The sequence below is a fragment of the Phycomyces blakesleeanus genome (assembly GCF_001638985.1).
Source record: "Phycomyces blakesleeanus NRRL 1555(-) unplaced genomic scaffold PHYBLscaffold_5, whole genome shotgun sequence".
Lineage (NCBI taxonomy): Eukaryota > Fungi > Mucoromycota > Mucoromycetes > Mucorales > Phycomycetaceae > Phycomyces > Phycomyces blakesleeanus.
The window spans coordinates 300329-369799 of NW_017265138.1; the positions used below are offsets into that span (position 1 = coordinate 300329).

The 69471-nt window shown below is 35.3% G+C and overlaps 20 protein-coding genes across 20 annotated transcripts; 8 read left to right on the forward strand and 12 right to left on the reverse strand.

Annotated features, from left to right (window-relative positions):
* Nucleotide 1: 1 nt before the first annotated feature.
* On the reverse strand, nt 2-1491 carry PHYBLDRAFT_63208 (hypothetical protein; the record flags this gene model as incomplete). Its single annotated transcript, XM_018441086.1, has 6 exons — nt 2-182; nt 210-312; nt 378-659; nt 716-976; nt 1045-1215; nt 1275-1491. 6 exons carry the CDS (start codon nt 1489-1491, stop codon nt 2-4), a joined length of 1215 nt encoding a protein of 404 aa, XP_018294621.1.
* An 820-nt stretch (nt 1492-2311) lies between these two features.
* Nucleotides 2312-3366, forward strand: PHYBLDRAFT_63207 (hypothetical protein; the record flags this gene model as incomplete). The annotated part of the gene is made up of 2 exons (XM_018441085.1): nt 2312-2992; nt 3256-3366. 2 exons carry the CDS (start codon nt 2312-2314, stop codon nt 3364-3366), a joined length of 792 nt encoding a protein of 263 aa, XP_018294622.1.
* A 494-nt stretch (nt 3367-3860) lies between these two features.
* PHYBLDRAFT_165111 (hypothetical protein) lies at nt 3861-5699 on the reverse strand (the record flags this gene model as incomplete). The annotated part of the gene is made up of 5 exons (XM_018435163.1): nt 3861-3890; nt 4582-4668; nt 4817-4954; nt 5013-5060; nt 5391-5699. 5 exons carry the CDS (start codon nt 5697-5699, stop codon nt 3861-3863), a joined length of 612 nt encoding a protein of 203 aa, XP_018294623.1.
* A 981-nt stretch (nt 5700-6680) lies between these two features.
* PHYBLDRAFT_157949 (hypothetical protein) lies at nt 6681-7846 on the reverse strand. Its single transcript, XM_018433702.1, has 3 exons — nt 7635-7846; nt 7340-7425; nt 6681-7066 (listed from the first exon to the last, which is right to left on the reverse strand). Exons 1-3 carry the CDS (start codon nt 7808-7810, stop codon nt 6963-6965), a joined length of 366 nt encoding a protein of 121 aa, XP_018294624.1. The 5' UTR covers nt 7811-7846; the 3' UTR covers nt 6681-6962.
* Nucleotides 7847-7976: 130 nt separating this feature from the next.
* On the reverse strand, nt 7977-8840 carry PHYBLDRAFT_77310 (hypothetical protein; the record flags this gene model as incomplete). Its single annotated transcript, XM_018443245.1, has 2 exons — nt 7977-8532; nt 8618-8840. Coding segments are annotated over 2 exons (410 nt in total), but the record flags the coding sequence as incomplete, so codon positions are not given.
* Nucleotides 8841-9596: 756 nt separating this feature from the next.
* Nucleotides 9597-10419, reverse strand: PHYBLDRAFT_165113 (hypothetical protein; the record flags this gene model as incomplete). The annotated part of the gene is made up of 3 exons (XM_018435164.1): nt 9597-9621; nt 9788-9863; nt 10161-10419. 3 exons carry the CDS (start codon nt 10417-10419, stop codon nt 9597-9599), a joined length of 360 nt encoding a protein of 119 aa, XP_018294626.1.
* A 1031-nt stretch (nt 10420-11450) lies between these two features.
* Nucleotides 11451-14477, reverse strand: PHYBLDRAFT_63204 (hypothetical protein; the record flags this gene model as incomplete). Its single annotated transcript, XM_018441084.1, has 8 exons — nt 11451-12239; nt 12423-12472; nt 12539-12699; nt 12766-13033; nt 13092-13301; nt 13467-13669; nt 13815-14048; nt 14086-14477. The coding sequence occupies 8 exons, from the start codon at nt 14475-14477 to the stop codon at nt 11451-11453; spliced, it is 2307 nt and encodes a 768-aa protein (XP_018294627.1).
* A 3744-nt stretch (nt 14478-18221) lies between these two features.
* On the forward strand, nt 18222-20504 carry PHYBLDRAFT_142104 (hypothetical protein; the record flags this gene model as incomplete). The annotated part of the gene is made up of 2 exons (XM_018430739.1): nt 18222-18392; nt 18933-20504. The coding sequence occupies 2 exons, from the start codon at nt 18222-18224 to the stop codon at nt 20502-20504; spliced, it is 1743 nt and encodes a 580-aa protein (XP_018294628.1).
* Nucleotides 20505-23256: 2752 nt separating this feature from the next.
* On the forward strand, nt 23257-25150 carry PHYBLDRAFT_131569 (hypothetical protein). The gene is made up of 2 exons (XM_018429426.1): nt 23257-23591; nt 23650-25150. Exons 1-2 carry the CDS (start codon nt 23297-23299, stop codon nt 24852-24854), a joined length of 1500 nt encoding a protein of 499 aa, XP_018294629.1. The 5' UTR covers nt 23257-23296; the 3' UTR covers nt 24855-25150.
* A 4572-nt stretch (nt 25151-29722) lies between these two features.
* PHYBLDRAFT_142106 (hypothetical protein) lies at nt 29723-31711 on the forward strand (the record flags this gene model as incomplete). The annotated part of the gene is made up of 8 exons (XM_018430740.1): nt 29723-29989; nt 30121-30213; nt 30395-30556; nt 30664-30804; nt 30903-31076; nt 31136-31232; nt 31358-31448; nt 31567-31711. 8 exons carry the CDS (start codon nt 29723-29725, stop codon nt 31709-31711), a joined length of 1170 nt encoding a protein of 389 aa, XP_018294630.1.
* A 1734-nt stretch (nt 31712-33445) lies between these two features.
* Nucleotides 33446-35240, reverse strand: PHYBLDRAFT_122810 (hypothetical protein). The gene is made up of 4 exons (XM_018428890.1): nt 35107-35240; nt 34272-34892; nt 33968-34046; nt 33446-33866 (listed from the first exon to the last, which is right to left on the reverse strand). The coding sequence occupies exons 1-4, from the start codon at nt 35215-35217 to the stop codon at nt 33736-33738; spliced, it is 942 nt and encodes a 313-aa protein (XP_018294631.1). The 5' UTR covers nt 35218-35240; the 3' UTR covers nt 33446-33735.
* A 1629-nt stretch (nt 35241-36869) lies between these two features.
* On the reverse strand, nt 36870-38405 carry PHYBLDRAFT_63199 (hypothetical protein; the record flags this gene model as incomplete). The annotated part of the gene is made up of 6 exons (XM_018441083.1): nt 36870-37133; nt 37216-37302; nt 37376-37680; nt 37746-37842; nt 37955-38210; nt 38308-38405. 6 exons carry the CDS (start codon nt 38403-38405, stop codon nt 36870-36872), a joined length of 1107 nt encoding a protein of 368 aa, XP_018294632.1.
* Nucleotides 38406-40363: 1958 nt separating this feature from the next.
* On the reverse strand, nt 40364-42155 carry PHYBLDRAFT_122815 (CCHC-type zinc finger transcription factor; the record flags this gene model as incomplete). The annotated part of the gene is made up of 5 exons (XM_018428891.1): nt 41997-42155; nt 41618-41761; nt 41468-41537; nt 40855-41296; nt 40364-40579 (listed from the first exon to the last, which is right to left on the reverse strand). Coding segments are annotated over exons 1-5 (963 nt in total), but the record flags the coding sequence as incomplete, so codon positions are not given.
* Nucleotides 42156-44006: 1851 nt separating this feature from the next.
* PHYBLDRAFT_63197 (hypothetical protein) lies at nt 44007-44763 on the reverse strand (the record flags this gene model as incomplete). The annotated part of the gene is made up of 3 exons (XM_018441082.1): nt 44007-44023; nt 44117-44474; nt 44527-44763. The coding sequence occupies 3 exons, from the start codon at nt 44761-44763 to the stop codon at nt 44007-44009; spliced, it is 612 nt and encodes a 203-aa protein (XP_018294634.1).
* Nucleotides 44764-45099: 336 nt separating this feature from the next.
* PHYBLDRAFT_63196 (hypothetical protein) lies at nt 45100-48056 on the forward strand (the record flags this gene model as incomplete). The annotated part of the gene is made up of 5 exons (XM_018441081.1): nt 45100-45302; nt 45372-45483; nt 45550-46398; nt 46645-47039; nt 47099-48056. The coding sequence occupies 5 exons, from the start codon at nt 45100-45102 to the stop codon at nt 48054-48056; spliced, it is 2517 nt and encodes an 838-aa protein (XP_018294635.1).
* A 267-nt stretch (nt 48057-48323) lies between these two features.
* Nucleotides 48324-49344, reverse strand: PHYBLDRAFT_63195 (hypothetical protein; the record flags this gene model as incomplete). Its single annotated transcript, XM_018441080.1, has 5 exons — nt 48324-48419; nt 48602-48694; nt 48853-48931; nt 49030-49172; nt 49342-49344. The coding sequence occupies 5 exons, from the start codon at nt 49342-49344 to the stop codon at nt 48324-48326; spliced, it is 414 nt and encodes a 137-aa protein (XP_018294636.1).
* Nucleotides 49345-50927: 1583 nt separating this feature from the next.
* On the forward strand, nt 50928-54045 carry PHYBLDRAFT_185773 (hypothetical protein). Its single transcript, XM_018439139.1, has 9 exons — nt 50928-51315; nt 51492-51720; nt 51807-51999; nt 52152-52223; nt 52264-52506; nt 52657-52723; nt 52802-53365; nt 53497-53565; nt 53797-54045. Exons 1-9 carry the CDS (start codon nt 50985-50987, stop codon nt 54003-54005), a joined length of 1977 nt encoding a protein of 658 aa, XP_018294637.1. The 5' UTR covers nt 50928-50984; the 3' UTR covers nt 54006-54045.
* A 1588-nt stretch (nt 54046-55633) lies between these two features.
* Nucleotides 55634-56386, forward strand: PHYBLDRAFT_157953 (hypothetical protein). The gene has a single exon (XM_018433703.1). It carries the CDS (start codon nt 55656-55658, stop codon nt 56100-56102), a length of 447 nt encoding a protein of 148 aa, XP_018294638.1. The 5' UTR covers nt 55634-55655; the 3' UTR covers nt 56103-56386.
* Nucleotides 56387-62781: 6395 nt separating this feature from the next.
* PHYBLDRAFT_77303 (Zn(2)-C6 fungal-specific transcription factor) lies at nt 62782-65910 on the forward strand (the record flags this gene model as incomplete). The annotated part of the gene is made up of 3 exons (XM_018443244.1): nt 62782-62913; nt 63032-63946; nt 64024-65910. The coding sequence occupies 3 exons, from the start codon at nt 62782-62784 to the stop codon at nt 65908-65910; spliced, it is 2934 nt and encodes a 977-aa protein (XP_018294639.1).
* Nucleotides 65911-66591: 681 nt separating this feature from the next.
* On the reverse strand, nt 66592-67763 carry PHYBLDRAFT_30042 (hypothetical protein; the record flags this gene model as incomplete). The annotated part of the gene is made up of 3 exons (XM_018439957.1): nt 66592-66876; nt 66947-67483; nt 67599-67763. The coding sequence occupies 3 exons, from the start codon at nt 67761-67763 to the stop codon at nt 66664-66666; spliced, it is 915 nt and encodes a 304-aa protein (XP_018294640.1). The 3' UTR covers nt 66592-66663.
* Nucleotides 67764-69471: the final 1708 nt, after the last annotated feature.

The following is a 69471-nucleotide window of genomic DNA, read 5'->3' on the forward strand; positions in this document are numbered from 1 at the left end:
ATCATGTCGATCGATGCTTATAGTTAGATCTGCAATCAAAGCGTGAAAGGATGTCTTCATTTTCCAGTAAATCCTCTCTTTTTAGTATCTCGAAAGTTAGACCATGGTCTATAACAAGTTCTTTGACTTGTGTGTACCGACTGCAATCATAACTATGAGTATCAAATAATCGTTCCTCCTTTCTTTTGTTGTTGTAAAAAAACTCTTACCTAAAAAAGTCTCTCACGTTATTTGGCTCAGTGCTTAAACCTGCGTAATCAATGATTACCAACCTGACAGGCTTGAATTTTCTGTCAAGTATGGTACATAAATCTGTAACATATTATTGTAATGAGTAAGTAGAATATCAGCCCACAGGTAAGGAGCCATTGTATTACCATTCATGTTGCCGGCACAGTCAATTAACACATTCAGATATTTTGAACAGTCTTTCTTGCTGTCTCTAACCATCAAAGGCTCGTCTGCTTTTGAGCTTGGAGATACAAATATTTTTGTGCAGAGGCACCGATTTTTCAGCCTATCTGCCATTTTCTGTAGAAGAGAGCATCTTGTCTCAAGACTTTCCTTTCCAGGTGATTTACGAGCATATCCAATGGTTGTCATTGGATGGACTCTAAGGTAGCTGTGGTATTTTGTCAAGTCGTTCATGGCATCCACCTCTACAAACCAGGCCTGAGTAAGAGATTCACTTTTATCTCCTTTTTTTTGCTCTTACCCAAGAACTTGTCTTTTAACACCCACAGTGTACGTCCTTCAACCATCTTTCCAGAATGGCGTACGGCTTTCCGCTGTCCCCATTTGTTTGTTTTATTGACCCATGCTTCTATCTGTCTTGGGGACTGTGAGCATGGACCAAACCTTTTTTCTAATATTTCTTTTAGACTTGTTGAGTCTACAAAAATCTTATCGTGCATCTCTTCGTCGGAAATTGGTTTTTTTAATGACATTATATTGTCAAAATGCTTTAAGGCATCTTCTTTCTTTATCGTACTATCATAAAGCATATTTAAGTACAAAAAAACGGTAGAGGAAGATTGAATTTACCTGTGTGTTTACGAATAATTTTTGGTAACATTTCAAGTAAATTTTTCTCAATTGAGACGTAACTATCTTCACTTGAAACGCTAGAAATTGAATCTTTTCGTCGTTTGCTTGAAAGTGGAGCTGATTCAGAGACAGCTGGCCGGGAAGAACCTTCTTTGTGTTCCGTGTTATCTAAAACAGCTTACAGCAATCCTAAGCACTTGGTATAAGATGCACGTATATATATATACCTTCCATTGGATATGTTAAGTATATATACGAATTTACAGTCTGGACCTTGATTGAGATGGCTGTAGGGTGGACAGGGTTACTGTCATGGACATAGACAGGGACCATTTCAATATCCCTCATCTTTGACATTACCAATTCATGATTGGCAATGATTTTAGAGTCATAGCCTAGTACTATGCATGCAGCTACAGGGGCGGTCATTGGTGGGATAGGCATTATGTGTGAGGTATTCGGGATTGTTTATGGGTTAGTATCTCAATAATGGGAAAAGTAGATACTGTGAGAGTGTTATTTATTAAAGGTGCTCTTCAGCGATCTCGGTATAATTATTTTGGTGATTGCCATTCACCAGCGTACGAGGGAATTGTCGAGGGAATTGCATCGAGGGAATTGAACCACGTCATATAAGATTCCAATTGTTATTCAGCATCTGTTTTTAAATTATTTACTAAAATACCCTGCCCATTTTTATTTTTTTGCTAATGATTTGTTTCATTTTCTATAGAAAATGAGCTTTATAAAGTATGTTCGTTTAGTACATCCGTTTTTGTAGCTAGAGTCCTTATTCTAGAAATTTTGTCAATTCCCTCGACAATTCCCGCGTACGTTGGTGAATGGCATGAATTGAGAGACTACAGCTACAACTATTTAATATTATGAAACATTACCCGAGTATCTGGGTCGGAATACTAAAATATTACCAATAGCATAAATGCTCTTCTTTACTGAAACTCTCGGGCTGATCTGACTGGAAAAGTATCATATCAATTGGTCTTTCCGGATCTTTCCAGAAGAACAATACTCCTGGAAGATGGCTCATTGTGATAAAGAATACTTAAGAAAACACTGAATTACGAATTAGAAAAACATATAAATATCAGTAGATAGTTCCGTGTAGAAAAACAATCGAATTTTATTTTTCTTTTACTTTTCTTTGAAATAAAATAACCTACACAAATTCGCACGAATTCCTTCGTCTATATTTCTATTTGTTTATTTCTGCCTACAACACGCAGAGTGTTTGACTTACCATTAAATGCGCAGAATTTTCGAGTTACCATCACATGCGCAAAATGTTCGACTCACCATCACATGCGCAGAATGTTTGACTTACCATCACCTGCGCAGAATGTTTGACTTACCATCACATGTGCAAAATGTTCGACTTACCATTACATGCGCAAAATGTTTGACTTACCATTACATGCGCAGAATGTTTGACTTACCATCACATGCGCAGAATGTTCGAGTTACCATCACATGCGCGAAATGTTCGACTTACCAACACATGCGCAGAATGTTCGAGTTACCATCACATGCGCGAAATGTTCGACTTACCATCACATGCGCGAAATATTCGAGTTACCATCACATGCGCGAAATGTTCGACTTACCAACACATGCGCAGAATGTTCGAGTTACCATCACATGCGCGAAATGTTCGACTTACCATCACATGCGCGAAATATTCGAGTTACCATCACATGCGCGAAATGTTCGACTTACCAACACATGCGCAGAATGTTCGAGTTACCATCACATGCGCGAAATGTTCGACTTACCATCACATGCGCGAAATATTCGAGTTACCATCACATGCGCGAAATGTTCGACTTGCCAACACATGCGCAGAATGTTCGAGTTACCAACACATGCGCGAAATTTTCGAGTTACCATCACATGCGCAGAATGTTCGACTTACCATGTGGTATTGCAGGTACGAAACAATAGAAAAGTAATAAATTTGGAAAATAGAGACGTATAGAAACACTTTGAGACTATACATAAGTTGTCCTTTATTTATAAATAAAAAGTGTTTCTTTTTATAAGAAAACACAATATGTTCTTGTCATTACGTCTTAGTTTCTTAAGGCTTTATTCCTTTATTATATTTGGTTATTAGAGTGTATTTATTGCTTAACTAGTGCCAGTGTTAAAATTATGATATCAAGTCATAAATTGTACTTCTTTAGCTCTTAGCTATACTTTTCTCTTTACACTAGGGCTTTAGGCCTTCCTACTAAATTAGTTATATGTAAATCAGACACAGGTTACCTGGCAGTATGTTATAATTATCTTAATGATCTTTAAGGTATTATTTACAGCACTAACTGTAATACATATTGGTCGGATTACTTAATTGTGTTTATATATTTTTTATGTTGACAAGAAGATAACTACTAAACTATCCCAGTATGAATATGTTTTTTATATGTGATGAATCCAGCAGCCAAGTGTCTGGATCACCACAAATCCTATCGACATTCTATATTACAGAGCTGCTTATTATTAATAAATATTTATCCGAGTTTATATTACTTTTATGGGGTGATTTTTTTTTAAAAATAAATGCATATTATTGTAAATGAGTATTGACTACTGCTGTAATTGAGAATAAGTTTAAAGGAAATAATATAAGTCCTCAGCTATTCCAGTCAAAGGTGTCTACTGATTACTTTATTATTTAACACGCGGGTTTATCATGCACGATAGTGATTATATTTTATATGATGATATCACCATAATATGGGATACATCAATGAATTATAAAAAGCATAATTATAACTCACAAACACATTTACTTTCTATGTTAATACTTCATCGGGACTACACACCTTTATATAATTAATCTTATTTACAACAGACGTCAACGGCTTTGTCTCTTTTTCGTTTTCCCAAGGCAGTGGACTGCAAAAATTTGACCCACTCTCCCCTCTTCCCTTCAATTTGGCCTTTGAACCTTTATTTCAATATATCATTCACATCTCTCTATTCGAATATTTCCTCTTCAACATCATCCCTTGTATTTCCCCTTCTTATCTAATTATTTTACACAAACCTCTCAACGTATTTGCTTATGCCGATGGATTATTCATACTCCTCCCTCCCCCTTCCGATCATGTATCTCTGCTCTCCCTGCTCTCCGTGTACGCTGAGGCCTCTAATACCCGCGTTAACCTTGGCAAGACCGTTACCGTTTCCCTCTCTGACCGTTTCATGCTGCATTGGGGTCCTGTCCTGTCCTTGGCCGATATCACCAACCTCCACAGTCGCAACTCTGTCGATGCAATCCACTGCCTAGGTTTTCATCTACTCTCGCATCCTCGTCAACTAGACTCCTTCCGCTATGCCCTCCTCAGCAAGATCGACTTTCATTGTCTTGTCCTAGCTAGATGTTGCCTGTCTGTCCGTGGTAAAAGCCTGGTTGATAATCCCCTTCTGCTCATCACCATATGGTACGTTCTCTACTTCATGCTTGCACCGCCTTATTTATCAACCGTCATCTGCAAGTCCATTCGCATTTACCTTTCCCTCGGTACGGGTAGCCCAGTGTGAGAACTTCACTGTCAGCCACGAAGCAAGGATAATTTGGGACTCTTGGAACCCAAGTGCCTACAAAAGGCTCAACAACTACGCTGGATCTTGCTTATCCCTCAGGATTCGCATGCTCGGTTTCAGTACATCTTTCCTTACCTCGCATTCATACTTTTGTAACCTCCACATTTCTCTTTATTCGATCTTCTTTCATAACCATCCTTACGGGCTGGTACTTTCTCTTACGCCCAAATCTTCCTTCCTCATTCCGATTTTCTCCTCCTACCGCTCTCACTCTTCCGGTACAAGCCATCTGGGCCTCCCTTTCTCCATTCTCAATACCTCGCTGGAATCTCAAAGGGATCTACTTCCACCACGCCTGCATGATCGACTACCGAGATTGTCACTGTTGGATATCACACCATGACATATGATATGTCCGCAATCGCCTTCTCGCCTACTTTCGCCATCTTGAAGAACCCAAAATTGTTCTATGGTTATAGTTCATTTTTTTACTCTTTTCTGCCTCAGTAGGCTCCCATCAACCTGTGGATGACCTCTTTTCCCCCGTGCCTATCGTTCAAATCGGCGGTCGCCCTGTCCATAAGACTTTGACAGGGTCTCTCTGAAGTCACCTTCTCATCTCTCCTTCCTCCCTACCTCGTACTGAAATTTATTGGAAATTGTTTCGGCGGTGGTCACTTCCACACAGCACACGTTCTCTGTGGTGGAGATTCTTCTGGCGACAGGTCCCAACCACTGAGTTTGTCTTCAGCCGTACCTCATCTTTCCTTTCTAACCCGAGCTGTCCTATCTATCTTTCCGTGGTAGACTCTCTCCAACATTTTGTCTTTTTTTGCCCTCGCAAGTTTCCAGTATGGAGGTTGGTGTTGCAACAACCGTCTTAGTCCTGGTCTATTTTTGACGTTGGTTGGCTGCTCACTTGTACTTGGCTTTCTCGTTCCGTTTCCTCCTCTCTTCAAATTGCGATTCCCTCCACCACGGTTCACAACATTTGGAGCGCACATTTGGGAAGAAAGGGAAACTGTTAAAGACAAGTTCCCAATGTAGTCGCAACTAATGCAATGGTGACCATGTGTAGATCTCATAATTTCAACACCATTTAGTTAGCATTCATCAATCGATTCCCTAGCTGTGGTTTTATCTTTTCTTTATTTTCGCTTTCAAAAGCCGAGCACTATTGCGTCGGCAGTATCAATAAATTCAAGAAAAAATCTTTTTATGTAAAATGGGCATTATTTGCAAATGAATTTTATTGGCTAAAATAAATTTTTATATATTTTTCCATTACCGACGATTATCACGAATGATGACTCGTAATAAGTACAGGAACATTGATTTGTCGTTTGCAAGCCACATTTCTTTTATTTAAAAAAAAAATATATAAATATTAAAAAAATTAATATCCTTGGAAATCTATATCCTTTCTTTTTCTTTTACTTCATTCTTTTTAAACAACCTATAAAACTCTTTTTTGATATGGCAAGAAACAAACCGTAAGTCTTTAGTTCTTAAAATATAATTAAATGTACTATAGTATAGTATAGCAACAAAAGCAAGCAATAAGAAGCATAAAAGTATGAAAGTATTCCGAATGATCGAAAACCTATAACGTCTTAATCTCTCTATGTGGATTAAACAAAAAGAAAACTGATTTAATGAGCCTGACGGAATACTTTCTACAAAAAACTTTTTTTTATTCTCTTTAATTGCTTTACTGCTTTTTTGCTATGTTTTTTGTTGATTGTCATTTATATTTTTATAAAAAAAAATGAAGATGAAAAGCCTTTACAAGCCACAAAAATATGTATACTCATATTGTCTCTCTATTTTTTTTAAAAAAATAGTTAATTTTCCGTATCTTTGTAAAGAGAACGAACATTGGGGAGCAAGATCTTGTGTAGATTTGTAGCTTAGAGTAATAAATATATAAATATTTCTATCATCAAAATTGTATAATAAATTGAAACAAAATAAAATAAAATCTATTTCCAAAAAAATGTTTTTCATGTTGTAAATGTTGTGTATAGGAATTTTAAGGAAAAAATGAAATTTTGTGTTTTTTTTTTGTAAAGAATTATTTTATTTATTTATTGAATTTTTGAAACTACATGCACAGAAAGCCAAAAGAAACTCTTCTCTACTTGTACATATCCAACTAGCCTATTCATACACACCCACACCCACATAAAGATAGAGAGTGAAATATAATGATGCATTATATTATAGTGTGTGTTTTTACAAGGTAAAATATAGAGAATGAAAGAAATAGAAAAGGTGTGGTGTAGTAAAATATATATATATAAATAAAAAAGAGCCTTCTCCCAAAAAAAATAGATTATATTTTTTTGTTAGAGTTCATAACCAACCAGAACAAAGCCTGGTTCTTGTTGGTAGACCGAGGGATGAACGAGGGCAAATCCCATGTACATCAATGCACGAAGTACAATATTGACTAGAGAGAAATGTATAGAGAGAGAGAGAGAGAGAATGATATACATACACAAGAAAACATATGTATAAATATAAACACACGCACAACACACGCACAAAATGCACACACAGAACACACAGAACACACAGCACATATACATATATGTATATTGTCATAGTGATATTTTTCTTATTATCAAGTAATATACATATAAATATATATATATAATATGTATATATGTATTGTGTGTATGTGTGCTACAACTTGATAAATAATTGGAAATTTTTCTCTTACCAGCTTCTTTTCCGCGCTTGTCAACTGCAATCACAAGGGCTTCACAACCTGTCTTTTCTTCGGCCAATTCAATCAAATGAGTAATGCTATGTACAAATACAGAAAATAATAAAAATCAGAATATCATCGAATATATATTTGTGTATTGGAGTCACAAATAAGCAAATGTTTTTTTTCCTCTTCGATACCCTCCTCCTTCTATTATTACTATTATTATTATTTTAGGTAGCTATGTGTCGTTGTACCTCTATCTATCTATCTATCTATCTATATTTGCTCTCTCTTTTTTTTTTACCATGATTGAAACTCGCCATCAGACCAACCAAGGAGACCAATCGCATGTTCACCCGCAAAAGGAGAGCTGAGAAAGACGGTTCGTTGGTAAATAAATGCTTGAGATTCGAGGATCCCACCACCACCTACTTTGTTGTTGCTGTTGTAGTTGTGCCTGAGTGCGGTGGTGATGGTCATGATTTCATGCACAGTCTGGAAAATAGGACTGGAAGGTCCAAACAATGAACAGACAAAATCGTCTTTTTATATATATATATATTAAAAAATGATCATTGAAATAACAAACAAAACTTTGTGAGTCACTTTTTTGTGTGTGTTTTAAAGATGTATAGTATATATATACCTTTGGACCTCTTGGTAAACTCAATCATATCACGAGGAATTCGTTCGTCTTCATCTTCATCTTCCCATTTTGATTGAGATGAAAACGAGCCAGTTGGCAAGGACAGATTGTCTGCTGTTGTTGTTGTTGCTGTTGTTGTTGTTATTGCTGCTGTTGTATTTGTTGTACTTGTTTTTGTGTTTATGGCTTGTGTCAATAATGTTGCTGCAGTTGCAGTCGCAGTTGCGGTTGCAGTTGCAGTTGCCGCTCTTGGTGACATGGTTTGAAGGGGAATCGAGACACCCATAGTGTGCCCATGACCACCGCCATTTTTGTTGTTTTTGGTTTTATTATTATTATTGCTATTGCTATTATTACTACTTGCGATAATCATTCTGGCTGATAATAATGTTCTTGACTTTGTATTATACGAGTTTTGTGCTTATTAGGTTTATTAGGTTTACTAAACGCAAAATTCTTTTCCTTGGTGTCCTTGGAAAAGATTGTGCTGGAAGCGTAAAGGAAAATGACGATATTCTTGTCCAGTGCTGCTACTCTTTTTCCTTTTGGACGGTCACTGTAAAGAATAAGGTGAGTTTATTGATTGATCGATTGATTGATTAATATTCATATTAAATATAAAGATAAAAGGATGTTCTTACCTGATGGCACGCCCGAAACTACCTGAAGGAGAAAAGGAGGGGGGGGGATAGAAGAAAGAAAGAAAGAAAGAAAGAGAAAAGAGAGAGAGGAGAGAGAGAGAAAATAGAGTGTAGTATGTGTTTATTGGTTTTGGTGTTTGTTGAAGAGATTGAGTATCTAGTATAACTTGGAAGAAGTATAAGAAGAAGAAGTTCTCTTGGTTCTTTTGTTGGTGTGCAAGATTGGTAAGAGAAAGAAAGAAAGAAAAGGAAGAAAAGAGAAAATTAAAATAATTAATTAAGAAATTGAAATAATAATACAAACCAAAAAAAATCTGTTCATCGGAGACCGAAATTGTACAATAAATAAATCAATACAAAATATACAGAATATACAAAAATATAAAGGGGGGCGAAGGGGAAGGGGTTTTCTGGCTATTAAGAAAAGAGTACCGCATGACCGTGTGAGAATGCAAAACAAAAAATAAAATAAAAAAATAAAAATTACAGTACCAAATTAAATAAATAGAGTTAAAGAAGTATCTATATTCATATTTTACAATAATCTTTACTTTTTATTGAAAAATAAAGAAAAAGGTTTTTTAAAGAAGTATTCATTTTCAAAGCTTTTATTTTATTTTTAGTAATGAATGATAATGACAGAAGAAGTATAAAAGTAATAAAGTAATTTGATTGGTTGGAGTGTTCATTTTTAAAGATTTATTAAAGAGGGGTATAATTCATAGCACCTTTTCTTTTCCTTTATTCTTTTTGTATATCACTAAAGCAAATGACTGGATATAAAGCTTTGTGCTCCTGACTTTTCTACAATCTAATGGCTTGTCAGATTTTAACGTATTGATAATTGTTAGTGAATACAATTTATAGCTTTAAATTAACCTTCTTGCAAATGAAGACAAACAAGGCATTCTTGTTTTTATTAATAGAGTACTTTGAGGGGAAAGATCATATAAGCATGTATTTATATGGGATCATATTCTTAGAAAGCAATTATGTGTTTCAAACTATAAATACAAAAGCAAAAAGAAAATATGCACTTTAATTCCTATAACTCTATTGCAAACCCTCTTTTGGTATTTGGTTACAGTACTAGCAAAGATCATTATGTCAGTATAGCGGCTAAACATTGTGAACTTAAAGTGCTTATTGCCTTGGCTACAATCATCTAACCTTAACCAACAATCGCACGGAAGAAAAATCGTCTCATAAAATATCTTGTTTGCTTCAGTTTCCAATGTAATTTCGTCTATAGAAAAAAATCCAAATTCACGTCAAAATCGAGTAAAAACACTGTGTTAAAGGTTGTCGCTCTTGTTGCGTGGTCATTAAAACTCTTCCGTAAAAGTAAGAAGAAAAGGAGAAGGAGAAGGACATACATCAATAAAGTGTATTGGGAGATACAAACAAAGAGAAATGGAAAACTATGTGTATCTCTAATGTCTTTAGTCCCCAACAGTCAATTCTTCGAGACAACTCGTAAAACCTTAATTACCATTAAGGATTGAAAACCAGTCCTCTCCCTCATAGATCAGCTTTCAATGACCTCGCCAGATTGCATGTTTCGTGATGGAAACCAAACGAACTTTAATGTAACGGCTAGGACTTAGGTGGGGAGATGGTGTGAAAGAAGACAAACTAGTAATCGTCAAACAAGTCCCATGAGGGCAGATGAAGAGCCGGACTTTGGCATCCCCCAAGTTGTCAATCTTCATGAGATTGATGGAGATTGACAGAGACAAAGTTGTCACTGGTATTCCTGGGAGATGTAGAGATGTAGAGCTTGGATTCTTAACTACGACCATTGCTATATCCTTGCTTTACATGGTGGAGGAGGTGTTTTAGGAAATGAATAAAGGGCTTTCTTTTGAATGGTGTTGTATGTCACCAGATTCTGAAATATACTTGTTACAAGCGTTTCGGAAAGACAGTAACGCAGGATGGATCTCCAGAGAAATACTATGTTTTCTCATAATTGGGGCAACGAATAACACGGCGCGGATGACGAGTACAGACATCCAAAAACTATCTTTCTTGCAATAATACGTACATACAGACGATATTTGTTTTGGCGGCAGCTCGATATCACAAAAGTATCTCAGTCAATTGAGGTTTTCTAGTAAGAGGACCTAGGGCTCCCAATAGCTCAGACGTCCAGTTAAAACTTACCTTTTTGGTATGGAGAAAGTGGGTTAAAAGATATTATGAGGGTTGCGAATGGAGCCATTCACTCTTGTATTTATTCTTGCGCAATTTTCGCCAGTAGGAAATGTAAGGATCAATTGGAGGGTTTACATGAAAAGATACGTTTACAGAATAGAATAAAATTTTAAATTTCTTCAAAGAAGTTGATTTAAGCTAAATTAATAAACTTTTCAAGCTCTATGCCTATTTTGGCAAGATACTAGACTTTATATATTATAGTCCAAATGTCCAACCTCTTTTGGCTAACTAATTCTTAGTAAATGAGATGTAGCTTGATGATATCGCTGTAGAATATAAAAGATCTTTGTAGGGTTGTTGATATCTATATATTGGATATACAAAAGCACGCCCAAATTGCGAAAGAAAGTACCGACTCATTTCCCAAGCAATCTACACTTTATTTATGCCAAAGATTGATTTATATATATATTTATTTATCATTATTAAGCTTTAAGTTTTCTTTTAAACACTGATTTCAGATACGCTTTCTCTTCGCATTGTGTTTATATTATCAGAACTGTTTCCTTCAATTACAGTAGCCGCAGAAACTCTTCTTTTGCGGTGATAATCAATTGCCGAGTTAAGTTCCTTAAAGATCTTATTATTGATACAGTAAGTTTCCAGCAAGCGTTCAGTCAGCTGCGCGCGCCTTTCCATTATTCAGACGATCTCGTAAACCATCAAGCTCTTCATCTTTCTGATCCTCCAGTAGCATGGTTTTGCTTTTGTCAGATTGCCTATCTGATGCTTTGTTTGTGCCAGAAAATCGGGCGTTAATGGGGCTTACAAAAGGAACCGGTGTATTCAACGTGTCAAACTTTGTTTGGAGCTTTCTGCTTAGCGAACGCTTCATAGATCCCCAAGACCAGCTTTGAACAACACCCCAAGGAGATTTCGGCCTGAAACCAAATAGCCACGCTTGTATGCCAAACATAATACTGAGGATACCACAAACGGAACCAAGAGAATTGACTATTGTGTAGATCTTCTGGTCTTGCTCCACTACATTTGCATATTCGATCGGATATATGGTGGCAGAGCCAAACGATCCTCCAAAATAAGTCCCAAATTGGCTGTTTATGACGGTAAAGTTGTTTTTAACATACGAATAGCTAATTTCGGGTGTGTGGTTATAACTAGACAGGATTCCTATTTTATTCCTGCCGCTGTCTGTCAGATACTGGTGGTCTTTGATCTGGTATTGTATGACCAGAGCATCATTTGCGTACATAGTGAATGTGTTTGGATCATTCTTTCCCTCAATATCCCGCATAGCCCATTCATTGACAGCCTGATCTGACATAATCAGTGGTACGTCGCTTGTGTCGAGGCTATAGACTTTTACATTAGGATCCATCCCAGGAGCGTATTGAGTGATGCGAATGGTAGTATCCTCCTGTGGACTTCCGTTAAATGTAAACTAGAGCTTGGTTCCGTAGTTATATTCATCACCTGTATGTCCCAAGTGGAAATTGCTCGGAGGAGTGAATAGATAGCAATCAGAGTTTTTAATAGAGCCTTCGAATATTGGAAGGTGGACTGACATATTAAGTACTTTTATAAATTCTGTACAGGATGATCCTATTTCGGTCATACAAGTTACTTGCGAAGCTTGACTCTTAATTATATTGCCTTCAAAGCAAAATCTCATGTCTATTTGAATTAAAGTCAGGAAAATATACACTTGTATTAAGTTGTTTCTTTTTTAAAAAAAATTACCTGGAACTGCCACGGATAATACTTTTTCAATTATAGTGATACTTGTTGTTGGACTATCAAGAGCCTGTCGAACGGAGAATACCAAATATGCCAAGAATAGGAAGATAAGGATACATTGGATTATAAGACGAGATAGTTCAGTCCACATAGGCTCTCCATCTCTAAATATTAAAAAGTAAATAAATAAATATTAAAGCCAAAATTACAATTTCTTGATTGATATTTACCTTCGATCCCAAATAAAGCTTCCAATTAAATGTTGCATGTAATATATATCTTCATAGGTTTTCCAGGCAAAGAATCCCAAGATAATAGCAAATACTATAGCGATAATTATTCCTGCAACCACGGCTCCTTTCATTTTATACTGAGGTAGTTCTATATTATTCAATTCTAAGAATTCATCTGGTCCGCTCAGCCAAGAATATTCAGGTGTGCTTTGATTATCGATACAAAGAATATTCATATCTTTATATGGAAATGATAATGAACCTCCTAAAAAAGATAATCAATCTTTAGTTTCTAATAAGTACCCATTGGTATAATCAGTTACGATATTCGACTGCTAATATATTTGTGTCGAGAAATTCCATTGATAGAGATGTACGAGCACCTGGATATATTCCACCTATTGTTGGCTTTGACCATATCCAAGAAGCTGTATGCAGCAAAAAGATATCCTTGAAATACTTAATATCTACATTACTTCCCACATTGTTTCCTATGTCAATGTGGTATATTAACAATCGGCAAATATAAGGTACTTATTATTACTAATATTTAATGTTTCATTTACCACCATATAATATGATTGTTTTTTTTATCTGGACCTACACTCTAATATGTTAGAGTACTTTTGATTATTGGGAAAGAAATTCAAATATCTATATATAATAGGTAAACAATGATATTGAAAAAAAAGGAATACCTAATACTGCACTGGCTTCCATGTGACCTTCTGGTGCCTCCCCTGTTGCGTTAATATGCGTCCATTCATCTGTATTTATATCATATATAATGAGTTCTCGGGGACTTTGGGCATATGTATAAAGTTCCCTGGAACTTTGGGAATACATATAGTTCCTCGGATGTTTTGAAGTCGCTCTAGAAATAAAAACAATCTGCCCATTTCTACATAATTTTTATATTATTTTTTATGCAATCTAATGTAATGTAATGTAATGTAATGTAATGTAATGTAATGTAATGTAATGTAATGTAATGTAATGTAATGTAATGTAATGTTTAATTATTATGCTTTTTGTAAAATTCTTACGGTAGTGCTGTAGCAGTATGTCCATACAAGAACCTTTGGTTCGGTTTAGTGAGAGTCTCGAATTTAAAAGTACGTGGATTAAACGACAAAAAGTCATTCAAAATAGTCATAATAATTGGGTTTAATCCGCCATATATATACACATATCCATTAGGAGCCAATGTTGCCGTAAAATAGACGCGTCCTTCCCGCAAAGCAGTAATGTTTATTGCATTAACCTCTTTCCAGGATGCACTGGAATTCTTAAAGTCGTAGATATAAGTGCGGAAACCGTTTCTGTGTTTTTTCATTATCATTTTCAAATCCTGTAAAAAGCATAGCCGTGCGGTTGTCTCCGAGAATAACAGCCTGAGAATATGAGCACCACGGGCCAGATATATTCTGAGGAACTTTTTCGTAGACTAGCTGTCCGCCCGAGCCATCTTCAGTTGACATGGATACCGAAGTAAAAACGTTTAATATTTGCTGTCCGGCTACCATACCCCCGTATATATAGAGTTTGTTGCTATATGTGAATGTAGCTGCATAAAGGCGAGGCTGAGGGATTTCTAGGCCTTCTGAAGGCCCAACATAACTTCCTAGTATCAGTTTGATAACATGAAAATACAATAATACGGTAATTATAATAGACTTATAGAAATATAGACATTGAAAGAAAATCATTGTAGCTAGGATCAAAGGGATAAAAATAAATAAAAGTGTTACTTCTTAGAGGTTAAATAGTCAATTATTTAGCTTAGCCAAAGGTCTATAAGCTTTTAAGTGCTATATATCTTTTTAACGTGTTACATTTTATATTTGAATACTTTCTATAAAACCGATCAAATCAGCCTTATTAATCAAGAAAGAATGTTTCCTTTAGTGGAACGTTTTACGAATCTCATAGAAGAGAGTCCTAAAAAAAAGAGGCTTTTTATACTCAAGAAAATAATAAGATCTAACCAAATTGAATATACAGAGAAGACGGTACCTGGACAATTTGATAAAGGGTCGATATTAGTAAACCTGTTTGAATTTACCCTTTACCAAAAGGAGCAGCTGTGTTAGGACTGCATTTAAAGCATTCATAGGCTTAGGATAGGTAAACGATCGTTGTAATGAGAGAGAGAGAAAACTGTCATTATGACCTTGTTAACATATATATGTATAAATAATTGAGCAGTATACTATCTATCTGACTATTATATATATGCTCTTTTATCTTCAGAGAGATTACTGTTAGAAAAGATGCTTTACATTCAATTTACTTGTATTTGACTTTATTTTATTAAAACAATCACATCTTACAAAAAAAAATAGCCCAATATATTTACTACCGCGGTAATGCGCTTAATAAAATGTATACATAAATGTCGTCAGAGATAAATATTTACAGAGGTATGGAAAACATTCTTCATCCTGTAATCAAATGGTAAACGCAGGTTGAAACATGGGTTTACTCTTTCGATAAGCGTATCATAATCTTTTGGGACCTTTCTTCTTGGCAAACAGGTGCAAAGAAGTCTACGTACTCTTACAGCAGAGCAAGATGATTTTTGACAGCCAAATTATTACTTTTTTTTTCTTTGACTTGAATGTTATGTCATGCAATTTTCTTGCAGTTGACTATTTCTCTCTTCTTCTTTTTTCAGAAGAAGTGTATCTTTTGAATATTAACTTCTTGTTACTAGTTATAAAAGTGTAGTATATTAAATAGAATGAAATAAATTAGGAAGTTCAAGACAAAATACTCGTATCTATACTGAGCTCTTTGATATATTATGTTAATAGTTTATATTTCTGATCGATATTGTAATACATATTAGCCAATAACCTCCTTATATAATTTATGCTATAGCTCTTGAAAAATATCAGGTTGATATGTCTTCAAGAATTCAGAGGGTAAGTTTCAGCTTTAAAGGCTTAGATGTTAGTTAAATCTTCAACGGTTAGCTTTCAAAAGGAATCAAACTTTTGGTTTATACAAAATTCGCAAAGTTGACAATTCACTTAGCCTATGCCTACGCCGATAGTTTAACAGGCTATTTGTTATATTATCTATTGTGATACTCGTAGCATTTTAGGTCTGATAATGTGTGTTAATATTGGCATATGTATTCTTGCTGCTAAAAATCGTATTTATGTCCAGTTTGAAAAACATTTAATAGAAAAAAGAACTGTCTTTAACCAAAAGAATTTTAAAGTATATAGGCAGCTATATACTTCTTGTCTATAATTATCTGTTGGTATTCTGTTTCTAAATTTATTCTACCCATCCTATAATATTTATTGCCATGTAATACCCGAGCCACACAGTTTCTTTTTGGCTTGTTTTTATGGAGTGTGTGCGTGACAATCTCAAATTTATTATAAGTCTTTAAAATGGTAAAAATAAAGAGATATCCTTATTTGTTTAAAGGCTAAGTAAATTATATGCTGACTTTAGGGCTTTTTTTTTAAAAAAAAAAGAATTATACACTTATTTGCGTAAAAAGTGATCAGAAGCTCTTCATTATAGGCGCGCCATTCAAATATATCATCTTATTTATCTGATTAATTTAGACCACGAAACATAATAGGATTTTTATTTATTGGTTTTTACGTTTAGGCACAATAGTTGCAAAATCCACCTGATTGGTTTAAGGAAAAATGATATCACTAAAAGGGGTACTCAATTAACAATCCTTGATAGTATTTATATATATATATATAAACACACGTAAATTAATTAATTTCCAAAAAGTTTTTTTTTAAAGCTTGCTTGTATTAAGCATGCTATAAGCTCAGATTCATTAAAAGAAATCCTTATTACTTCTAAAGCACTACTATAGAGTTTAACATATAAAGTATTCTTATAAAATTGCAAATCAGTTTGTAAAAAATTCACTAAATACATTTTCTTTTCCACGTTTTTTTTTTCATACATATTATATTTTGAAATTGTTACAAGTCAGATGTTTGACACTACGATTACTGTATATAAAGTACTCTTAAACCATTTAAAGGTATGTATTATACATAATCACAAAATCAAATAAAGTTTTTTTTTTTTAAAAAAAAAAATTGAGCAAGTTAACCTCCCTATCGCGATAGAAAGCTCAGATATTTATAAAAGGTAATTTATGTTCGATAAGAAGTACCTAATATGGAACCAGACACCAATGACCTACTTATACTTCTTTTGTGAGTAGTAATATATATATTTTTGTGTGAGTGTGAGTGTGTGTTTAGAGTATATAATGTATAGGGTATAGTGTATAGTTTATAGCGTGCAAATCAAAATTGACCAAGAGATTATCCTTATTGAGCAAGCTCTTTTTCTTAACATATATATATATATATATAAAGTATCTTTATCTATTTATCTATTTGAGTATACTTTTATGTATAGTAATATAATAATGTACCGGTGGCGTCAAGAAGAGTCATTTGAGAAAATGGTTACTGGAGTAAATATGTTATAAATGAATTAAAATAGAGAGAGAGAGAGGATTAAAGATAATAAAAAAAAAAGTGACACGGCTCGGATGCTGGGCCGGGAAAATATTTTCCTTTACAGTCAGCCATTAGATTTTTTTTAGGGAATGTTGTCTTTCTGAACCAATAGGAATCCAGATAAAGGAAAGAGAAAGAAAAAAAAAAGAAAGAAAAAAGTGATACGCTTATATATATATATATTTTATAAACATAAAAATGATTCTGATTTGTACATTACAGTACATTAAATGTCAGGAGTGGTGTAGCTCACATGGTCATTGTCGTGTGAATCAATTATCAGTTATTTTATTATATATTTATTACATACACATAAATACATATGCACTTTATATAATCAATGGAAGAAAGAGTAGCGATAACGATAACGATAATGATTAATGCACAGGTAGATACAGAGGCAACATTGATTAATAAATAATAAGAAATAAAGAAAGACAAAGACAAAGAGTATTAAAATGATAGGGATTATCTTTTATTCATGATTGATAAAATATATATATATATATATATATATATATCTTTATTGTGCCATAAAAGGAAATAAGATTATACATATTTTAACCTTTCCTTTTTTAACCACTTTATATTTCAAAGTGCGCTTAATTATGTATGTATATGTATAAGTGCTTGTATCTATTTGTTCCAAAAAATGGTTTTTATTTTTTCGTTATATATTTGGCTTATCTCTCCGATAATAAAATTTTCAAAAAAAAAAAAGTATATAAATGTGTATAAAATAAATAGAGTGCATGTCTTTTATTTATTTATTTTTTTTAAAAATTATTAATTTTGTTTTTTTTTTTTTTTACCTCTAATATTATTTTCTACCTCTACCCCACTCTCTCTCTCTCTCTATTGCTTATCAAGTATATCAAATATATACTTATATATTTATAATAAAAAAGTCAAAAGAAATAAAGAAAGTAAAAGATGTCAGTTTTAAGTCAAAATTCATTATCAGTCACCATTCAATCGGACAGCACGACGACCCTTCGACTGTATCGACAACAAGCCAAGGCAATTACCTCTAGAGCACCAATACCATACGGAACGATTCCCAAGAGAAAACCAAAAGCCGAATTGATTGAAAAAGAAAAGATTGTAAGTAGAAAGATACAAGCACAATGAAGATTATTGTAAGCATTACTATTATCATTATTATCATTTTGATATACATAAATATTGTACAGTCAAATCAGTATTATAGATTATAGTTATTATCAACCTACTCCTCCTCCTTCTTCTTTGATTGAATAAAATGATGATAGTGATAGTGACAATATAAATATATAATAAATCAGTAGATAATTTAATAGATAAGAACAACAACAATAATAATAATATAATGCATAAATACACACACAGACACATCTATGCTATGTATGTATGTATATATGTACGTGTATTTGTGTGTGTACGTCGTAATTTATATTTATTTCTTTATTTATTCTTTTGGTACCTGAGAACAGTAATATATACATTTTCATATTATAAATTCTTAAACCCATCTACATAATATATATATATATATATATAATTGCATTCAAGTCAAGTCAAATCAAGTCAAATCAAATTACTTCAAATGAATTCTTATTCTTATCCTTATATACATATATATATATATATTATTTATATCCCTAGTCAACTGAATCATGGATCGACCGTGCCCCTTCTGTCCTGATGGCCTTTGTCCAGTCTGTCCTGAACCGAAAACCAGAACCAGAACCACAAACCCCAGCCCCTCGCCTTGGATTCATGCCGCGCTCACCCCCAAAGACCCAGGTCTTTACTTCACCCCTAGCCGTCATAGCCCCTGTCAGTAGTCCGATTGCCTATGACCACCACGATGATGACTATGGCCAAGAATCCTCACAGCCATCAGTCAGTTGCCTTAGCACAAGCAGTGGCAGTTGCACTTCAACAACGAGTTCTTGTGGTAGTCTGACCAGTTCACTTGATTCATCTGCTTCCGAAGACTCCTGCTCGACTGTTGACGATGATGACCTTGTTTCGATCATTCGTCTCAATAACCCAATCACCACCAATACTGACGCCAATATCAATATAAGCACTAATAACCTTCATAACAATAACAATAATAACAGCATGACCACTACTGCACTGTCAGATATCTTGTGTGATCATTACATCCAGAGATACTCAGCAGCCTCTTGCTCTGCAGATCCTGATACGCCAGAGGCAGCTTCTTCTATTTCTGACAACCTCGATGTCCCACTTGAAACATTTGGTGTGTTTGAGGCACCTTTGCACACAATTGAAACAAACCCCAGGGATGAAAATTGGTACATCTGGGAAATACTCCAGACACCCAAGGAATGGACACGTGTTGACCCTGCGGCCCTCAAGGACCATCATGAACAACAATTCATCGGCTGGAGAGAGTCTGACAAACAAAAGGCAAAAAAGAACAAGTCCAAAAACAAAAATAACAATAAGCAAGATACCATTATTGCTTGCAACAGCAACAGCAATAACAATAGCGATTGTACTGTTGACGCCGCCGATTCAATTACAACAATTCTTCCATTGAAATCCCAATCCCAAAAGAGATCGGAATATCCAGAAATGGGAAGAACCTGCCACGCTACACCACAAGCACAACCACAATCACAGGTACAGGCACAAGTACAAGTACAAGCACAAGCACAAGCACAAGCACACCCACATCAACAGCCAACAAAAGTAACGGTGACGGCGGCAACGGGTACACAAACTTTACCGCCTTTGGGTACACCAACCGAACAAAGTGAGCAAAGTGAGCAAATTGAGCGAATTGAGCCAGATAGCCTTTCATCCCATGTCCGAGCCGTTCGTGCCAATGAGTCCCACCTGAGAATGATTGTAGCCGAAGTTAATATGATGCGAGCCAACAAGATCGTGTGTCCCTTGAAGCCGCGAGCCTTTTTAGCCAAAAGGTCTGACAGATTTCTTTCCCGCCAACCGACCCCGCTCAGGAACGAGGTCCCTGGCCATGAGAATGCGAATGAGAATGAAAATGGTGATAGCAGTTGCCGCCCAGCATTTTTATTAAACACTCTTTTGTGTCAAGATCGCCTGTCAATGTCAAAATCGACGTCAAAACAGTATCTCCAGTCCTTCTCACCAAAAACAACAACAAAAACAACAAAAACGATATCACCGTCAGAATCATCGTCATTATCACCATCATATTACACTACAGTCCAAGCCTAAAAAAGAAAGAAAAAAAAAAAAGCGGCTAGCTGAAGAATAGGCAAACACACACATACATACACACATACACCCTACAGAACACTACAGTACAGTACGGTGCACTATACATATAAAACAGGGAGGAAAGGAGGATTTTGGACTCCTTGAAGTTCGATCAAAAGCCAAGAAGCCAAGTAATTTTCTTGGTGGAAAGAAGGGAACGATATGGTCTTGACATTTTCTTTATCTCTGTTTCTATCTCTATCTTTGCAAGACAAGACCAGCAAAAAGGCAAGGTAGATAGATAGATAGATAGATAGATAGATAGGGAAGATTGGCTTGGGATTCCCCTCTTTCTTTTCTTTTCTTTATTGTCACTCAAATGTTGAGGCTTGGCAACCATCATGTGTACTGTACTGTGTGTATTCTCTCTTTTATTTCTCTTTCTCCCTTTATTCCACTGTGTGTGTGTGTGTGTGTTTCTGTACATACAAAGTACTTGTTCTGGATAAAGAACATTTCAAGGATTGTATTCTTTCTCTATAGAAAGAACCTCTTTATTTCTTATATACCTGTATGTATTTATGTATTGACTATAAACCCATAATTATCTTTACCAACTAGAAAATTCTGTACATACATAAATATACAATTTCTTTATTATCATTACACATTGTGCATTGTGCATTGTGCATTGTGCATCTTATTCTGCATTCAAATAAAAATTACAATTTATTATCTCTATCTCGATCGTTATCTATATTTCTATCTATATCTCTATCTTTGTCAAAATACGTTCCCCTCCTTATTCCCCCTTCCCTCACTTTTTGCATATTTATATATAGCTGAATATGTATATTGACAATAATACCAATAAAAGCAATTAAGCTCCTTTTATGAAACTCGTAGAAGAAGTAAAAAAGAAAGAAGTACACAAGAAAAGATTAGGAAGAAGAAGAGGTACAAAAATGAATGTAAATATAGAATAGCAAAAAGGAAAGAAAGAAAGTCTTTAATAGGTAATAAACATGCAGAACAGGAATTTTTTTACGAAACCAAAAAAAAAAAAAAAAAAATGGTATATATATCGGATCATTCTTTCTTATTTTACTTCATTTTACTTTATTTATATATTATTTATTTCCAATTTGCTTTGACTGGGAATATCCGACCTTTTGTATTATGAAATTATAGCTACACATTGTGTGTGTATATAGCTCTTGATAAACCCATTATTTCTTTTGTGGTTTCTTAATTAGGCTTGATAGGAGGACAACGGAATGGATAGGTTTTTGATTTTGAGTAACAATCCAATTTTGTGCATTTCTTGGGGTTTACTATTCTTTTATTTATTTGTTTGTTTGTTTCATCAAATGTCATGTCCAGAGCCTTTATTAGTGGTATTACTACTGTTATTTAAATAAGAGCAATTTGAATTCTTTATATTAATTTATCAATTTATATAAATTTATATAAAAATTACACTGTTTCATATGGTATTGCACTGTATTATCTGTATGCAGTTTGTAGCTTGTAGCTTGTAGCTTGTAGCTTGTGGTACAATAATGTAAAGAAAATAAAAAATAAAAATAAAAGAGCAAATTGTCAGTTACACCTCTGACTGTGCGTAGCCCTATTTGAAATCAACCCGTGTTACTCGTAATTCGTCTATTTTCTTCTTCTTTTCTTTCTTGTACGTCTATGCACAATTAAATAGGATATATTTATATTTATATGTAATAGCTACACATTGATAGTTGAATTGACACATATATCTGTCTCTCTCTGTGTGTGTGTGTGAGAAAATATATGGTGAGATAAGGAAAACCAGCAAAGAAATATATCTCTATATTTCTATATCTCTATATCTCTATATATACATATTATTTCGTCTATTGGTATTTACTGGAAGAATATACCAATTAGACCCACCCGCCCTATTAAATTGATCAATCAATTAAACAATACCACAACACTTTCTGCTTGTACTATCATAGATACTATAGAATTTAAGATTATAAAATATGTAGACTATACATTAACATAAAACCCTTTTCTCCATCTTTCTCTACATCATAATCTCCTTCTTCTCCTTCTTTTCATATACATATGTGTTCATCCGCCTATCTGGCTATCCAGGAATTTTTAAAAATAAATAAAGGGAGAGGTAAAGGAAGATCATCGTTATTATTATTAATTGTAAAATTATGCAACAGTCAAAAACAAACTTCCCCCCTCCCCCTTTCAACACTAAAATATACAAGGAGACTAATAGGAAAAATTAGATAGATAGAAAAGTAGATAGAGAATTATATATATATAAGGGGGGGGGGGTTGTTTGTATATATGGAAGATGTAAAGGAGAGGAAGGAAGGGGAGGTATAATATTTTATCATCGCTCACACATACAAGCAATAAAGCAAATCTTGAAGAAATCTCAAGAAATCTCACTCTTGTCGTAACTTTGAGTGTAATTGTGATTGTCACTTTTATTAAAGTATCTTTCTACTGCCATTAGTGCCATTAGTGCCAATAGTCAAATTAATAATGACAATTACAATGACAGTTACAGTTACAGTGACAAATCTTTAGCATCTTTCTTGTATTTATATACACATGCATATTATAAATTATGATCTATTCATCTCTGCCAAATAATAATAATTACATTTGTATCGGAGACTTGGCGGTAAAATTAATATAGAAAAAAAAATATTTCATTCATTCATCTTTTTCTTCTTCTTCTTCTTCTTTATCAATATATACTTACCTACGTATATTCATTAATAAAAATAAAAACAAAAACAAAAAACATGTCAAAGAATCCGTCTTTCAAAAATGATGATCAAGAATCCTTGAGAGTTGCGTCTATAACTCAAATCAGCAGAGGAAAAGGTTCTCGAAAATCAATCTATCTGGCTGCCATTATGGCTGCTGCTGGTGGCTTTGTCGTTGGCTATGACTCTGGATCAATCTCTGGTGTCATGGCAATGGATGTATTTGCCAACAAATTCTTGAACCAAGATACTTCATACCGCGAAGGTCTCTTGGTAGCCATCATGTTATTGACAGCAACCCTTGGAGGATTAATGTCTGGTTATATATGTGGTAATTAATATTATAATATATATAATTATAATTATAATTAATAATAATTATTTAATAGATTGGATTGGTCGTAAATACACAATCTTGCTTGGAACCTATGTATTTGCTATTGGTGCCCTTCTGGAAACAATTGGGTCCAACTTTGGCCTTTTTATGGCCGGTCGGGTTTTTGTTGGCTTTGGCGAAGGCTTTCTGACCAATGCGATCCCGCTCTACCATTCAGAGATCGCTCCTCCTGATATCCGTGGCCGTCTGATCAGTCTCTATAGCGCCATGTCGGCCATTGGATCAATTGCGGGCTACTTTGTCAACTTTGGCACAAGCTATCTCTCACCCTCAGACTGGTGCTGGAGAACTGCGTTTCTGATCCAGGTCATACTCTGTCTCTTGCTCTCGTTTGCCTACCTGCTCCCCTTTTCGCCTCGCTGGCTGGTCGACAAGCAAAGAAACGACGAGGCATTGGCGGTCTTGGCGTTGCTGCACGAATCTACTATCGATGACCCGGCGGTTCTTGCAGAATATGACTCAATTGTGACCGAGATTGAGTACGAACGCACATTCGGTGCCCGTACCTTTGTCGAGCTCTTTAAAGGCACTAACCTCAAACGAACCCTGTTTGCCTTGTTCACCGGAAATGGAGCCGCCTTTACCGGCACAGACGCCATCTCTTACTACGCCCCCCAGATCTTCAAACAGGCCGGTCTGACAGACACCTCCCTTGCCCTGGCCACCAGTGGTGGCAGCAAGATTGTTGCGTTTTTCTGCAATATGCTCACTCTGGTTTTTATTGACAAACTCGGTCGGCGTCTCATTTTCATCAGTGGAGCCTTTTTGATGGGCTCGACCATGTACATTGTCGGAGCTATCTTTCAATCCTACAACACCCTGGGTAGCATTAACATCAGCAGTGGCGACCAATCGGTCGGACTCTCGAGCAGTACTGCCCGAAATGCGGTGATTGCCTTGATTTACATCTTTGAGGCAGCATATGCCTATAGCTGGGGTCCGGTGGCCTATGTCTATCCGGCCGAGATTTTGAATATGCGTACCCGAGCCAAGGGTCTGGCGCTGGCCTATGGGCTCAACTGGGCCGTGGCGATCTTTATGACATTTGTGATGCCGATCTTTATGGACAACACGATCTACGGTGGCTACTATTTCTTTGGTGGCTGTTGCACTCTGCTTGTGATCGGGTCCTTTTTCCTACCAGAAACCAAAGGCTACACGCTTGAAGAAATAGACCAAATTTTCAACCCTCACTAAAGAAGAAGCAAAAGCAAAGGCGGCAGAGACAACAATTGATTTATGTTTATATTTTATTATTACTATTACTATTCTCCTTCTTATTTCCTAGGTGTCATATAAAATTCACGGCAACAATAACAACAACAACAACAACAACAACAACAACAGCCAATATTTTTACTCTCTCTATATTTTATATTTTCAACCTTACTGCTTTGGATATCTCGATACCAACACCTTTCAGACGTTTCGACTCTTTTCGATCTTCACCAAAAAAAAAGCACAACTTTCTATTTACTCCTTTTATGACAACCAGGCAATAATAATAATAATAAAAAAAGAACGAAAGGGCGGAAGAGAAAGAGAGAGAAGAAGAGAGACGACAAGAGCAAGAATATAGGAAAATGGTAAGAAAGCGCAACACATTCATTTTTTTTTTATTACTTTTTTTTTCTCTTTTATTTTTTGCGCTTTATCATTTTCCAAACCGACACCCGAATCGCGTAAGTGTGGAGAATTTCTTTTCTTTTCTTTTCTTTTTTTTTCTTTTTTTCTTTTTCTTCTTCTTCTCTCTCTATACTTCTTCTACTTTTTCTTCTTATTCTTCTACCTCTTTTATTACTATTATTTAGAGAGAGAGAGGAAGTTAATGATATAGAGATAAAACGAAAAAAAGAAATGAAAAGGAAAGAAATGGTGTCGTGTTTTTATTTTACTTCTTTATTTTCACTTTATATATTTCTTGTTCGTCTCTCTTCCTTCCCTTTTTTTATATTATTCTCTTTGCCTTTACTACTTCTACTTCTTGCTTTTCATTATTCTGTACAATTTGACTCGAGGGGTGCTGCAAAAAAAAAAGATTTTGATTTGGGAATAACAAAAAAAAAAAGTAAAAGAAGATCTTTAAGCGGCTGAGATTATACCCTTAAAAACGGATCAGGGTAATTCCTGCGACGTGATGATGACCTTTGTACCTTTAATTCATTCATTCATTCATTTTCTATTCTTATTCCTTACCCTTCTTATTATTCTTATTCTTATTTATTCTTAATTCTTCATTATTTATTATTTATTATTTTTTGTCAAATGGTTGACAAGAAATCCGAAATAGAAGAAAAGAAGTGTAAGGTGTGTGTGGTGTGGTTTGATATTATGTGACAATACAGAGGGAAGAAGTGGGAGTTGCGATAGATTGTGGAAAGGTGGTCAAAGGCAAACAATTTTTGAACCAATAAAACAAATAAACGGATTCTTTGGTAGAATCCATGAATACTATCTATATATAAAAAGTGCTGTGTCCATTATAGTCCAATATTAGTCTATGTCAATAGGATAAAATAGGGTTGCATAGATTAGATCAAATTTTAATCAAATCAAATAGTTCTCTGTGTCTGTGCCTATTATATAAGTATAAATCTAAAATATAAAAGGGAAATCTATATTCCCTCCATATCCTATATATAAATCTGTCCTTTCAAATCTTGTTACAAACCTTGGATACGGATACAAGCGAACAAAAAGTAAGAATAAGAATAAAAAGATTAGAGTTACATGGGATTTCTGGATAATTTCTATTGGACGATATAAGGGAAAAAAATCATAATCTTGATCTTGATTTCGATTTCGATCTTATCTTATCCTTCCGGTAAACTGATGGTGTAATACTCTCCTCTATTTTAACACACAAGCGAATGAAATAAAGAAAGAATGAATGAATGAATGGAGTAGGACAGTAAGTATGATATTATATAATCATTATAATCACATACATACATTCATTCATTCATACATATATTATATACATATATTATATATATAAAGTGCTACGCTTGTCAGACTCTGGATTAAACAAATATTCTAGCCAATCAATCAGACAAACAAGCTTTGTTTAGTTTTGAAATATACTACACATTTCGTCTTTTAGGCAGATTGGGCTACAGAACCGACTGCTCAGTGTCAGGTCGATCAATAAACACAAGCACAAATAATAAAAATACCAAAGTTCAACATTCTCTTGGAGTTTATAAACTCAAGTTTCTTTCTGTATTTAAATACACAAATTCTGGATATCAATGCTTCTTTAAAGAAGAAGAAAGGCTTCTCTCTTTTGAGTCTACTCTTCGATACTGACCAAAATTGCTCAATAGAATCGAGCTCCAGAGTATATAAAAAAAGATTAATGCGACCACTATCCATGACAACATAATGCCCTTTAGATTACTCGCCCAAAGGTATATATCCTTCAACTGGATAAAAGTAAGCATGCTTTACGCTGATGCTACACTTCTTCTTAATAAAATCGTAAAGCAAGACCTTCCATCAATCAACTCTACAAGATGTTTTTGATACTCCTTTGTTTAAAATGGCAGGTACGTCTCTCATTGAAACATTCTGATAGCCAAAATTATTATCTGCGTGGAATATGATAAAAACAACATGACATATATCATATATTTTAGTCCATAGACAATACCAAACACAAAAATAAGGCTTGGATTATACTAGTGATTTTTATGAGCTTGAGCATGGAAGTAGATGCTTAATTTCAAAAACTTGCTGAGCATTTAAATTGTTTTATTTATTTTTTCTTTAAACCGAATAATAGTATATAGCAACACTTACAAAAACTCACAAAAATTATGCTCACTACAAAGCTGATAGTCTCGAGAACATTTAACTTGTATTTTTTTTATATTAAAAATAAAAGAAAAATATCTCATAATAATGAATTTTACTAGTGAAGAAGACTATACCAGATAGTATGATTATCTAAATGCCTCTTTTTATTATGTAACTGATATTTTAGTTCTTCTATGTGGCTTACGAGCACTTGAATGATAATTGAAATGCTACTGCTGCAGATGCTCTGATAGAAATAGATTCTATTGAGTTGCTTTTTGGAGAAATTAAAACGCCTCAACCCAAATAAAGTACATCATCCTGTCAGTTGTACGTACACAGCATGTGATATACGTAAAATTGCGCGCACCTACACGTATATTTATGAATAGCCAACAAACATTAGTAATAATAAAAGCTAAAACTAAAACTAAAACTAAAAAAATTGGTCAACAATTTTCTCTTTTAGTTTGTTTGTTTTGATATCCCCACAAACCAATTGTACCAATAGAGTCAAATGAGGCTCATATAGAAACCACAAGCCTTTATAACTTATACGTGTCAAATAACAATATTCTCTTTAAACAAATCACCATTTTTTCTTATTATTTATCTATATATCTATATATTCGAGTCTAATCATGGCTCACCAAAACCAGTAAGAGAGATTGAAATGATTATATCTATTCTGGATTATGAAACACTAAAGGACGGAAAAGAAACGGCTTATCAATGGTTCTCTTGATAGGATTTAAGCTTTGCTCATCATTTCAATAACAATAATAATAATAATAATAATAATAATTAATCAATCAAAAGTGAGATTATTGTTATCCAAAATGACAAGTCCAAGCTTAATGATTATTCTCCTTTCCCTTTAAAAACAGAAACATAAAAAAAAACATATATTTAATGTAATGTAAAGTATAAAAGAAAATTCAAAATAACCTCTAGACTTGTCTTCTAAATAGAAGACAAAGAGGTATTTCTAAACGCTTGATAGAAAACGACATTTTGTTTTAAGAATTTCCACAAAACTGGACATGAGACTATTCTAGAAAAAAGACGTTTGTGTTGTAACTTGGAATCCTTTAATATCTACTATATAACCCAGGCAGAGAGGTATCTGTCAAAGAAGATATATATATATATAAAATGATTATTTAATATGAAGATCCTATCTGAAACATAATAGCAATATGTCTGGTCTATCATTGGACCATCCTCAAAAAGAACTTGAACTACTACCACCAAGTCATTACGGTGATTCATATCCCGGGTGACTGGAGATGTCTCAATAAATCTATAAAGATAATTTGACTGAACTTCTTTTTAAAGAAATATATAAATATAAATATAAATATAATATACTATATAAAAAGGTGCAAGGTTAAGAAAAGCAAGGGATATGAAGAGAGGAGGGAAATTGGGGTAGGTTAATCGGACAGACAGAATTCTGGGGCGGTAGGTTAAAATACAATTTAGGTTTATTACAAAACATAAAATTCCAAAAAAAAAAAAAAAAAAAAAAAAAACAAAAACAAAAAGCTTGTGCGCTCTTCTTTTATAAAGACTTTATATATTCATTAGGTATTGTTCATTGATTGGTAGTGGTAGTGGTAGTGGTAGTGGTAGTGGTATCAATGCTTCTATATCATCATACTTTATCGCCTTTGCTTTATAAAACAAGTTCCTGGTTTACAATTTTCATTTTCATTTTCATTTTTCTCACACCTTTTTATTGTACCTGATTAATGGTAACATAGCAACAAAAGGTATTTTCCATATGAGTGTGTGTATATACATATTCAATTCAATTACTCAATCACTCAATCACTGGTATACATATACATATACATATACATATACATATGTATATAATATGTATATGTATATAACTCAGACGTCATCTCTTGTGCCTTTTTCTTTTTTTTTCTTCTTCTTCCTCTTTCATTCTCCCTTCTTTTTCTCTCTCTCTCTTTCTCTCTCTCTCTCTATATATATTTCACACTCATAACTACTCTCACCCACCCACCAACACACACACACATTTTCTCTCTTTCTGCTTCTTCTTTCTCCTTCTATTCTTCTTTTTTTTTTCATTTTATTTTTTTCTGTACAACTATTAATAAAATTACCTTCTACAACCAAAAGCAGCAGCAACAACAACAACAACAACAGCAACAACAATAGAATACCATTATTACCACTATAATCACTATTACCATTACCATTACCATAATTTCTATTATATATTCTTCTCACATATGCGTAGTGACATTCTAGTATATTCATCCGTTTCATTTATCACATTCATCGTAGCATTCGTCGTTTCATTGCGTTCATTTATTGAATCTGACACATGGAATACGGTGAATGAATGTTATTCGACTGCTGATATTGACACTATGAATGTCGTTGTACGGCTGCTCCGAGAATCCGATCAACCTCCCTTTCGACTATTCGGACAGCCTGATACTGTAGTTTGTAGCAGTTATCTGTCAGCTTTTTTCGGCTATATTGAGACACAGAAAGTGAGCCTAGTGGTAATGTATACACCATATATAATGTATTTTAAAAAGAAAAGAAATTATTCTCTTTCTCTCTTGTATATATATATCCTTTTTATTTAATTATTTATTTATTTTATTTGTGCATTTATTAGCTTCATGTAAATATGGCAGTGTGTGTGTCGATTATTCTTGGAAGAGCAATAATTGCTTTATTTTTTGATGATCTGTGGCCAACCGAGAGCCAGGTTAGTTTTTGTTAATGATTTGTATAAACATTCATTTAAAAAATATATAAATTCAATTACTTACTCTTTTTACTATTGGTATCAAATAATAATAATAATCAAATCAAATCAAATTTAAATTTAAATTTAAATACAACCTTTTATATATATATATAAATTGTATATGACTAATATTAAATAGCACATATATGATCGAATGTTGAATTTTCTTTTATTCAAAATCATCTTCATTGGTGCTGTCATGGACCCTGTCTGGAGGCACATCCTGAGGCTGTCAATGTGGGTTGGAGTATTGGGATTTATGCGAATCTTTAGTTTATTGAGTAGAGACAGATTTGACAATGTAAGAATCAAGAAATGGAAAAATGAAATTGACTATAAGCTATATATATATATATATATATATTGTATTGGTTTTATTAATATTATTTCTTTAACAAAAATTGGTAGCTCACTACATTGGCTTATACTTCTCCAGTACAATACTACAAGATTGCTGGTCTGCTGAGCGTCCTTTTTGCATGCAGTATTGCATGGTATTTAGGCTGCTTTGTATTTTTCCCTGCATCAATTACCTTTCTTACGCTCGAGGTAAGTAATCCTATCTACCTGATTATATCTATATGTATTAAAACAAAATGTGAATTGTAATATCAATAATTTTTTTGTTGTTGTTGTTTCATTTGCAGTTCTTACCGGTCGTTCTTGACACAGTACAGGTCATGACGAAATATTTTGCCCATTTGCTGGATCAATGGCGTGAAAATGGCTTTGAAAGCAAGAGAATCATCAGTTACTACACAGAACTTGCAGCCGATGTATTGATCCTAGGCTGTACTCTGTTACAATACCTTCAACTGCTGGTAATTTATAATTTCATATATACCTCAACAACAACAATGATACTAATCATAACAATTAGTGGATGCATGGGATTTCGTTTGGCTTGGTTGATATCGTACTTTTGCTGAATGTCAGAAGTGTCTTGAAAAACTTGCACAGTAAATTACAGATCCACCGTGAGCGATGGAGAGCACTTTCCTATGTCAGAAGCAGGCAAGTTTTCTATATATATATATATATATATATATATATAATATAGCTAACTAATGATATGTATATAGATATGTTCATGCATCAATAGCAGAAATAGCAGCCTATAATGATGACTGTGCAATATGTCGTGAAAAGATGAAGACAGCCAAGAAGTTGGCTTGTGGCCATCTATTTCATTTGTGAGTAGAGTATATATACTTTAGGAAATATCGATTGACAAATCTAATCGTTACTTGCTCACTCATTTTTTCTATATCATTTTCTTTTTCTTTTTCTTTTAAAAAAAAAACCTCTTAGACACTGTCTACATGCTTGGATCCAACATCATGTATCAAAACCTACATGCCCTACTTGTCGAAGGCCTTTGTCCCCCTTGTCAAACGAACAGAGCTCATTAGGAAGTTCACTACTGGCTCACCAAATGACAAGTCCTGTCTATTGAACAGTAACAGAAGGATAATTATCGACAAGAGATATATATGTATTACTTAATTGCACTCATTTCAAGATATCCAACACACATACACACACACATACACATACACACATACACACATACACACATACACATACACACATACACACATACACACATACGATAAAGTAATGTGATTATGTGCGAGTGTACGTTTCATTCTTGTCATAACAAAACCAAAACACATACAACATACAACACATACACACACACGTACATACACTACAAAACCTGGTTCAAATCTATTACTATCATTACTGCTGTATCTCTCTATCTTATATATATATTTCTGTACATCACTTTTCTTCGTTTCAGTGTGTATATAATATATCTATTCAAGCAAATACATTTGTACATGTAGAATATCATCAATAAGATGTGTGATCATTGCTTACGTGTTTGGTTTATGGTTACCATATAAAATACATAGATTTCAAATGAACGAATGCATTATTGTTATTATTATTATTATTATTATGCATCACCACACCACACCACACCACACCACACAGAACAACATAACACAATGAGTTATATATTGGAGCTTGCTACTGAGTTTATTGGAATATCAAGGGGTGAATAATAAAGTTCTAGAGCTCTTCTAGAGCTACAAGATCCCATCGCTGGTTAGATGCCTCTTCACCTTCCTGTTTCTCATAGAGAATAACCTCGGCACCATCCTTTTCACTAGCACCCCTACAGACAAGTATGCATCAATAGATCAATAAATAGAAAAAGATAAACTACTGTTGATGTACCTTATATCAAGTACCAGAGTAGGATCAGCTGCAGTATGGATATAACCCTCATGATCAATCAGCCAGCTTTGGTTGGCCGAGTCTTCTTGAGTATCCTTTTGAGAGTATTGAATGATGTGTGCTGATATGATCAATGCAATAGATCCCAAGATATACAGTAAATATAAAGTCATCAGCCAAAAAACAAAAACTTACTGTCGTGTTTTATGCGACCGCCTTTGACATCAAGAACCTTTCCACTGTTGAGGTTGATAAAGAAACCTCTACGATATTCAAACAACCTTTATACACACACATATATATATATGAGAACCTTGGGATAATAAGATGTTTCTATTGTTGTTTGACTTACTGGTTTGCATTGTCTTCATCCTTTTTCTCCCAGACAACAATATGAGCACCGTCTTTTTCTGAACCCCCTGCTACATCAATAACCTTTCCATTGAGCTAATATATATATATATATATAATAGTTTTCAATAAACATCTTGTCTGAGGTCTGTCTTTCTTAAAAAGAATAAAAGGAGTTACTTACCTGAGAGACTATAAAGAAAGGACCACGAGGAATGTACTGAACCATACTGTTATTTTGATTGTAAATATAACTTTAACGAAGAAGAAGAAGAGAAAGAAGAGAAAGAAGAGAAAGAAAAAGACCTCTTTATATGCAAAAACTCACACGTCCCTCTTTTGTCTCGGTCATTCTATCTTTATTTATTTGTATTTATTTTTAAGCTTCTAGGCGTATGCACGTTTATGCAAAGGGTGACGTTTGTTTAAGAGTTTGTTCAAGACATATTGATTCTTTTTTTTTTTAATACTAATAAAACTACAGGCCAACATTATTAATGCTCACACATCTTACCACCCACATAAATATATACTTCTTGTTGATCACCACCACCATTAATTATCATCCAATTGTTATCGATTCATTTTGTTTAATAATTAAGTTTTTATATATATATTATTTTTTTACAAAATAAAAAAAAAGGGGTCTCTCTTGTTCTTTTCTTTTCTTTATCTATATATCTTTAACTTCTTTATCTCTCTCTTGTGTATAATATATTATAGTAAAGTATATGATATTATATATGTATACATGTTTTTGTGTGTGTGGGTGTGTTTTTTTTTTTAAAAAAAAATGTAGAAGTGTGTCTTGTATATGTATATGTATGTTTTTTTTTTTTTAAAAAAAAAGAATAAAGTGTGTATATATAAAAGGCTCATTCTTTACCATCCGCGCTTGGCGAACTTCTGCTCCTCGGTCAACTCATCAAGGTTGATACCGACCATAGCCTCACCGAGGTTCTCGGAGACAGTGGCAAGGACAGCAGCATCGTTGTAGTGAGTGACGGCTTGGACTGTTATTTTTTATGAAGATATAAGAATCACAGCAAAAGAAAACAGAATAGATCTTTTCTCTCTCTCTCTCTTTATATCTTTATATCTTTTCTTTACTTACCAATAGCCTTTGCGCGCTTGGCGGGATCACCAGACTTGAAGATACCGGAACCAACAAAGACACCATCACAGCCCAATTGCTATATAAAAATAATAATTATAACAACAGCAGCACCAGCAGCATTAACAAATATTAGTAACCCAATAATTTTTGTAGCAGCAACACCAAAACCAACAGAGAAAAAAAAAGTTATAATACATATATACATATATACATATATATAACCCACATGTGTACACATGTGTATCCCAAAAATATATATATATAAAATAATAATAAAAAAACAGTCCCTGTTGCTACTAACCATCATGAGAGCAGCATCGGCAGGGGTGGCGACACCACCGGCAGCAAAGTTGACGACGGGAAGACGACCGAGACGGGCGGTTTCCTTGAGGAGATCGTAAGGAGCCTGGAGGTCCTTGGCGTAGGCGTAGAGCTCCTCGTCGGTCATGGAGGAAGCACGACGGATCTCGGAGGTGACGGTACGGATGTGACGGACAGCCTCGACGACGTTACCGGTACCAGCCTCACCCTTGGTGCGGATCATGGCAGCACCTTCGTTGATGCGACGGAGAGCCTCACCGAGGTTCTTGGCACCGCAGACGTAAGGGATCTTGAAGTTGTGCTTGAGGATGTGGTTGGACTCGTCGGCAGGGGTCAGGACCTCGGACTCGTCAATGTAATCGACACCGATGGACTGGATGATCTGAGCCTCGACAAAGTGGCCGATACGGACCTTGGCCATGACGGGGATAGTGACGGCAGCCATGATCTCCTTGATCATCTGGGGGTCAGACATACGGGCAACACCACCGTTCTTGCGGATATCGGCAGGGACACGCTCCAATGCCATGACAGCACAGGCACCGGCCTCCTCAGCAATGCGAGCCTGCTCAGCGTTGATGACATCCATAATAACACCACCCTAAAAAGCACAATACAATATGATATGGTATGATATGATATGATACGACAGGCAGGCATAAGCAGGCACAAATACAGCAAATATAACAATTAGATCTTTGGCTTTTTATCCTTTATCTTTATTCCCAAAATAATAAATATATTCTATTCTATTGTATATATGTATATAAAGTATATAATACATCTTTTTTCTTTTTAAAGTTTCTTTTTATTACCTTCAACATCTGGGCCAAACCAGCCTTGATGCTGTAGTTGTTCTTGCCAGTGTTATCAGCAGCGGCTTCCTTGGTGTGGAGGTTAGCAGGGACGGAGAAGTTCTCAGACATTTTTTATTTTTTCTAGATTTGTTAAATAAAATAAAAAAACAGATGGAACTGTGAATTGCTTGAAAGATTGTTTTTTATATGTAATTTTTTTTTTTAAAAAAAAAATTATTTTTATTTTATTTTATTTTATTTTCTGACGGGCAAAACAATAATAAAGTCCGACCAAAAGTTAAACAAAACAAAAAAAAAACCCAAAAGATAATAAAAATTGCTATGTGTATTATGTGTGGTTGTATAAAAAAGAAAAAAAAAAAGAAAAAGGGGAATCAGACCAATAGAAGGCTTAACCGCACGTGATTGTGTGAAACGGTTTCTTATTTTTATTTATTTTATATATTTTTCGTATAGAATTTTTGGGCTGTGTGAGTCACGACACATGCCCAGTCCATCTACTTGCAAACCCCCCCCCCCCTCTCTATTCTCCCTTCCACTCTGCCATATTTTTTTTTTATATTTATTTTTGCCATTTAGATCTGCGCATAAAAGTCGCAAATCTCATCAGCTTTTTTTTTTTACTTTATATTGAATATACATATAACATCATTACACTATACAAAAAATAAATAAACAATCTATAGACTTTGATTCTTTTGTGCTTGTTATATCGCAAGTCAGGACGTATTCGAATCGCAACTACTAAAGATCATTTTCTTTGACTCATACTTTGTACAGTCTTTTTTTTTTTTTTTCTTAAAAAAAATAAATAAATAAATAAATTGCGACGTATATTAATAATCATTGACTCACTATTACACAGCCAACTATCTTTAGCTATAAACACACACACACACACATATATATATATATATATACATGTCAAATACTTGAATATCTAAAGGATCACCAAGAAATGGCTAGTACAGTGGACAGTATTCCACAAATAATAATATATGAGCTGAAAATAAAAATAAAATACAAAAAGGATGACGAGGCATTTGCAAGTCATTCATTTTCTACAGTGATTGTATTTGTTATTGTACGATCAATAAATAAATAAAAAATGATCCTTTTATTTTATTTATTTTTTACTTATAATAAACTTTATTCAAAGTTAAAGAGCAAATAAAATTAAAATTAATGCTTTTGTGTATTTGTTTGCAGATAAGACAGGTGGAGGGAGGGGGGAAGTATATATATAAAAAAGTTTAAAGAAAATGACTATATATACATACGGATAATCTATTGGCTTAAAAATAAATAAAATTTAAAGTACCGTAACATTTGGGGTTATTGTGTAAAGGAGATGTGGAGGATTCCAGAAGCATATTGTCTAAGGGAGTACCAAAAAAATAAAAAAAAGGGTCCTGTCATTGGCCCTTTACAACGAATTTTGTATATATGTCCTTAGATATAGATGAGGGGTTGAATAAAATAGAATAAAATAAGCTATATAGTAAAGAAGAGCGGGCTGAATTCTATTTGACTTTTTTGATTTTGATTTTGACAGTAGACTCTGTACTCGATTACCCGCATACACAAATCCACCTTATTTCCAGGGACACATCTTTTTCTTTTCTCGGGCAATGTTATAATTACCAGGTTACACCCAAGTCAATTTGACGGAGGAATACGGGTTGGACTTAAAGACCCCCATTTACTCCAAGATCAATACAAAAAAAGTAGTCCGTGCGCTCAATATTATTACTTTGATTTTATTTTACTCGACTACCATGGAATATCTTATTTTTGGTCTTTTGGATTCTAGTGAACTTGAGTAAAAGTCCCTCTTGCTTCTTTCTATCCGAAGCAAGATCTTCAATATAAGGTTTGATTTCATCCACTGACCAAAGCTTCTTTTCAGCAAACAGGGCAGCAAATCGCTGGGCAGGATCAGTAGACAATTCAGTTACTGGAAAGTAAGACACATAAACCTGAGTTCTATGAACAGCAACTCTCTCATTACAAATATACAGCCCCTACAAAACGAACAAACAAATACATTAATCATCGTATACTAAAAAAAAAAAAAGAAGAAGTTTCTAATCTGTCTTGATTTACCTTTAACATTTCCAATGAAGGCGTAAACACGTCTGGTGTAAGTTTTGTCCAAACTTCCATAAAATCTTCGTACAGCCATTCTTTTCCCTACAGAATATTAAAGTATAGAGCAAACATCTCAATACCTCTTTATTGTTGTTTTTGTAGGTACTAATCATACCTTTTCACTCTCCAGAATAAATCGTCCAAGGAAACTGCAGACCTTGTTTTCATCAAGACAAACAACACTATCCTTGTCCAAACCAAACTTTGGATCTGCTGCAAAGGATCTCAGACATGCCAAAACAACCTGATCAGGGATCTGTCCAGTCGCATACTCTTCATCTTGGCGGACACCCTCCTGGATCATCTGCTTAGCAATATCGACCGGAATTGCCTTTACATCAATGTCTTGAAGAACACAGTAGGTCACAAGGACATCGATCAAACGATGCAAATGGCTTTGATCCACAATACGGCAATATCCTACAAATATATATTTATGTATTGAATGTATGTATATAGTCTAAATTTTAATGCTCATTTCTTACCATTCAATTCAAATACATATCTTTCTTCAAGTCCTCGTCTCAACTCTGCTTCACTGGCCTGAACAAGAGACAACAAATCATTGAAAGTGTAAAAAGTCTAAAGATTATTATTATTATTATTATTATTATTAAATACAAATAAAAATCATAACAAGACTTGTAATATTATCACTTGTTAATGTTTATATATATATATTCTTCTTGTTTACTTTGTCTGTCAGGCTAGATTCACGATGATGACCTGCATAGCTTGTGTCCCTGAGTAAAGAATCGATGCGTTGAAGACGAGCAATACATGGAATCAACTCAATCGAACTCGACAGATCGTCAACAACGCTTATTACATTGTTTGATTCCGGAAGAGCAAGAAGCATCGAGTTTGATGTATTGACTTGTCGTACAATATAAGTTGCTGCATCTGTACAAAGTACTGCTTCTTCTTCGGCAAGTCCTTTGATCGTAATACTTTATTTTATTATTATTATTATTATTATTATTATTTAAAAATATATATATATATATATATATAATAGTAATGATGGTAATCTTTGTGACATCGTACTTTCCAGATTCAAATGCTCGAACAAGGTCTTCGGAATGAAGTTCGATCACACTGAATGTATTCTTTTCAAATGTATTGCCATATGTTAGTTTTGGCATAATGTCAAAATATCTCTATCACTGCCTCTCCCTTTATATATATATATATATATATATATATATATATATTTTATTTTGGATATATAATGTGTGTGTGTGTGTGTGTGTGTGAATAGAAATTCAGATTTGACAGTCTGTACAAAGCGAGATTTTTTGTGACCATTTGTGAGTGTGCATATTAATTTAATTAATTAATTCTTTTTTTTTTTTTTTTATTTGAATATTTGAATATTTACTAAACGCACACAATAGGACAAGCTATTGACAAATAAAGAAGAAAATGTTTAACATTAACAGCAAATGATATCAATTATGTATGTGAGTTTTTATGTGAGTAGAGTGACTTGAACAAGGCACACCTTCATGTATGTTAGCCCCCGCACTTCCCCACCTTTGTTATTCTCATTAGTTTCTTGAGTGTGTAAGTATTTGTAAGTATGTTTGTTAAATGTGCGTATATATATATATATATAAAGATAGAAACCAGTGCCAGACTACTGTTGAATATACATATAAAAGAGAGAAAGAGAAAGAGAAAGAAAGAAACAAATGAAAACCAAAATATAGTATAAAAATAATGTAGATTATGAAAAAAAAGGAATAAAGAAAGTGAGTTAATATTCACGTCTCTACCTTTTCTTTCTTTCTTTCTTTCTTTCTTTCTCTTTCTGTGTGTGTTTGTGTTTGTGTGTGTTTGTGCATATATATGTTTGTGGTTGTTTTTTGTGGTCTTCTTTGGGGTTAATCCTAAAATATCATTCTTAATAAACACCTCTTTGTTTTTTTTGATTTTTTTTTGATTTGCGTTTTGTTTGTTTGTTTGTTTGTTTGCTTGTTAGGTTTTTCTTTTAATCCTGAGGAGGGGGTGGAGGAGGAGCAGGTGTGGAAGGTGGTGGTGGAGGAGCAGGCTCAGAAGGAGGAGGAGGAGGAGGAGTCCATGTGTTTTCAGCAGGAGGTTGCTAAAGTAATTAAAATCAAAAAGATACAAATGTCAATTAATTAATTAATTAATTTTATAAAAGAAAAATAAATAAATAAATAAATATGCACTTACTGCCCAAGGAGCTGATCCTGATGGTGTTGGAACTTGGGTTTCATATCCTGGATAAGCATTATATCCATATGAAGCATAGCCGTAGGCAGCGTAACCATAGGGATCTTGTTGTTGCTGTTGTTGTTGCTGTTGATGCTGCTGGTGATGTTGCTGCGGTTGCTGCTGTTGGTGGTGGGTTTGGTGATGTGACTGATGGTGTGACTGATGGTGTGATTGGTGTTGGTGTTGTTGACCATCGTACTGAGGTCTGTAATAGGTGTTACTACCGCCTCCACCGGAAGGAGAGACATGGCTACGATTAGCCCAGGGTGCAGTTCCAGGTGCTCCACCGTCACTAACACCAGAAGGACCACCGGCACCGCCGCCAGCACCAACGGCACCAGAAGGCTTTGCCCATGGAGCATTACTAACACCACCACCGCTACCTCCACCGACTCCAACACCTCCACCCGCACCACTCTCTCTCTGCCATGGTGGTGCTCCACCTGCTGCTGTAGGTGCTGGTCTTTGCCAGGGTGCAGCTCCGGCACCACCGCCATTACCAACCGGGGCACTACCGCGATCACCAAACTACACAATTTTTTTTTAAAATAATAATAATACCAGTTAATATATGTATTATATACATGTGTGCGTATGTTTATGGGTGTGTAAATTAATAGACATGCTATGCTATAAATCATTGTGCATTTAAAATTGTAGCAATAATATAATAATAATAAATAAATAATAATAAAAAAAAGAACTCTAGACTTACTTGTCGTCGTCTTTCATCATAAGGCTCTCTGCCTTGTCCTTCAGGTACATTCTCACCCAGTTCTGCCATCAAGTTCATGTATTCGCTGTCGAGTTGCTGGTTACGCTCTCTTGCCTGCTCGAGATATTCAGGGTTGTTGCGCTGCAAACAATCACGTGCAGTATGGCCATGGCCATTACAGATGCGACATGTCAAGCTAACAGTAAGGTTCTGGCGTTCGGGACATTCGTAACGACGATGTCCAATAGCACCACAGTTCAAACAAGTCTGGTTTTCATCATCGCGCAAAGTTCCGTTGAGTGCAGCCAATTCTCGGAGTTGGTTGCGCTTAAGTTCGTTTTGACCTTCAGGTGTTGAAGCAGACTACAAAAAAAAAAAAAAGAGAGAGAGAGAGAAAAATATGCATATAGATATGTAAGTACATATTTGTTAGTCTTTCATTTCTGTATGCATGCATACACACGCAATTTGTTCTACCATTATTGTTGTTTTGTGTGTGTGTGTGTGTATGTTTAGGTATTTAATCTCCACCCTCCCTAGTTACTACTTTTACTACTGCTTTTACTAATCTTTTTTCTTCTTCTTCTTCTTCTTCTTCCCTTCTTTCTTTGTATAAAGATATATATTCCGAGACTTACGGTTTCAATGATTTTTTCAATCAACTTAACAGCCTTCTTGACCTTGTCCTCGGTATCAGCCATGACAAGACAGTGGAGATCTTCTTCGGGGGCTGAACTAGAGGCAGCATCGGTGCGTGATTTTCCTTCTTTTACCGAACCTCGACCACGGATACTGATCTTTGCTCCAGAATCAGACTCCATTCCCTTGAGAGTATTTCCACGGGGACCGATCAAGAGACCAATGAAGTTGATTTCGGGGAACTCTTTGGCTGGAATGTAGACCTTTTCTTGGAGTCTGCTGGGACGTTTGTAATCAAGCGGAGGCTTGAAGCCAGGAATATTCTTTATCGCATTGTCAATCAATTTGTGGCGTTCGTCCTCGAGTTTCTTGCGATAACGGGCCTCACGGGTGTTGACACGCTTACCATCTGCATTGTAGATGGGCTCAGGAGAAGGAGATCTACAGATTTATACACATGTATGTATATGGATTGTTCATATGCGTATTTATGTGCGTTTATATATATATATATATATAAGAAAAAGAGAGAAATTAACGGGTTAATATGTATTATTATTTTATGAAAGAACATCAAATTATTTATGATTACTGCAACCCTTTTTTTTTTACCTTTCACGCTCTGGAGGAATGAAGTCTCCAGTACGCAATTTACGGTTGATTTCTTCCAGTCTAATTTGCACTGATCAAATAAAATAAAATAAATATACATTTATATATATATATATATATATATGGTGTAGTCGAGATGTGTTTACTTACACACATAGGTGTCAGTCTGGTCACGACTAAGTTTTGGTAGAGCTGTGGGTACACCGGGAATATAGATTTTTTTATCCTCATCACCCCATCGACTCTTTCTCTTTCTTCTTCCGCCATCAGCGCCATTAGTAGAACTATCAGGTGCTAAAGAAAAAGAAAAAAAAAGAAAATTATAATCTTAGTATACAAATACAAAATACATATCTAAAAGAATTGTTCTTATTCTTATTCTTCTTATGCTAGATAGCTTAATTATTATTATTATTATTATTTCACAATGAAAAGTAAATAGCCAATAGTAATTAAGGAATCAGACTAGTTAATTGTAAAACAGCAGCACAAAGCAATTGTTTTTCTTTGTTTTGTTTTGTTTTTTTACCTATGGGAGAACGGGGTACATGGGATTTCATGTTGATTTCAGAAGCCAATAATGAATAGCTTTCCTGCTTGATTGGATAGGGCTGATCCATCGGCTCCTCATCATGTTGTCCATCGTAGCGTCTCTTCTTGTTTCCAAGAGGAATCACGTTTGTACCTATTGTTATAACAGTAATAATAAATTTTGTTTTTTTTTGTTGTTGATGATATTTTTTGTTTTGTTATAAATTTTTTTAAAAAAAAGAACAAGGATAAAGAAGAAAAAGAACAAGGATTAGATTTTGTATATACTTTTTTTTTCTGCATTCGTAGTTCTTTTTTTTTGTGGGGGTCATTAATCTTTATTCTATAATCAAATCTTAATCCTAACCTGTTGGTGTCCACATTGAACAAGTCAAGATGCCATCTTGCGATCGAGCGTTGCAGACTAGGACGAAACTTTTGTCAATTGTGACGGTTTATTTGCCACGTCATTTATCCGCTCCAGGGCATCTATGGCTGCTTCTTACCTTTTGTAAAATGGTTTTTTTTTTTATTTTATTTTATTTTAGCCATTATTTATGTATATATATTGAGCTTCTAGAATATTCTATTAAAAAGAATAGTATCTATAAAGGAATTAATATCCAAGCCCACACACGCACATAGACTGGTAGACATATAAACATACAGACGATAAAACAAAAAAAAAGGAGGGGGGGAACAGACAAAATATAAATTAATACAGGTATTGGTGCCATACAATGATATTTACCTCCAGAGCTGCAACGTAAGCTGTCAAATCGTCTCTTTCTTGTACAAAAGTCAGGTGTTAATGTTGTATAATATTCAGCTGTTAGATTGTTAACGTTGTAAGAAAAGGAGAGGGTTACGGCACCAAAAATAACAAAGCTTAGACCTATGAGTGTAACCGCAAGAGTTGAAAGGGCATATCTTGGCTTACTTGCACATCGATTCTTGACAGTTATGCACCGAGGATTGATATAAAGGAAGGTACCTTTATTGAATTTGTAACTCCCTCCTTTCTTTTCAGAAATCCTTGAGTTTGGTTAAAGGCGAAGAGCGGAATATACACGTTCGAAAAGTCTTACAATGGGTGTGGACAGAAAGTTCCAAAAAAAAGTGGCAAAAATGTGAGTTGTATTATTGGTGAGTGCTTCAAAATATTTTGTCCCTTTTTTGAACTTATAGTCTGTCCACACCAAGTGTGTTTTTTTTTTTTTTTTTTTTTTTTTTTACAAACAGACACACTATGACCTAAAAGTTGGGTTGCAAGGTCTAAGGTCTTTGTACAAAGAATACTACAGATACTGGAGGTGTTATACCTGTCAATCGTAATCACAACAAAGTTCACCAACAGTCTCGCGTTTTTTCTTAATACATGCTACAAAACTCCAGTTACGCCGCATCGATTTCCTTTAAGCTTGACTAAATCTTTACCAAACACAAAATCTCCCATTACAATGAAAGGCACCTTGTTTCTTGGACGCGATTTATCCGCACTACGGGAAAAAAAAGTGGGGTTTTATGGCTGCTTTATGGCGGTTTGACAGGGCGGCTTTGTGGCGGTTTTTTGCCAAATATCCACTTTGCCCCCCTGGAGTTTAAATACATATTACAGATCTCCGCTTTCTGATTCTCCTTTGTTGGCTCTTCTATTGGACAGCGTTTCATTCTTTATTGTATAAAGTATATTATATAATCGATTACTTTTATTGGGTACTCTCTTAAATGTCATTTATTACTTTAATATTTTAGCTTAGAAAGGAATTCTATTGGACACTAGTAATTTTTTTTTAATGTTACTTTTATGAAAACAGTTTTTTATTGGATAATATACATGTAAATGTTTGATCATTTTAATAAATACAAATTTTTATTGGTTATTACAATAGATGATCATTTTTATTAATCATTTTTATTGGTTGTTATGACAGAAAAAAAATCATATTGTTCATTTTACTGGTTATTATGACAGAAAAATAAATAATATTGTTTATTTTATTGGCTGTTAAAGCATAAAAAAATCTATAGATACATTTTATTGGCTATTTACTATTTAATATTCTAGGTTTTCATAGTAAAATATCCTATTCAATTCCACTACACTGGATTACTTACAAGACTGTAATATTTTATGGCGGTCCCTCCAGAGATGTGCAACTCTTGCAGTTGATGCCCAGTTTCCGAGACATCTAGTGAAGTCTATACCAGAATCCTTCATTATATTTGCGTGCCTGGCACACATTTCTTTCTTAAGTGCTACTGGTATAGACCCCCAGCTAGGATTAGGACCAAGAGCGATCACTGAAGGATGGGCAGCCATATCATCACATATAAGCTTTGTACACATATCGAGTGTGGCCTTTTCGTTACTTGTTACTTCAATGCCAAGGTCTTCACTTATCATCTTGAAGATATGCTTTAAAGTTATTTCACGGAATATGCTCACCGGTTTGCGGATGGTATTAGCACTAGACTATTAAATGACATATTAATATATATTCAACTCGTTTTATTTTTTGTCTTACAATGGCAGAGACAGAAGGCGAAGTGTGTTGGTTGGAAATGTTTCTATTCTCCAGTTGGCTCTGGAGAGCAGTAATCTCCAAATTCAAATCTTCACTGCTCGTCTTCATTTCGAGCTTCAACTCTTCGATCTGTGCCTTCATTTCAAGTTTGGCCTTTTCTTGGCCTGCCTTCAAAGATAGTATCTCATTGTACATGGTGTGTAGCAAAGAGATGGAATTGTTATCTGTGTTATTCATGTTGAGAGTTTGGTTTACCTGAGAAAAAGGATTGTTGTGAAAGAAAGATAAAGGCCGAAAAAATTTTCTATTGTCTATTATTAGTTTCATATAAATGAGTTTAACCTATTGGTCCAGCCAATATTATTATTGGGCTACTGTAGTTCTAATAACAGCTATTACGCAATGTTTTAGCTTCTGTTCCTGAGTTTATATTTGTATCATCTATGTCAATGACTACAAGTAGACAATAAGTCTATACAAATCTCAACGCTATTAAGTATAAAGGCATATTATTTAAAAGGAATTATCAATATTCATACCTTTATTCTTAAGTGTTTATTTCCAACCTAAAAAATGTCTTCAAATTCAATCCTTGATAGTTACCAATGCAATCAATGCAAAGAGCGCCACACCAATTTAAAAAAAGCCAAGAGTTGTAGAGCTCAATGCTTTAAGAACCGTCATAGAAGACATAATGATATCCAGACTTCACAGACCACGCTTGTTCCTGGACAAGTCAGTGTTGTTTTGAACACTGTCTCAAATGACACTATCGAGTAAATCTACAAATCACATACATACTATTAGAAAGTGTAATTAATTATATTGTTACCTTCATAAACAAGCAGAGAACGTGCTGATGCAATCAAAGATCAGATCATGGATACACTCAACAGCGAAGATAACGATGATCCAATTATGAATATCTTTAGTAATGATGATAATGATGAGTCTATGGTAAGATATATATATAGATATACATGTCTTATTATATAATGCTAATTATTATCTACCTTGTTAAAGTATGATGCGGAACTTGGCAACGACATGGATATCATTGAAAACGAAACATCTCCTTTGGTTTTTGACTTCAGTCAGCCTACACCTACCCCTGACAAAGACGACGCAAAGAACCTTGAGTTTCTCAAGATCATTAAGGATTTTGGTATCTCCCGCAATGCCCATGAAATGATAGTCAAGCATTTCAACAGCATTTTGGAAACGTCGACTTGTATTACATACAGAGCATGTACTCCTCATCTCAGCAAAAAGCTTTTGAAGCGTTTCTCTGGTGTTGAAGAGACAGTCCATGATATCTGTCAGAGGGGATGTATGCTCTTTACCAGTCTATCCCAGACTGAGTGCTCCAACTGTGGACAAAGCCGGTACAAAACAAGACGTGGAGAAACCGAGGGTGGTGATCTGGTTGCTACTGCCACAATGATACAGCTTCCATTGGCGAGACAACTTGCTCTTGCGTTAGCCAACGAGGATACAAGAGCAGATATGCATTACCGCCATAATCATGAGTCAAGCTCGGATGGAAGTAAAACCGATGTGTTTGATGGCCAGGTTTACCAGCAAGCAAAACATCTGTTTTCCGGAAAAGATGACATTGCAATTTCGTTGTCTGTTGATGGATTCACGCCACACAATGTTCCTGGTTCTGTAACGATCCTCCATGCCACCATTCTTAACCTGAATCCCATGGTCCGGTATGAGAGAAGCAGAATACTCCAGATCGCAATGATCCCAGGTCCAGGTGCACCTGCCAATTTCTGGTCGTTCATGGAACCAACGATGAAAGAGCTCCTGGTGTTGGAGAGCGAAGGGATGGTCGTCAAGACACCAAACGAGACCATTCGTGCCAAGGTACATATCTTAATGGTCACTGGTGACATTCCCGCCTTAGCAAAGTTGGCATGTCATTCTGGACATATGAGCAAAGACGGTTGCCGTATCTGTCATGTTGTCGGCCAATGTCCCAAGCACGGACAATACTTCAGAACTTTGCCCAGCACCAATATCCGTACGCTGGAAAGTTTCCAGAATTTTTCCCAGGCCAGTGCATCCAGCCGCAAAGGGTTAAACGGACAATCCCCCCTGGTAACATTGAAGGTATTCTCTGGACCATTGTTTTTTGCCCTCGATGAGATGCATGGACTTTGCCATGGAATAAGCAAGCAGGTCTGGGGTTTGGTTTCTGGTACCTACGGAACAGACCATTGTTTTGCTCTTTCTTCTGGTGTTCGGAAGGAGATCGGTACAGCAATGTACAAAACAAGAAATACCATCCCTACATCCTTCCATGGCGATTGGAGGGATGTATACAAGAACCCCGGGTCGTTCAAGGCCGTCGATTGGGCAGACTTTCTTCTGTTCGTCGTCCCTACGCTGGTGGCAGAGCGTATTGGAGATGCAACTGCCCGGAACGCGTTACTTGGCTTGGTTCAAGCATGTAACCTACTCATGAGCTGGGAGTTATCAGCAGAGGAACAAACCTCTATCAAAAGGTATATTTTAGTAAAAGCTATGTGTTATTCTATTATTTATTCTAACTATTTTTCTTCAGTAAACTTGAAATATGGAACATGTACCTGGAATCGCTGCTTACAAGTGGAAAAATCAAAATCAATATTTTCACTATAAACCAGCATCTTCTTCAGCACTATCCTCTCATGATTGACGCATACGGCCCACCTCGTGCATATAGCGCCAGATCCGTGGAACGGGCAATCGGTGAATACTCAAGGGCTATCAAGAGTAATTCTGCTATAAATGTTAACGCTGGCAATATCATGCTTGGCTTAGCACAAATACGACAAGCAGAGGCCGGAGCCACTGTCATGATTACAGAAGCAAGAACAGCACGACACTTACAATATGAAGATTCCACTGCTGGTTGGCCGTTGACAGATGAGGGTGAGCGTGTTGGTGCTGGGTCTGATAGTGAGTTCTGGGGGCCTTTGAGGAATAGAACGATCCGAGATAGTTTTGAAGGCATTTCTTGTCTTTCGAAACTTCTTGAAGACTTCTACGAATCAAAGGGGGAAGAGTGTAGTATGATTGAAGCAGCTATACAAACTAGCCGCAAGGCATTTGTCAATGGTTGTGTGATTGACTCTGCACTCAACCAAAATTGTGTAAGGGAGGCACATAACATCAGATTACAGATTCAGGTTGATGAAAACCGCAACATAAATTCTGCATACTCCCCGGTTTACAAGGATTTCTTCGGAAAAGTTGTTGTCTTCTTTGAGCACAAGCTCAACAACAAGAGATGGCCGCTTGCTCTTGTAGAGATTGCGGCAGTCCGTTTGGTAAATGGTATACCAGTTGTTAACAATGGGCAAATGAAGCCAAAGGTAGTTCACCTGGCAGATGTCAAAGAATTGGTTGGTTTGGTGAAGTCGGACGCGACTATAAATACAACAACAACAACAACAACAACAACAACAACAACATACATAGTGTGGTCAGAGCTTAACCGCGGCCCAAAATTGTCACTTGGTTCTCTTGCAGACCTATAATTTGTTTTTTTTTTGTAATACATTTTTTTTTTCAAAGTCTTAACATATTTTATTTTCTCAGCAGAAAGTTTAGATATTTTCTTCTCTTTTTCTTCTGACTTTTAATAGTCATCAAATGCAATCTACATTTACTAAAAATGTAAAGTCTGTAGTTAAAGCTTACTTTTGTCTATCAGGAAATTTAATTTTAGGTGGTCAATTTGCTTTTTGTCAACCTTTTCAAAAAACAGAGATTTTCTAGTTTCAAATTGGATTTTTAGTGATTTTTTAATTATTATAGGCCGAAAACATAGTCACAAAAGCAAAAAACCGCCATTTTTTCCCGTAGTGTATGTAGCAGTAGAAGCCGTATGTCGGCCATACCTAGATGATATATATGCATTTAAAAGAGCCGATTGTAATGTAAGAAGAAAATGGCCAAAAAAAAGAGAAAGCTTAAAACTTGTACAAGTTAGCTGTGAAATTTGAAGCTTTTGAATACATATGAATGTGATTATACAAACCTGGTTAATCAGCTATATCTTAAAGAAAAAGTGGGGAATTACCAGTGTAAGCCAATATCTTGGCTGTAGCAGTAGACGGTACATATGGAGGAGAAACGAAATAATGCTAACAATTAAAAAGGTAATATCTGGTAGCTACAGAATCAAATATTTAATATTGAATTAAAATACACGTCTCTGTAAAGAAATCAAGAGCCAGAAAAAAAAGAATAAGCGCTTAACATAGCGGGGAACAGACCGTGCAAAGCCAAGTTTATTAGCAGTGCAGTTTCTGTCCTGAAAATGATAAATACCCAACGTGTCTTGTTGTAAGCCCCAGTTCTAATGACTGGTGTGGCTCCAACATGTGGATCATAGTTGGGCGCGCAAATTCTTTTTAAAAAAATCAAAGTACTTATCAAAATGGGGAGCAGACCGTGCAAAGCCAAGTTTATTAGCAGTGCAGTTTCTGTCCTGAAAATGATAAATACCCAACGTGTCTTGTTGTAAGCTCCAGTTCTAATGACTGGTGTGGCTCCAACATGTGGATCATAGTTGGGCGCACTTTGAAAGGGAATAAGGTAGGAAAGATGCAAACATGTGTACTTATCTTAAAGTTGATGGTTTCGAATAACTAGTACGCAGTCAACAGTTTTGTTAAACATGTTAAACACGGCAAATTCATCAATGGAGAACAACCTAATAACATAACTGCGGCAGATGCTATTTATCGCACGATAGTTGAGATGTGACTGCTGTATATACTCTGTGACGGAGATCAGCGTTAGGTCATAAAATATTACCATATTTGGATGATCCTATATAATCACTAATGAACACATTTCAATAAACTTGGGGTGGACAGACTAAAAGTTCAAAAAAGGAAAAAAAAGACCAAACATTTAAGTCATATCATTGGGCGAGAGTTTTAATTAATTCTGCCCTTTTTTTGCCCTTTTTTTTGGAGGTTCAAAAAAAGGGCAAAAAAAGGGCAACATTTTTAATCGACTCTAATTAGCTAGTTTTCTTCCATTGTCACTAGAATTGAGAAGAGAAGCATTTTTTATGGAGAAGATGTGTCATATAATGAGAGGTCTAGAAAAACTCGCAATAAAAAGTTCTCACTTAATGACAGAGACGGGATTATATGCACTATTTTATCAAATATGTATTTTGAACTAATTTTGAACTTTTTTTAAATAAAGATGTGGACAGTCATAAATTAGTCTAATTGACTAAGTTCTGGATGAAGTTGTTTTGCCCTTTTGGTCTGTCCACAGATATTTTTTGGTACGTAATTGTCCACCTTATTTACTTTTTCTAACAGTCAGTTAGGGGCTTCTCAAGCACCCGCCAAGGTCCTAAATGTTGGCGGTGATTTCCATATACGGATTGGCGAGAGTTTCTTAAATTAGTAACCTTCGCCAACAAGATTGGCTAAATTAGAAAATCTTGGCTAATACTTATTTGGATTTCAACGCCAACTTTTAGGACTTTGGCGAGTGCTTGAGAAGGCCCTTAGGTGGCTATTTTTTTTATTCTTTCAATAAATAGAGAGGGTGTCGAGTTATGATAATTTCAAGATGACTAAAAAATAATTATTTGTAAAACCCAATCAAAAATAGGAATAAAGCTCAGACACAGTTATGAATATTATAAGTTGAAAACATTGATACTAAGAAATTTAGAGGAAATAGACCTTAATAAACTTGACTTTCCAAGGCCTATTTTATTAAGTAAGTATGAAGAAGAGGCTACTGGCTATCATACATTTTGTTTTGGAGTGGGAAAAATAAGCCCAATTTTTACTAGAAATTTAGTGAGCATTTGAAGTAAAAAATCAGGGATTACCTAACTTTTGGCTTCAAATGCTCACTAAATGGCCTCCACCATGAAATTTGCAAAACAAGTATTGGAATTTAATTCGCCGCGTAAAATAAAAATTTGCAAACGTTTGCAATTCAGGCTCGAAGACACCCTCTCTAATCTAAATACTAATTCTTTTATCCAAAAAAGGTAAGCTAAATATCTGAAAGCTAATTTTGATTCGCCCAAAAGAAATTAACATCGTCCAAATTTAAAGTTGAAACACTATTCAATTTATCAAACTCGTGACTCTATCTCACTCCACTCTTTCTCTCTCTCTCTCTTTCTCTCAATTACTTTTCACACACCACCATGGTCCCTGTCACTTTGCCCTTCTTATATATTACACGACATTCCTTCATTTGAAGCAAATCATCTCGACCCACCCTTTTTTTCCCCTTTATTACTATAATTATTCTTATCTTTATTCGCCTTAATATTATAATATTATATATATCATTCTCTTAACTACATAACATAGTTACAAAAACACACACACACACACACATATATATATATTTTTCTTTAATTAACTCACTATTCCTCACTTAAAACCCCCAATCCCCAAACCTGGGACGGGATGGATTCAACTATTAATAATAACAATAACAACGATGACACTCAAGTTACGCAATCAACACCATCAGAATGTTCTAATTGCACATTACCTGCCACATTTATGTGCTCGTCCTGCGGGTTGAGTGGACCTCGATATTGCTCCGATGAGTGTCAGAAGAGTCACTGGAAACATCGCCACTATAAGACTTGCGAGGCTACAAAAGAAGCCAGAAGATCCCGAGCAGTCCGGGATTCCCAAACAGGATTTAGATCATCAACAAACACAAACACAACCACAGCAACATCAGCAGCAGCAATCGTATCTGGCCGAGGATCAGATCGTCAAAGACATGGTACTTATTGTTGTTGTTATGTTTAATGTAATATATTCCAAGTAAAGAAAAGAAAAGAAAAAGAAGTGCCAAGAGCAGAGTGTAACACACCCTTATTTTTTCTTTTTTATTTCACTTTTGATTTTTGTGTTGGTTATAATATACTAAATAAACTCATTTGTGGATTTCATCATTAGGAAGATCATCTAGTTTTACAACAACTGATATTCCTCTTCAGAACTTAAACGATACCGAAACAAGACCGAATAGAATTAATACCGATGATGACGATGATGAAGATCGTTATGGTGATGACCTCAAGTTTTACATGCACCAGATCTATCTTATCATTAAACCTGTGGTTGTCTGTATTGTATTGAGTATATTTTGGGTAAAGGTGTCCTTTAGTGGCCAAAGTGATTACAGGTAATATATATATATAATTTTTAATTAACTAATTAATTAATTTATTAATTAATTTATTAATTTCTTGCTATATTATATAATAATAGTCCCACAAGACCAACCTATGCTGTCCTGGCCCCGAATACAGGCAGTGGTAGCAGTACAACAAGTGGCAGTAGCTCAAGTTCCACTGGTGGAACAGCCGCACTCAATTCACTTGCCAATGCTGCCATTATTATTGGACAGATTATTGTGGTGACCATCATTATTGTCTTTATCTTTAAGAAAGGATGGATCAAGGTTAGGATTATTATTATTATTATTATTATTACTATTATTATCGTATCAATCTTATATATATATATATATGGGTATATTGGCTTGCTTTGATTTTTTGTTTCAAAAAAAAATGATAATAATTTGACGAATTTTTTTATATGTATATTTAATAGATATTGATCGGCTTCTTTATGATTGTGGTAGTTGGTTTGCTAGGCTTCATGAGCTATTTATTATTACTGCAAGTATATACTATATTTCTATTTTAATCAATTGGGATGTAAGAAAGGAAGATCAAAAGGAAGAATGAATGAAGGAATGATCAAAAGTCAAATGTTACTAACAAATTACCTAATTTTGATAAAACAATCGATTAGTAATCTCATCCAAGTATTTTCTATACCTTTGGACTATATCACCTTGGCCATTGCATTGTGGAATTTTGCAATGGTTGGGCTTCTTTCTATTTTTTGGAAAGGGCCCCTATGGCTACAGCAGTCTTATCTTACGATCATGAGTTCTTTAATGGTAAGATTCCCTGCATACACGTAGATTTTAAAAAATCAAATACATTGATTTCTTCTTCTTTGGCTTTAACTTTAATTAATTAATTAAACTAACAAAAAAAATTATTATTATATAAATACATTCTCAATACCTTTGTTTTTGTGTGTGTAGGCATTTTCATTAACCGGATTAGAGCAGTGGACTACCTGGATCTTGTTGGGTTTATTGGCAGTGTGGGGTAAAATTATTATTAGTCTTATTATCATAATAATAATAGTAATAATAACATTTGACTTCATTTTTTTTTTGCTTTTAGATCTTGTTGCTGTTCTCTGTCCGTTTGGGCCATTACGACTATTAATCGAAAGCTCAAAGACCCAACAAAGAGAGGTTCCTGCTCTTTTGTATTCGGTAAATGCAGTGTGGTTTATGGTAGCCCCAAACGACCACTTCCGGCTGTCTACCAGTATAGCCAATACAATCACAGACACAATAACAACCACAGGAACCACAGGAACCACAATACCGTATTCCTCTTCTTCCTCTACTACGGTCATCACTAGTCCCGAACCCACTCTCTCGCCATTTTCATCATTCTCACCTGACTTTCGTCGCTCACGAAACCTCACCCACTCTTCGTTTGCAAACACATTCCACAGCCATACCAATTCTTCTGAATACGAAGCCTCTACCTCCTCAATTGCTCCCTTGAATCAGAACTCTTCTCCGATTTCGCGCGATCTTCCGTCGACCCAATCGCTCACAAGCACTCTAAATAATAATACCAAGGCTGAACAAGGCTCTACCTTTGAGTTAGGCACATCAAACCGAAGACTTGATGATCATAATGAACAGCGAGACGAAATAGATGAAGAAGATGGTAAAACAAGATACAAAAAAGAAAAAAAGAAAAAAAAAGAAAGAAAACTAACAAAAAAAATGTATATATCCGTATTTCTATGTGCCTGTGTGCCTGTGTGCATCTTTTTTTTTCCTATTTGTTTTTGGTAGCTGAACGAAGTGGCCTAAAGCTGGGCTTGGGCGATTTTGTATTTTACAGCGTATTGGTGGCTCGGGCAGGTAAGAAATTAATGATAGTTACATCATGGTCAACAACAACAACAAAACTAATAAAAGTGATAAAAAATCTTAAAATGTTTTGGAATATCATTTTGTTTGCATCTGTGTGTGTGTGTGTGTGTGTGTGTGTTTGTGTGTTTGTGTGTTTGTGTATTGATACAAAAAATACCAAATGCAAACATGCGTATGTGTGTGTGTGTGTATGTGTGTGTGTGTGTGTATTTTATGTAGCCATGTATGACTGGATCACTACGGTGTGCTGCACGGTTGCTGTTCTGACTGGACTTACGACTACGATTTTCTTGCTGGCGATTTACAAAAAAGCGCTTCCGGCACTTCCGATCTCGATTGCGTTTGGAATTTTGTTTTATTTTGTGGCCAAGACGGTACTAGTACCATATATTGGTGCTTTGTGTGTATTTGGAATGGTTGGGCTCTGATTTATATATAAAAAGAGAAAGAAAAATAAAAAAAGACAGTAAAATAGAAAGAGAAAGATAGAAAAGAAAGAAAGGGTTGTTGAGAGTGTATAGACAAACAGGCAGGCAGTCAGACATACATACATACATACATACAGACAGACAGACAGACAGACAGACAAAAATTGAATTAAGGAAAATACTTCTCTGAAGCAGGTAAAAAAAAAACAAGAAATGTTGAGATATAATATAATATAATATAATATAATATAATAAAATATAATAGGTAGAAAAGGTGGTTTGTGAGATAATATTTGAGAAAGTCAAGCGACCAGCGTATATAAAAGGAAAAAGGAAGAAGAAGCAATTAGCAGAAAATAAAGGTAAAATAAAAGGAAGAACAACACAAAAAAAGGGGCATTAGACTATCGAGAGAAAGAGAATAAAAGGTGTTGAACAACAGTAAAAGCTATGGCTACAGCTACAAAAAAAGAGGATATAAAGGACATCTTTTTTCTTGGTTAATTTCTTGATACTGTTGCTTCTTCTTATTTTGTGTGATCCATTATTGATTGAAGTGATTGTGTATTGATGTGTATTGATGTGTTGCGTATGTGCGTGAGTGAGTGATTGGTGTGCTTTTGCGTGTTTGTGTATGTGTATGTGCGTGGAGAGAACGAGAACGAAAGAAGATATTGAAGAATGGGGGAAAGTGGAGGTTGTGTATGTTGTAAGTTATATATATATATATATAAAAGAAGAAGAAGACAAGAAAAAAATAATATTTAAGAAGAAGAGCCTGTGCCTATTTCGTGGGGTGAAGTAATGCTACGATAGAACCCAGAAGTTGAGGGCGATCGTGGAGTGGGCCGCTCGAGGAAATGCCGGCCGTTTGTGTCACTGTAAGCCGGTTTGTTCGGAAGCTGTGTTGGAGGCGATGGTGAATCGATCTCTAGGGTGTCTAAAAGAGGTGGGGCCGATCTGGACATTCCGATAGACGGCAATGTACAGGCATCGTTACGGTTGAGTAAGTTTCGGATAGAAGGTGAACCGGAAGAAGAATATTGGGACATTGGAGAAATCGTGCTCTGTATTGGAGGCAATCGAACACGATACGAAGAAGGCCCAATAGATAATCCTCCACCTCCACCACTTCCACCTTTTGATGGGGGAGAGGAAGAAGTTGAACCACGAGGTGTAAATGCTGAGTATTTAATGTTTTCATTGGAGCGGAAGGATGATGAAGACGAGTCAATGGAGTCCATTGCCGGATACCCGTGACCAGTGAGGGATTCCGATGACCGGGTTGGCTGTCTTTCCGCTTCCGGCCCAGCGTAGCTGTGGCGACCGTAATCTTCAGACTCAGAATACGCCCTCTTCTCGCGCGACTGAATAAGAACTGGAGGTCTACCACCACCGCCACCACTACCAATACCACTAACACCACCGCCACCGCCACCGCCATTACTAATATTACTACTAAGATTACTGTTGTTACTGATTTCGGCTATCCGGTCGTGGTTATGGTAAGAGGGTGAGCTGGGCGGGTGAGAAGACTCGATCCGGTGCGATTTATTCAGTGCCGCAAGTAGATGCTGGTCCCTTCCGCTCGTAGCCAAGAGCGAGCGCAGTACATCTTCAATCACTTTCAGCCGATCTTCAATCACATCAATGGCGTGCGCCTGTGTTGGTCCAGACACCGTACGTGCGGGTGAATTGGCGGGTGAATTAACGGGTCCGGTTGATGTGGGTAGAGGTGTTGCCGTTGATACTACTATTGGGGCTGATGTTGCAGATGACACAACCGACGCCGATACCGACACCGACGACGACGACGACGATGGTGCTGCTGTTGTTGGTACTATTTGTGCTGCTGTTGTTGTTCCTAGTGATGTTGTTGTTGCCGACGACACTATTGTCGTTGCCGACATCGTTGCCGGTATTGTTGCCGTCGTATCTGCCGCTGCCGTTGGTACCGATGTTGCTGCTGGTGTTGGTACTGGTGCTGGTACCGGTACTGGCGCTGGCACTGATGCTGGTGCTTGCGCTGGTGCTTGCGATGGTACTTGCGTTGGTGCTTGTGTTGGTGCTTGTGTTGGTGCTTGTGTTGGTGCTTGAGCTGGTGCCTGAGCTGGTGCCTGAGCTGGTGAGGGAGTTGCTTGACCAGGACATGTTGTAAAGAGTGGCGGAAGAGGTTTGGACTGGGGGGTGTATGCACATTCAATGCTTCCCTTGACACAGCTCATACATGGTAATTCGCCATTGCACTTTGTTTTTTTACGTCTGCATTCTTGGCATGCACTCACAACCTTGAGTCGCTTGCGTCTCATCTTGTCCACAGTGACGTGTCGGATTGTGTGGTCGGTGCCGTTCATGAGGAAGAGTGAAACACGAGGCTTAGGAGAAAGAGAGGAAGGGGATGAAGGACGGGGGAGGCGGGGCAAAAAAAAATACAAGACAGGTTCTGCCCAATGAAAATTAAAAAAGGGGCACAAGGGCGAGTAATCTATCCTTGGTGAGTTGTGGGTTGTGTATAGTGTGTGTAGTGTGTTGCCAGATCCACACGCTATAATTTTTATTTTATTTTACCATGGCAGCCACAGCTGAGTCTCATTGTATCTCTCCTCCCCCCCCTTACCTCAACGTCGTATCTCCTACCTTTCTCCTCTGTATTTTTGCCGAGATTCGCTTTCTTTGTGAACCCGTGGGCCTTGACCAAATATCATGCTTGTGTTTTGTGTAGCCCTTGCTTAAGCACACGTTCTATTAAGAGTGGTTTAGTCATAGAGCATGTAAGATATGTGTGTGTATTTATATAGATGTTGATATGTGTATAAGCATATAGATGTATAGCTTTAGCTGATAGACTTTGTAGACTTTGTAGGTCTGTGTTTAGCTGAATGTTCCTTAGGACAATGAAATAACTCTCAACCTTACTTCACCCGGCGATCTCCACTACAAAGATCATTACGACAAAAAAGAAAATGCGGAGGACCCATTGTTTTTTTTTGGTCTTTCTTTTTCGATTCCGAGCGGGATGTCTCGTGCTTGTTTCCTTTCATGACCATCGCATTGTTATTTCTGGACAATGACCACGATGACGAGCCCAATTCGACCTTGCGCCACAGATCCCCATTGACTGAAGCATTTTATTCCTCTCTATTTTTGGCTGAATTTGAATAAGGAAGACCGACTGACTGACTGACTGACTGACTGGCTGACTGACTAACCGGCTAACAGACCAACCGGCTAACAGACCAACCGGTTAACTGACCAACCGGTTGTCTGACTCAACTGGACTAAACAAGGACTGGCCCTGTCCGACAGATCAAAATGATAGCCAAAATATCCTGCACTCTCAAACCATGGCTTGTATATATATATATTTCTCTATTTTTTAATATATATGCATATATAACAATGAACCTTTGTGTCGGTTTATGATAAGTAGAATATGTAAAAAAAAAATATGATATTGTATTGTGTTGTGTTGTGCTGTGCTGTGAAGTGAAGTTCTGTTCCTATGTATATAAAAAATTAGCTTGGGGAATTGGACTTGCTCTTCCGGAACTCAAAGTTAAAAGAGGAAGTGGTTGGACAAACGGAAGTAACATTAGATATGTTTGGAAGTTGAGTTGGACATCAGCCCTTGGGCCGATTCCTGTTGGCTCTGTCATCGCTGTGGGCAGTCATTTGGTGCGATACCCGGGCTTTAAGGTTTGGAGCACAAGCCCTCCTCTCACGTCTTGTATATCCATGAAATATCTGTGAAACAATTTTTATTTTTACTTTTATTTATTTGGATATACTATATATTTGTGTGAAAATGATTCAGAGCCCTCTTTATATATATATACAAATACTTTTTACGCAAATATATAAGTAGATGCGTGTGTGTTAAAGATACAAGGAAAAAAAACTTAATAATGTCATGACAACAAATTAAATATATATTAAAAAATATCCGAGAAGATAAATATAGTGACAAAAATAAAAAGGAATGAAAGTGAAAGGGGGAGGGGGGGGGACGAGGACGACATTTAGCGACGATCAACGTATCAAAAGTTGTAGAAAGATACACAAATACTAAAGTGGTTTTTTTGAATGAAGGTATGAAAGCTCTACTCAAATTGTATTTTTCTATTTTGGCAGTAATGGCCACATGCTAACCCGCAAAACACTTCTTTGCCAAACATAAAAGAAAATGGCACTGCCCAGATGATCTGAGTGGCGGAACATCAGCTGATACCATCTTTATACTTATCTTCCTCAACTTCAATCAACCCAAAAAAAAATATTTAATACTAAAGCAAAATACACGTCTTCTTATCACATGTAGTGTGGTGTAGTGTAGTGTAGTATAAAATATCCTAACGTAGTGTATTAATTAGTTAATTTTATTTATTGAAACAAGACCTTTTAAAATTTACTATATTTCAATTTTTTTTTTAAAAAAAAAGGTCACACTTTTCATCACCGCTATTAATTACGAGTCATAAACAACAGTCCTTGTTAAGACGGAAAAATTTATTCTGATAACCAACTTCTTTAAAAAGGACCTTTTTGTTCTTCGTCTTTTTTAGATTATTGATGTTCTTTCTTTTATACATATATTCTATAAAATTATAAGATCCAGTAAGAATAGTTTAGAATAGTTACGCGCACGCAAAGGAATTTTTTTAAAAGGTAAGATATCACTCTCCATATTCAATCATTTTGTACGCGTTTTGTTTTGTGGTTTCCTGTCTCGAGAGGTGGTGATGACTAAAAAAGTATCACACTGAAAATCCAGAAGCTGCTAAAAGAGCAGCTGTTGATCGATAAACCTTATCTTCTCTCTGAACTTTTCGAGATAAATCATAAAACGCGTGTATTAAATGTTTTGATTTATACATTTGTATTTTGAATTCTATATACTTACGCTTTACTTTAGTAGGCACATATATCTTTCTCTCGTTGGTTATCTAAATGGATACTTTTATATTTTACAATTTTTATAATAAAAATATTTTTAAATATATACTTTCTATTCAAACTTGTCAATACTGTTTTGTGTTTTTATGCTTTAAACTGAAAGCATTTTTATGGTACATGGCAGAAATACTCTTAGTATTTATTAATACTGTGTGTAAAGTTTGTCTAAATGTCACAGTGCACAAGGCCTAGAAAAACCTCGTAATAATAACGTTTTCACCTGCACATAAACTTTTTATTGGGGTACTAAAAAATCCCTTGTGCTGCTTATTTACTACGTCGCTTTATCCTTTATGATTAACTAGTCAAGCCGGCTACCCTTTAAAAACAACCCTCTAGTAGACATGTAATATATTGCTAGAAATACCAAACTATATATATAAAGCTAGGTTTGATAATTAATACACAAATGCTTCTTACAATCAAAAAGAAATTAATATACAAATAAATACATATGAATGAATTGAACGGACAAACTTGAAGAACCGGGCCTATTCAGATTACTTGCCGTGGAACAAACCACTCTTTTATTACGAGTATTATAACAATTCATGTTGTTCCGCGTGTGTTTTACCAAATATTTTGTTTCTTCAATACATATGTATATATGTAGTATTAACCGTATTTTCCAAGGGGCCCATACTTTTATCTACGTTTCAAGTCATATCTCAATCGATATACTTATTTTTGCCTGCTTCAAAGAATCCCGATATTTTATATATACATTTTAACCAAAAATAAAATAAAACAAAAAGGTTCTTTGTTTTTCTTTCTTTCTCTTTTATCGTACTAGTGAAAGCATCACTGGCTTTGTACACCAGGGTACAAAAGATGACATTCTTACACATCTAATTTTCACATCCCCGTATATTTTATCCCCCTCCCTCCTTTGTGTTAAAATTATACTCTATCTCTTTATCACAAAGAACGGAAGCATACATAGTAAAGATAACAAGAATCAAGATCTTAATAGAGCGCATTGGTTAAATCTAATAAAAAAAATAGATAAATTATCATGGTATCACTACCAGATAATCTTGGAAAGTAAAAACAGCTATATACACGTTTGTGTGTATTGGCGTTGGTCACGGATCTTTTTTTCTTTTACAGATCATATGCATTATTAATCAATCAAGTAAAACAAACCAATGAACGTATTAAAAAATATAATTTTTACACGTAGAATACATCAATACATAAATAAATAAATGGTTCATTATATAATTGTACGACTACATATATTTCGTGAAGTAATATATGTTTTTTAACGTTTATGTAGCAATGCATAGTATACAAAAAATAGTGCATGTGTTTACGCCTGCCATAGATGTGTATACATTTCAGAGGATATCAGCTAACCAATAGTTCTTTTTTTTTGTAGATATCTTTATCATTATCATCGTTTATATATTAAATATTTAAAAGCGAGCGCGATACCAAGAGCTACTGGTAATCAAGTTCATAAGATAAAGGCCATTCGATGAATACACTAGAACATCAACTAAAACAAATTTTGTATTATCAGATGTGGGTAAGTACTGTATTGATATAGCAAACAAAAATCCATAATCAACTTAATCAGGGTTATTCTAGTAAAATGTTTGAAGGACAGAAACATCGAGGCTTTGTCAACTGTTAATCCATAAGCCCTTTCAACTGTGTACTAGATCTTGTATTTTACGTCATATGAGCTACAGTATGACAATGATTTATATATACTCAAATACTTTTCTTTTTTGTAAATATGTTATATGCACACACTTTTATCCAAGTAACCAGATGCTACTTGGATTTTATTTTAGAGAATAAATAATCAAATAGATGATATGTGATGAGAACTCACAATAAAATAAGGTGGAATTCAATGTACTCTTTTTCTTTTCTCTAAAAAAAAACTCTCCCGTTGGAATATATAAAAATGTACATTGATTTAACGCTATCAGCTAAATGAGTCAGTATGACAGTAAAAGAATAAGAACAATTGTACAGTGTCAGACTCTTTCCTCCCTTTTTTTACAAGCTCTATCCAGTCAGAAACATATCCGTCTTATAGTGCTACTATTGTCCTACTATATTACAGCTGTCTGACGCCCACTAGACTTTTGCTAAAGACGATATTTATTTTCTTTCTAGTAGAGCAACTTAACAAGGTTGTATAATATTTGAGTGGAAATATAGTCTAGCAACGGGCACGAATATACACACATACACAGATAGAAGGATAAGAATATTCATCGGAATTAATAAGGTAAATAACCAGATACTTTGTGTTATACCTACCAATAAATACAAGGAATAAAAAATAAAGCCGTAGTTGATGACAACCGATATTTTGGGAAACCCAAGAAAAAACCAGGAGATTCTTGGATTTAAAGACAAGGTTTGTTGTCTAAATTTTACTGAATAAGTGAAAGAACAAGTACAAAAAAGAAATCAGACTAACAATATTTTCTTTTGGGATATTCCTGGTACCACTTTCTGTACAAGTTTTTGTTCAATAAAATCCTTGAGTAAGCTCTTATTCATATGCTTACACCACCCACTGTGTAAATTATTCATTAGTAGCGAGAAACCAAATAATAAATGTTGTGGTTTGATATGTTTCTTTTCTTAAATTTGTGCCGCTTCCTAGTTAGCATTATTATTATTATTATTATTATTATTATTATTAAAATCCAATCATCCTGAGCAGTACAGGTTGATATAAAAATTTTGTAATTGAGAAGTACTCACAACGAAATAATTATAGCCCATAAGGGCAACTTCTTTACTGTAGCCTCAATACTTTAAAGCGAGTACAGAAAATGGTTTATGTCTTTCCATTCCACAATTGTGCGTTGTTTTATGATTAATGTCGGCAAATAAAATATAATTTTGTGCCATCCTTTCGATGTAGTACATAACAGCTTACATATACCAAAAAAAATACCGCATATTGTTGTAGCATCAATCAATTGCACCTGGCAAGCTGTTCTTGATAATGGCTCGTTGCTTTATTAGTGCTTAGTAGAATGTAACTATATTAAAGAGAATATAGCTGTTTAAAGAAAATATTAAATTTTATAAGAATCTTCATGTCTGACAAAAACCTTGAACATACCGCTAAAAATAATGTTTAGAGGGCGAATAAAAAGTATATATAGATTTAGAAAACTCTAATTCAATAACAACATTGTTGTAACCATGGTTTTAAAGTAGATTTGTAAGGAAACAAGCAAACAAACAAACCAAAGAAAAAGGTATTTCAAAGCAAATTACCAGACTTTTTTATTGAAATAGTAAGAAATTTAGATTATAGTTAATTAAATACAGAATGTCTATAATAGAATAGGTGTAGAATGAATGTCAAGATATTAAAATGAAGAAAGATGTTTATCATTAAATAACAAAACCAAAAAAAACTCCCCCAAATTAAAAGTAAAATAAGTAAATTCAGAACCCCACATGTGACGTGTTCTTGTACATGGAAGTTAAGGTCTTCAACTGCAAATGCTTTTTTGTGCCAAGTCTGCCCTTTGTCCGGGTCTTGGTTTTCCTTTAAAATAAAATAAAGGCACATAGAATAGCATTACCTATAATAATAATAAAAGTGACTTTTGGAGGCAGGCAGTACAAACAGAAAACAAAAACTAAATGTCAAACAGTGGAGATGAATCTAACAGTAAACGGCAGCGAGTGAGCAAAGCCTGGTGGGTTTTTTACAGCTCTCTTCCTTCCTCTCTATCTCTCTTTATCTTTATATATATATATACATACATGTATATATACATACAAAAACGCATATACATATGTTTTTCTTTTATTTTTCTTTTATGGCTTAATGATGCGTTGCTCATTGGACTATTACAGTGACTTGTGCCGTCGCAAAAAAATTAAATGCGATGGAACAATCCCGATCTGCAGTAATTGCAATGCCTTTCACCTCAAATGTAGTTACAAAGATACAACCAAAAAGGTTCGTAGAGTCCCTTTTCAGTGCGTGTTTGTGTGCAAATGCAGGCCTATATTATACTCCGTTTAGTTTTTCTTTTTTTTTTCATTTGTTTTTATTTTCTGATATGGTTTATTATCAGAGGGGGCCTCCTAAAGGATATATTGAAGCAATTGAAAACAGGCTGTACAAACTGGAGAATATTTTACAAGATATCTCAAAAGACGATGATCCACGCTCCCAAATTCTTCGCGCTGAGTTGAGTGAACCGTTGAAAACCGCCGGTGGCGAGCAAATAAGGTCACGTCCCGTTAGACGACACCAGAATAGTGGGGAACATGGTACTCCAGGACACGAAAAAAGGACAAACAAGTCGAGAAAAAACACGCAAGACAGTACTCGGTCAAACTCCCCGCAAACCACCCCATGTTCTCCCCAACTATCGCTAATTGACAGTCCTGTAGCCAGTCATGTAGGTTCTCCACACAGTTCTCAAAGTGTTGAGGATAATACTGGTCAACTATCAATGGGCGAGAGTGGGGAAGTACGATATTTGGGAAAGTCCTCGGGATTCTATCTTCTTCAAAACAGCCGAACTTACCAAAATGGCGCTTTTCACTTCACGGGACGAAATCAACGCTCAGGATCTCAAAGTAAATCTAGCCTAACTAACTCCTCTTTTGATCCTTTGGAATTACCACCAAAAGATCTATCTGAAAATCTTGTCAAGTTATACTTTCGCCACATATACCCTGTCCTCCCTTTGTTTTACAAGAAAAGACTTGTGTCCTCCACATGCACAGTTGCAGAAATGCTGTCGCCTTTGCTATTAAATGCCATATACGCCGTCGCTTCTCGTATGTCACCCGATGTCCGAGTGCGATCGGACCCTACGTCGGCAGATACAGCAGGAGACGTCTACTTCGAAAGGGCCCGGTGCCTTTTAGATGACTACTATGACATACCACGGATATCAACCATACAAGCATTAATATTACTCGCAGCGCATCAACATGGTGCCATGAAACCAGCCCGAGCTTGGCTGTACAGTGGGATGGTACATATAACCTTTTAAATATATTTATATGAAGCTTTCTTGTGTATTTAATGGGCTCTTTTCTTCTTCCTCTGTAGGCTTTCCGTATGGCACAGGATCTAGGCTTACATCGGAATTGTGACCATTGGGATATACCATCCGAAGAACGTGAGCGACGGAAGCGAGTATTCTGGTGCTGTTATATTCTTGATCGCATCCTGAGTGCAAGTTATGGGCGTTCGGCCACATTTGAAGAAAGAGACTGCGACGTTCCGCTTCCAACTGTTGATGATGATGATGACGAAGATGAGCCTGAGACAAACCCCGATTCTGAAAATGCACAACCACCTGTTCGGATCATGATTGCATTTACGCATTTAATATCCCTGTGTCATATCCTTGGAGACGTTTTGAAAAACGTATATTACGCAAAATCTCTCTATCATGCTTCCATAAATCATGTGGAGCACATCCTTTCCTCCCTTAATCAAAGACTTGACAAATGGCACGATAACTTGCCATTTTCTATACGGTACGATCCGTCCAACCCACACAATTCCGCTATCCCCGAGTTTCTCTCACCGATTGTTGGCCAATTACACATGGTGTACTACACCACCGTTATTCTTCTCCACCGTCCATTTATTCCCGGTCAGAAACAAGCAGTAAACATCATATCTTTTCCTTCCAATGAAATATGCCTTTCGGCTGCCAATTCAATACTGTCTATTGTTAACATAATGCTCGAAAAGGATTACCTAAGATACACTTTGCATTATATAATATACTGTTTATTCACCGCTGCTATTATATTTGTCCAGACAGCATCCTCGCCCGAAGAAGAAAAGGCATTGGAAGCAAGGGTTAGTATCACCAAGATCTTACGCTCCCTAGATGAAATCGAGACCACATGGACCACGGCTTCAAGAACATGTGGGATTCTTGCCGAACTGGTCGGACTTCGTGAAATTAATCTTGGATATGATTCTTCTGAACGAACCCAAGATTCGCGTCCTGAATCTATACCAGATAACAACGATGCATTTGGAAACCATAACAATATATCTTATGAAGACACTGTGGATACAACAGCCACAGCACCTTCTAATCAAACATCATCTTACGAAGATTCAAGGGGCTGGAATAATAATTCAGAGACAAGGAACACCGTAAAGGCTGATGCTGGTCTTCGCAACATCTATGACAGTCCACATTTTGGAAATCATAGCTACTTGCCAAACTATATGAGTCAGTCAAATATACCAGAGGACAAGAGAGGAAGCCTACATCCATCTTCATCTTGGAGTGAGCAGAGTTCTCTTAATAACCAAGATTCTCAATTTGTAATGACGCCTTTGACGGATCCATTTGCCGCACCTAATACTGTTGTTAGCCGACCATTGAATAGACAATTCAATCCTTTTGGGTCAGCGTTTTGGGGGGTTCCCTCCTCACTAGATATGAATGAGTGGAGTACTTATCTTGGAAACCAAGGAACGCAAACCTATACACAGCAACAACAACAAAATAATCATCATCATCAGCAGGATCAAAACCAATCACTACAGCCAGAAATACAACCAAGATCACAGCCTCAAAGCCAGTCTCGACAGCTTAATTACATCTCCAACCAGCCTTTTGATAATGTATTTCCAAACCCACAATACACAGACTCTACATCGTTAATGCCTTCGCGGCTTTTATCTCCTGTGCATAACTTTAAAAGCCTCGGTCCTTTACAAATGAATCCTCCACAAGTGCCAAGCACTACAGCTCGTTCAGCTGTACCATCTTACTTTCCAATACCAAAAAATGCATCTTTTAATCCCACAAATGACCTTATTCATTCTGATAACAGTGTCGATGTCTTATCAGGAGTGAACATGCCGATGAACTTACCAAACTCGCCTTCCGAAAGCTCCTTGTTGGGCCTATTGTCTAACCCACCTGATAATAAGTCAGTACGAAATAGCTGTGAAAAATAAAGGGGGGCATCATAGAAAAAACCTGCAGCAGTGTACAGTCTGGCAACAATTTACATTGCTTGCAGTTGATGCTCATACTTATTTTACTTATTATTATCTTTATTACTACTACCATTACTACCATTACTATTACTATTTTTTTCTATTATTCTATTACTTTTCGCACATACATATTATCATTGATCATTTATACTAGAGCAGACTCTTTATCATTTATTATTTTAACTGTTAATGTACACACACATATAATACAAGCACACTACTTTATTTTTGGACTAACACTACGGAAAAATAATGGGTGTCTAGGGATGTGTTTACTCTACTATATGTTTATTAATTTTGTTTAGCTTAACAAATACTTTTAAAAATTCAGCATATGTAAACCATCTTCCAATTCTGCTTGGCTGTAAATTGCCTCAGCAGACTTGAATGTTTGTGTTTCCTTATTTGAGTGTTATAACAGAACTTGATGAGAAATTTCTAAAAGTCAACACACTTTCTAGCATATTAAACTTTAGCTGTAAGGGATCAGGCTATAAGAAGTCTAAATGTTCGGGTTAGAAGCGGGATGCATAGCGGGAATATCAACTAAGTCAAATCGGTTTGTTGAACTTGGTTCATACCACGGTTCATTACTTTTACTTTTTCCATAAACTTCATATCGAATACCAAAAAAAAACAGCATTTTTACAAAAATTTATTATTCCCTTCAAAACGATTCTTTTACAAGAAAAAATATGTACATACAACATGCTACCAATGTTCAATTTTGGCCCAGAATGGGTCTGTGACAATATCTTCTAGTTCTTCTACAGCCACTGCTCCGTTACGCTTGGTGAGGTAGTGAATGTTTTTAATTCCAGTGTCTTTGAGGTACTGATGAAGCTTGTCATAAAACATGCCAACATCATTAGGACCGTGACAATCATCCGATAATGTGAATTTCCCTCCCTTTGATTGAATCAACTATTCCAAAAAAAAGGTTTCCCAAAAAATATTAGAATCATTTTTTGCTTTATGGTTTTTACTGCCAAACCTTTATGATTTCACGTTGAGGATAAGCATCCAAAAGTCCCTTTTTCCAAGCACGAGAATTGATTTCAAATACGCCTCCGTATGAAACCACAAAATCCACATTGCGCACCACAGCTTCCCAAACCTCTGGCTGATTTAATGCTACCGAAGCTTTGGTCTGGTCCGCAAAGATACGGATAAGATCAAAGTGGCCAACTACTTCGGGTTTCACGCTCAAAAGCATTTTGTATTGTTCATCAAAGTAAGCTTTGAACAAAGCATCTAATTTTCCCTTGCCAATGTGTTCCAGGGCGTGCTGGTATAATTCAGGAGAGAAATCAATTGGGATAGAGTGTGTGTGATGAAGAGAGCCAACAACGTAATCGATCGTGTGGGACTTTCGAAGGTCGCGTACATGGTTAGCATAGCTTGGATCAATAAACTCAATCTCTGCTCCGATCAGTAGCTCGATTTGATCTTTGTAAACTTCTTGGAGGCGTCTGGCTTCAACCAAAAAAGCGGAATAAGCAGTAGCAAGAGTACTGGTGGTGCAGTTAGCCTACAAAATAAAATATAATGGAATAAATATCAGTTTTTTATATAAAAAAGGAAACAGAGAGAAGGAGAGGGAGGTGGATGATTGACATGATATGTGTGTGTATGTTTTTAATTACTTGGATTTCTTCTGGATAAAGATGGTTGGAATCAAACCGAGGCATGTGCTCGCTTAATCCATAAACTTTGAATCCCTTTCGAATGGCTTGCTTAACAACATCCTCGAGTTTTCCGTAGCCATGATGACAAAACTGGCCGGAATGACTATGATACGAGAATGGCATGTTTGTAGGAATGAATGTATGGGTAACACCGCTTGCACCAGTGTATTTCTTCTTTCACTTCTTGTCAAGTCCGTGACTTTGAATTTGTTGACTCAAACTTGGTACATCTTACTTTCAAAGACATGGTAGATGTACATGTTCAATTGCTTTTTGTATGTGTGTGTATGTGTATGTGTGTAATCTAAAAAATATATCGGTATATGTGTTTAATATTTTTCTATTTTATTTAAGAATTACAGTAAAATATATAGAATGAAGCATTTATTCTGAATTCTATAATAGAGGTATAATGTGGCTAGAGTTTGATTTTGGTTTTGGTTTACAAGACCATATTTAAAGACATTCTAATTTTACTCCAAAAGTATTGTTTTACAAGAGTCTAAGCAAATCCAATTATTTTTGAAGCTATAATTCTTAATAAACGTTTATTTGGTGTGGACAGACTAAAAGTAAAAAAAAAACCAAAAAAGGGTAAAAAAGTTCAAAATTAGTTCAAGTACATATTAGATACGATTGTGCTTATCACGCCGTCTTTGTCATTAAATGAAAACTTTTTATCGAGAGTTTTTTCTTGACATCTCATTCTATGGTACATCGTCTCCATAAAAAATGCTCTTCTTCTCAATCCTAGTGGCAATTTAAGAAGACTAGCCAATTAGAGTTGAATAAAATTTTTGTTCTTTTTTTTGAACTTTTAGTCTGTCCACAACAAGTGTTTCTACTTGAAATTGAGACAATTTGAGAAATGTTTTAGACGAATCAAAATGTAACTGTAGACAATATGTTTACCTTTTGTGGACGAAACGAGAATGAAATTTAGACAAAGAGAAACTAGTTTTCAAAGTAGGCGTAGATGTTTACATATTTACCTGTAATTGTCTAAGCGACTCAGAGGGACAAACTGTTTTCGATACACTGACAGGATTTTTATTTTTATTGTTGCTGCTGTGGGTATTGATGTGGTGATTGCTGGTTGTTTGTTGGCCTTTATCAGATCTTTGGAAAACTGTTGGTCAATGGGTTCCTTTCCAAGTTAACAAAGCAAGTGTCGTCATATTTTTTACAGCATTAACATGTCATTGCCACAGTGTATTATAGGCTTTAAAAACCAGTAAATAAAGTACAGCTCTAGATTGTCAAAAAGTTCAAATGTTCTTTTATAAAATAAACACAAATTGAGCATCTCTTTTTGACCAGCATTTAATCCTCTGTGACGATACAGTCACTGTAACGTAAACACCTTGTCTCTTTGAAACATTTAGACGATTGCAGGCAATATTTTTGAATAATTATCTACTTTGCCTGAAAACCAATTTCTCTTTGTCTAAATATTTCTCAATTTTTTTAAATGCCAAATAAAAGCCCTGTATTATTTATTTATTTATACAAAACTTTCGAAATAGATTATTGGTAGGTATATGCTGTACTCATTATCATTGTTAAGCAAATAGTATTTAATTATGTAAAGTAAGATGGAGGGGAAAGAAGGGGAGGCCACAGTCTTTGTCTCTTCTAATAATAACATGTATTAGGCATACGACCTCAGCCAAAATACTTGAATATATCAATATTTATTAAAAGATAAATTCTATAAAGATAAAATATAATCAATGTAAGAAGTGCTTATTTACTGAAAATGTGACAAGTTGCTTTATTACTAACATATGTCTTCATTTTTCTACAGATTTATAAGCATATCTGTATTTGT

Bases quoted from the DNA above. Each gene is read 5' to 3' on its own strand.
- PHYBLDRAFT_157949 (XM_018433702.1), bottom strand. From the start codon at position 7,810: ATGACCATCACCACCGCACTCAGGCACAACTACAACAGCAACAACAAA. The intron at 7,426-7,634 runs GTAAAAAAAAAA...ATTTGTACATAG, and splicing joins GATGGCGAGTTTCAATCATG to CATTACTCATTTGATTGAAT. The intron at 7,067-7,339 runs GTAAGAGAAAAA...ATTTCTCTCTAG, and splicing joins CAAGCGCGGAAAAGAAGCTG to TCAATATTGTACTTCGTGCA.
- PHYBLDRAFT_131569 (XM_018429426.1), top strand. From the start codon at position 23,297: ATGTCAAAGAATCCGTCTTTCAAAAATGATGATCAAGAATCCTTGAGA. The intron at 23,592-23,649 runs GTAATTAATATT...ATTATTTAATAG, and splicing joins AATGTCTGGTTATATATGTG to ATTGGATTGGTCGTAAATAC.
- PHYBLDRAFT_122810 (XM_018428890.1), bottom strand. From the start codon at position 35,217: ATGTCTGAGAACTTCTCCGTCCCTGCTAACCTCCACACCAAGGAAGCC. The intron at 34,893-35,106 runs GTAATAAAAAGA...TGTGCTTTTTAG, and splicing joins GTTTGGCCCAGATGTTGAAG to GGTGGTGTTATTATGGATGT. The intron at 34,047-34,271 runs GTTAGTAGCAAC...ATTTTTATATAG, and splicing joins CCGATGCTGCTCTCATGATG to CAATTGGGCTGTGATGGTGT.
- PHYBLDRAFT_185773 (XM_018439139.1), top strand. From the start codon at position 50,985: ATGGATTCAACTATTAATAATAACAATAACAACGATGACACTCAAGTT. The intron at 51,316-51,491 runs GTACTTATTGTT...TTTCATCATTAG, and splicing joins ATCAGATCGTCAAAGACATG to GAAGATCATCTAGTTTTACA. The intron at 52,724-52,801 runs GTAAAATTATTA...TTTTGCTTTTAG, and splicing joins GGGTTTATTGGCAGTGTGGG to ATCTTGTTGCTGTTCTCTGT.
- PHYBLDRAFT_157953 (XM_018433703.1), top strand. From the start codon at position 55,656: ATGGCGTGCGCCTGTGTTGGTCCAGACACCGTACGTGCGGGTGAATTG.